This window comes from Haliotis cracherodii, unplaced genomic scaffold (assembly GCF_022045235.1).
Source record: "Haliotis cracherodii isolate W230 unplaced genomic scaffold, xgHalCrac1.p SCAF_14, whole genome shotgun sequence".
Lineage (NCBI taxonomy): Eukaryota > Metazoa > Mollusca > Gastropoda > Lepetellida > Haliotidae > Haliotis > Haliotis cracherodii.
Genome location: NW_027266269.1, coordinates 19,682,862 through 19,743,809, shown reverse-complemented (window position 1 = coordinate 19,743,809; position 60,948 = coordinate 19,682,862). Strand labels below are relative to the sequence as shown.

Below are 60,948 nucleotides of genomic sequence, written 5' to 3'. Positions count from 1 at the left end.
CCAGGGTATTACATCCCTGTTCTATAATGACAAATACCCTGGACTCACTCCCACCAAGGTGTCGTTCCAGAAGTGACGTCATCATCTCTACATTCTTATCATTAACATAGCAGGTTACATTTCTCTCTCATTGTATAATGTGGTTAACGTTCATGTAAGAGCTCAGAAGATATATATGTCTACTTAGACCTCAAGCTTACCATTGTAACAATAAAAGCAAAGACTTTGAACGATTAAGGGGTGCATGTGAAATGTGTGACAGCAAATACATCGAGGATGTTTAAATATAAAGCGTATAAATCATTACATGTTATGTATTTGCCTGACCTTTGAAAATGGTTCACATGTTGTTAAATATTCAAACTATTAAACTGTATTTGTTAATCATGATCACGATCAGAAAAAAATGTTTAAGATATGTCAAGGAAGCTCTAAATTATAGGCATTCAGTATTATCACCTGTCACTGTTCATTGATGCAAGGTGTGTTTTTTTAATGTGTGCTACTTTCTTGTACAAATGATTATGATGTATTGTATTGTACATGTGCCGATAGCCTAAAATCCGAAATAAATATAATGTGATTTAATCTGACTGGCCGAATATGTTAAGCAGTGTGTGATAGGATACGGATCAAAACGAAGCTATGTTAGCAAATGAGCCCAGGATATTTATCTTAATAAGTGAGTGAGTATGGTTTTACGCCGCATTTTTTAGCAATATTCGAGCAGTATCACGGCGGTGGACACTAGAAATTGGCTTCACACGTTGTACCCATTTTGGGAATCGAACCTTGGTCTTCGGCGTGACGAGCAAACGCTTTAACCACTAGGCTCCACGACCTCCCTTCATCTTAACAGAACGGAAACAATACACAAGATAATCAAGGAAGCAAGAGGATGTTTTTTCCAATCATTATTAATGCATCATCATAGTTTTACAGGAGGAAAATGTTTAAATATGTTAAAATATTATGTATAAAAAGACGCAAAGTATGCTAAATAGTAGCCAGACAATTGCAATGTATCCATCCATATGGTCGCGAAAAAACGGCAATATACACTAACATAACCCACAGTGTGGTGGTGACATTATTTTCAAACGTTAATTTCGTGGTTGGAAAGTATTCCGTGTTGATCAGCTATGCGAAAATAGAGTCTACTTCTTATTTTTGTCTTTGATAGAACTAATATCGATGACCCTTAACATATACATGAAAGCAATTTTCACGTGAAAGTCATGGAACCTGTGTTTTTGGCAAATTTTCACAAATCTTCATCTTAGCGAAGTGAATTTTGATAATCATTATGTCAAGACTGAATAATAATGCTTGTATAATACAAGCACCAGTGACCTGGCAATGTAACGTTGCCCAGAGCCCATTTTCCGGACTTTAGGCCAGGTTCACACAGTGCCGATTATGGCTCCTGTTTGAGATCAGACAGCGCTACGACACGAAAAGTGGAAAAGTCGGATTTACTATCCTCAATGATCTGGAATGTCCTATCATTGTCTGAACGCAGTCGGATACGTTCGTAACATAGTCCTACGGATCGGGAAAGGTCCAGAGAGGCCAAGCACTCCCAACAGTATGGTGCGTCCCGTAACAGCCGATTTTGTCTAGTCGGATTACAATCGTGACTATGTCGTGACAGATTCTGCTGTATCAGAACAAAATCGTAACAATGTCCTGTGTTGTCTGGACGATGTCCTGTGGATCGGACGCTGTCGAGATGAACGGGCGTGAATTGTTCATGGACGTTTCTTGTCGATTGAGTCAAAATTGCGTCCAGATCTTGCCGAATGCGTACCGTCTTTGTCGCTTCACTGCCTGGTCACTGTCTGATCTCTGTCGGATCGCATTCGGGGCAATCGGGACGCTGTTGGGACAGATTCGGTCGTTTTTTACCATGCGGAAGATACAAATATGATCAGATTCGGATTGAGAACACGAGAATCGGTACGAATTCGGCTAAAATCGACAGAATCGGGACGCTTCCTGAAAAATATCTGATTGTTTGTGAATTTCCCACCACGAATCACATGATCTGGATCAGATTTTTGACAAGATTTAATCGGGAATGGTCCTATGAAGGACGGCAGTAAACATCCTGAATGTGTGACTGAGCCCTTATGCACGACTTTGGCAAGGTTTCACCAGAAACGATCATCCAAGTTCAGGAAGACCCTGAAGACCACAACACACTTCTTTAAGGATTTCCTGAGAGCTCAGTATATACACCTTCTGCTTTAGCCGTCAGGGTCACCAGATTAAAACCAATTTAGCATCTGTGGGATGAGCAGCTGGACAGACGTTCACATCAATGTGAACCAGGGCCACATTTTTAACCTGCAGCAATTACGTAAAGCTCTTCAGGAGGAATGGGTTGTCATTCCTCAAGTTGTCTTCCACAGGCTACTTGGTGTCAAGCAGTCATTCAGGCTAATGATGGACACTCACTGTAGCGTGCTATAGATACATGTAACACTTGCACAGATTTTTCCATCAATGTTAGATGAACTCTGTGACACTTTGTAATCTTCCAAACACATGTATAGCTTTTAAAGCCAAGTAGAAGTCACAGAATCAATCTGAAAACCACATATGCGTATCATGTTTCCGAGATTATATATAATTACAGATGGACGTCTTAATAAGTCATCTTAAGTTGAAACAAGTGTTACACATTGTTTTATATTATCCCATTTGTGATATGTATATGATAAAAAAAATTTTTTTTATAAAAGTATGTATGTCTTCATTTTCAATACGAACACTAAATATGTGGCATTATTTCATTACCAATAATCAACCATCTGCCTTCAATATCCTTTAGACATCTGCACTTATCTAATTGTAACAAACATATTACGGAAAATGTATCTGCATCCAGTGACATTGTGCGTATATTTTGTTTTTGAAATAACCACGAACAAGAAGTAACTTTAAGCATTTATTTGGACACAACTATAGTATTGCGCCGTATTAAAGACAAAGCCATTAAGACGTAACATTGTCTGCCACTGTAGCTCAAGCAAGAGATCCCGAGAGTATATGAATAAAACACCACAGCGGACGAACTAGCTATGAGTTCATTTGGAAATCAATGTATTCTCAGTCTTATAAATTACCAGCTTTTCTGGTTGAACAAAGGTTTTTGGTCAATTTCACGATGAAGTTTGTGAAAGTTTGATGAGAATGCATTTTATGTTCTTTTTTCTCTTGTTTTGTCGCTCCTTTGATTTATTCCTACACACGACAAAACTGTTATATCAAAAGTAATTTTGTATAAATATGTTACCTTTACAGACTGAGCATGACACAGATATATGATACATATATTTTATTTATTTGAAAGATTGATTTTGGTGACATTCAAAAGTAGTTTCAGACGAATAACTCTTTTATTCATGATAATGCAAATAGGGGGACCCATTTGTATATGATTATTCGTATCAATGTCCATTACAAATTCGATTAATTTCTTAATTTCCCAATCACTAGCGGAGTGACTGCGACTTTATTTCAATGAAGTTCATAGTACATAGCTCGTCAGCTGCACCAGTAGTTGTACAATGAGAATGAATATGAAAATAGGTTTGTTATGGACGCTACACCGGGCAGACAAGCAGTTCAGACAGCGCTACAAACAGGTGACAGTATGGCCGGCTTTGAACACAAAGACTTGAACAAAAATGCATACACCCGTAGACAAGTTGTAGACAGGTTCGAGATCTTTTGTTGCGAAGAACAAACATTGTGCGACTTAGAATGAGGAAGAACCAGCTCATTTCAAATTACGAATTAAAATATTTATTTTTGGAATTTTAATTTTGGGTGTTGAATCTGTTAAAAGTAAATTGAAATGAGCGTAGGATACAGAAAAACAGACACATAAACCATCAACATCAGGTTCACCTCCCTTGATCTGATATAGACAAAAGTAACTGACAAATGTTGGAGAGGTAAACACAAGCATGTTGAATGTTATGGAAAAATAAAAAAATAAAATCCATGAAGAAAAAGTCAAATTCTTAGGTATTTTTCATATTTTATTATGAAATTTACTTTAGTCCGTCATGGTAATATCATTTACAATGTCTTGTATATTCCGTATGACCTATATACAAAGAAACATCCGTAAATTCGATCTGAAATAGGAATTTACAGATTGGAACTTTTTACAAATAATTTTACAGTTTCAAAGTATAACAAATATCTGAATAACTGCTGAAACATAGAGAGCCTAATCATTTTGAGCACATGAATTTATCAGTCATGTTTTACTGTGGAATTATCTTTAAAATATCAAAATTCCTTTGCACCGGCATTCATTGTACACTGGAAGAAAAAGCAACATTTCCAAGTTTGGAAAGAACAGGGAAAGACCGACCGATCGTTACAACATTTCCTAAGTAACGTAAGGAGCTGTAAACAATGTTTCCAAGATATGCCCCTATCTTCTAGCGATTTCCACATGCACTTTCACTCTCAGGAATATTTTCTTTCAAGGCTTTGAAAGATTTTTTAATTTGGAAATCACTTATTTCCAAGAGTTTGGAAAGAGAACTGTTTCTTCCAGTGATAGACTCTCCTTAAGTTCAACAGTCTCAGGGATTTTAACAATATGTACATATGTATTGATCACAGCATATGGGTAGACAAATGAAAAATATAAAATATCATAGTGACTCAGAAGAAAACACGGTAAAGCACCTTCTGAACAATCTTACATGTACATTGTAGATGTACAACGCATTACACCTTTAGAAATATATCTGTTAGTGATGGATAAGTATATTGTGCCATTTAATCTCAATCAATTATTATATGGCCATTTGTACGCATTAGTGTCTCCGCGTACGGCCTTGTGTGAACGAGGATAAGAGACTGAAAACAGGTATAAGCAAACAAAGACACTTAAGAATTACAGAGCACTATTTCAAAAGGTATATCTTCTTGCAGAATAAGAACAGTGCTTACTGTGGGTTTTGATAACTGATGCCAGATAGTGTGATTCATTCCGGCTATTAAGAATGATTAACGAGTGAACATAAATATGATTACAATTAGTAGTTTTACAACACACACTGTAAATTATATGTTCTGGCGATATGGTATATATTATTTACACTGTTGTGCTCTGTTCTGTTTTATGTGGCTACTTCAAAAGCATCTGCATTGACAATAGTCAGGAAGGTGGAATTGATTTGCATTTTTTCTTCAGCATTGTAATGAATAATTCAAACAGCAATACCACTGTACTAGTGTGGAAGATTAGATGGCCCAGTATTGATTCTGGTTGTGCACAGACACTTGTAATCTTGGACAATGTGTATTAGATATGTTGATTGACGCAAACACCACGATACCACTGTTATAGATGATAGACACACGGCAAAGATCTTCACAATACCCTGGGATCATACGATCTGCCCGGAATAGCAATATATTTATATATTGAATAAATCTTGGATAAAAATAACTTTTTCTTTCTCACTCTCTCAGTCTCTCTGTTTTTCAGCTTTAACATTGTGATTACGTCACATTGTATTGAACCCGTTGAGACCACGATCATGTCTCGTGACTTCGTTAAGCAACCACTTATCACTTGTGCTTATCTGCCTTTCTGCATATCTTGCACTTCTCTTCTTACTGCTTCTCCTCTTTCTTCTCCTTCTCCTCGGCTGAAAGAGAAATACGTCGCAATAAAATGTTTGTTTTGGAAAATGAAAAACATATTTTCACCACCGTCGCAGGTTAGTGAATATGGATTATTTAGAGTTAATTTCGGACAAAATCCTATGTCCGGTTATCCCAAGTATCAAGCTCATCTATCAAGGTAACTGCCACACTTTATGAATGTAATGTCTCTACATGTGTGATGTCCATCAATTTATCAGTTCATGACTATCAAAGTTACACAGAGACACAAAATGTCTCAGTTCAACACAAATAATTAAATACACAAAATCTAAACCTAGACTGCTATGTGGCTCCGGGCTATACAACATAGTCCCTCTTTAACAAGCAGGTAGTAACAAGAGAAACGTACCTTTAACTGCCCCCTCCTCTGTTGTCTTTTCAGCTGTGCCTGTCTCCTCCGCACTTTCTACTGTTTCCTTAGCCTGAGCTGTTTCTTCCAACTCCTGTTCTGCCTCGTCTGGTGTTTCCTCTGTCTCCTGTTTTTCCTCCACCTGGTTACTATCAGCCACTGGGGCGAGCTGGCTGTTCTCCACGGCCTGCTCTATGTTATATTCTGCCTCGGGATTCTGTACATCGTCCAGGAGAGCGTTGGCAAGCATGTCAGCTGAAAAGAGATTCATCAAGAGGCTATAAGAGCGAGTGTGTTGGCCCAAAAACGTTCTTGGCATACAACTAACAGGCACTACGTTTAAATGGTTCTGTAAGACAAAAAAAAACCCGTTTAGTTCGACGTGCGTATAATTGAGTTAGTTTTGTAAGTGTTCAGTAGGTGAACTGATTATTAATATTATGGAATAAACACTTTAAGCATACACTTGACTTTCGTTAAGTGACAAATGAAAAGGTTGGAAGCCCTATTTATCACGTACTACACATCTTACATGACCTCAATAAGCGAATGATCATATATTGCAACGAACATTGGAATTGTCTTTCTTGTTAACATCATTTACCAAAGGGCAATTTCATTAATGACTATAATCATCTGCTAAGGGATACACACTTATCAGCGATGTTCATATATACATGTTATGTGTTGCAAATGTTCTGACAAGCAATAAGTTGCCATGAACCTCCAGAGTGTTTAAAAAATATAACATGCAGAATCATCAGTCCTGCGAAACATATTTCACTGGACAAAATAGACAAAATAGCGGTAAAAATTACATGTATGGATCACTGAAAATCAGGTGCTCCAGGTGTTCGCGAAAAGGGCCCTACCGGTGTCAACAGTGAGCGTATTCATGTTAGTGTGTAGTTGTTGCCTAACGCCACACAGCAATACTTCTGCTATACCACGGCAGCATATAACCAATCGAGTCTTCGCCAGACAAGGCAAGTGATGGACTAGCTAATCCAGTGACACAGTGTCCTTTCTTAATCAATCTGCTTATATAAATGATTCAAGGGAATGTTCTAGTTACACCTTTTTTTCTACTTATATTTCTTGCGAATCGGGTTCAATGAATGATAAATATAAAATGGCGCGGTTCCAACAAGAGATTCGACTGTATACCAAGTACAGACTTGACAATAAAAACGATTCTTACCCAAAATATCCCTGATCTGACCAATGTCATCTGGGTTTCCATCCCTGGACACAACGTCATATAAGTAGCTGACCAGAGCTTGTGCCCGAGCATTTCCTGAAACGAAAGAAGATTGCTCTATAGAGTAACAGTAGTGCGATGTCAGAAGGCAGCGTATTGAATTGTGTATCTGAGGCGGCACTGAGCAATATTCACTCGTTTAATCATTTACAGTGAAACCGTATACCGTTCATCCGTTCATTAAAAACATTTCGTGAAATGTTACAGCAGTAACAATGCGGCATTAATGTCTCGCTCTTTGCATTCTTGTTTGTTGTTTAACGCCACACTTGGCAATATTTCAGCTATAAACCAGACAATCTAGTAACTGACATCATGAGCATCGATCCACGCAATTTGTGTATGACATGCATCAACCAAGTCAGCGAGCCTGACCACCCGATCCATTCACTCTGCCCTTACGTCAAGCATAGGTTGCTGAGGAGCTATATTCTTACCCACGCATATTTTTCGTTTTCAAGATTTCTCTTATTTCTTAACGCACTGTGAGTGAGTGAATATTTATAAACGTCACATTGAACAATATCTCGGCTCGGTGACTGGCTGATTGCGTGTCATCATATTCTGACGACGTGGATCGTTCGATTATATCGATTACTGGATTGTCTGGTCTAGAATTGATTATTTAGGGGTCGCCATTATATAGGTGGAATATTGCGGAATACGACTTTAAAACAACAAACAAAACACAACTTCTAACCCGGAATACTATTTTTTTTTTTAAATAAAACCTTATTCAATTTAAACTTGACATTTGTAGCTAAAGTGGAGTATCCCAATTACAGACAAATATTCCTACCTCCTTCGAAATCTTTTTGCCACCAAGCATTGAGCAGAGCATCAATGACACCAGTTAGAGATTCATCCCCTTCGGAAAGAGCGTCATCGACAACTGCCTGTCTCTCAGCGTCAAGGTCATTTCCAATGTAGTTCTCGTATGCACGGTCAAGGCTGTAGAGGTCATCTGGAATCTGCTCGGCAAGGGGTGCCATGTTGGAGCGCTTCTCTGCCTCATCGTAAGCTGGGTAGTATCCCTGAAGGGGTTCTTCATTCTGGAAGGATACAATCATGGCGTGTAAACAGATGCACTGTGTACAGGTACCGTTATATAATTCATTTCAAGCCATAACATGTGGCTTCTCGAAGACACGGTTTAAGATGACTGGCTTTTGTGTAACAGTAGCAATGCCAGGGTGTTGTATTGATCGATGGACACGGGAGACGGTTTGAACCACCATAATTTAATGTGTATCTTTACAAGATTTGTAAAGACGGGTTGTCGTGGTAAGAAGGAAGCTGGTAATTATGCGCTGATATACAGACATATTGACAAGCATGGGGAACTAGCATAAGCAAAATGACAGACACTCTGGTAAGGACGCATATTATTTGTCTGATGCAAAGTTAATTGGTAATGTGACTCTAACAGTAGCGTAGACGTAGTTCGGTAAGGCGTCTGAAATATAGTATAGCAGCATTTTGGCAGGTTTAAAGACCCCGGGCAATCCTACACTTAGGAGATATCAGGGATCGGCAGTATGATTTGATAAAGACAGTGACCATACAGGCAGACAAGCACAGGTACGCGGAAAACACAAATGATAATATAAAATATAGGAAGAGATGAAATAATAACGAAAATGAAGACAAACATAGCAGCGATGACAAATAAACAGAATATAGAAATGCAGGTTTGACAACATAGAGAGATGAGGCAATTACAAACTTGAGGTAAGAAGACGTACAATAAGCAAGACAAACAAAAATGAAGATAAACAAGTAAAATTACATCACAGGTTGGGAGGCACAGGTAGAATTACACCACAGGTAAGAAGACACACACACACAGGTAAACTGACAACAAAGGTTGGAAGACAAGTAGGTAAAATGACAACACAGGTTGTAAGACACGCTGGTAAAAGGACAACAGGTAGGATAACAAAGGTAAAATGACAACACAGGTAGGAAGACATAGGTAGAATGACATCATAGGTAGAAGACACAAGTTGGGAGACACATGCGTTAAATGACAACACAGGTAGGAAGACACGCATAAGGCAAAACGACATCATAAGTAGAAGACATACAACTAAACTGACATCATAAGTAGAAGACACATAGGTAAAGGACAACACAGGTAGGAAGACACACTTATGGTAAAATGAGATCATAAGTAGAAAACACAGATGGGGAGACACATATGTTAAATGACAACACAGGTAGGAAGACACGCTTAAGGCAAAATGACATAAGAAGAAGACACATAGGTAAAATGACATCATAGATAGAAGGCAGACAGGTACAGTGACATCATAGGCAGAATATACACAGGTACAATGACAACACAAATAGGAAGACATAAGTAGGGAGACACACATAAGGTAAAATGACATCATAAGTAGCAAGACATAGGTAAAATGACAACACAGGTAGGAAGACACACATACGGAAATATGACATCATAGGTAGCAAGACACACGGGTAAAATGACATCACAGGTAGGAAGACACACGGGTAAAATGACAACACAGGTAGGAAGACACACATACGGAAATATGACATCATAGGTAGCAAGACACACGGGTAAAATGACAACACAGGTAGGAAGACACACATACGGAAATATGACATCATAGGTAGCAAGACACACGGGTAAAATGACAACACAGGTAGGAAGACACACATACGGAAATATGACATCATAGGTAGCAAGACACACGGGTAAAATGACAACACAGGTAGGAAGACACACATACGGAAATATGACATCATAGGTAGCAAGACACACGGGTAAAATGACAACACAGGTAGGAAGACACACATACGGAAATATGACATCATAGGTAGCAAGACACACGGGTAAAATGACAACAGAGGTAGGAAGACACACATAAGGTAAAATGACAACACAGGTATGAAGTCTAACATAAGGTAAAATGACATCATAGTTAGCAAGACACACAGGTAGAAATGACATCATAGGTAGACAGGCTAACGCTCACAGCATAGTTGTTGACCTCGTCATTCTGTTCTGCCAGGAGACGTTGGTACTCAGAGATCACTTGTTCCTCGTAACGCTCAGCCTCTTCCTCGCTCATCTAAGTAGTAGTAGTAATAATAATAATAATAGCAGCTTAAAAATGTATGACCATAAGTATATCCATGTTAAACATTTGTTTAATCAAAGGTTGATACACATAATACATTTGTTATATACATGTATGTTATACTCTTAGCGGTCTAAGCTTAAGAAATGATAAAACAGTTGTATCGATCATAACCAACGTTGTTTCCACTGTCCAATCATCAAACAGAATTCTGACTTCTGAATGAAGACATCTGCATTACCCAGAACCACGAACCTATTCCCAAAAGCAATAACACCAAGAATCAGCACTGTTTCATCTCCTTTTTTTTCATGAAACTATCGAAAACTTTAATCTCACAACAAGATCGAACTGCCAGGGGGCGGAACTAGTCTATCTTAGAAAAAAATATTTTGTAGAATACTGAATTACGTGTTTCAAGAATGTTATTAGCATTTCACCTCTCGCTGTTGTTCGCGCTAGCTGAACAGAGCTCCGATATTAGATTTAAGTTGATAACCCGTCTTCATGGTACTTTCCTACAAATCAATATCAGGAATGCGCTATGTAATTATTGGGCTCCTGTTAGCCTCAAGGTAGATCAACTGGGATTTGTGTGCTTAATTAAGTAACGCTGTTTTGCCGCCTGTTTATATATTCAAGGAAATATAGGTCGCATTGTTTTTTTCATTGGAAGTAGAAATGGTGGTGCTTTAGGAATTGAGCTCTGTGTGATAAGTTTTTCAATAATATTGATTGTTGTTTTTTGTATTCTCATACCATTTTTGCTGTGCACGAGGTCGTCTGTAAAACATATTTTGACATACTGAACTCGATTTAATTGCTCAAAGAATTGGAAATCGTTATATAGACTGAACGTTTACTTAAATCATATCAAATTTAAAGGTTAAAAAGGTTACTCTTTGGAAATAAAGTTTCGTTCACCCTTCAAAATTAACGTTATAAATTGAGGTCCTATTTTAAGAATCTGTAAAAGCATTTAAGCCACCCTCTCTTTGATTAAAGAGTTCCGACTGTCATGCAATTTTGCGAGAGTGGCAACTGTCACTAAAAACGGTAAAGAGCCACCTCTATCGGGTTGGAAGATCTTAAGATTCTCATTTGTCAGTGAAATCCCTTAAAATCCTAACCGAGTGCCAATTTCGTCACCGAAATCGATTCCAGAGATTGACGCAAAATGTTGAGTAAGCTTTGAAGAGGAATACCGCACGTCTTGGAAGCCCTAAACAAACCCTTCAAAGGATGAATCATTGATTGGAAACTTTTCAAGTCGGGATCGATGTAATTGTATCTAATTTGGTTCAATACATTTACGTCAGCCAAGCTATTTCAACGTAATTGACTCTGCCATTGGAACCGCTCGCCCATGTCACGGAGTTGCTGTATTATACGGAGGTTCTTTCACAGGAACATAATCTCTTTCAAAGAATCGATAACTCACTATAGAAGAACCGACGAGGTCTTTCAAAGCGGCATAAAAGTTGTCGAAGTCCCACGATTTCAGAAGGTATTCTGCAACTGCCGTAGGCGAGAACTCGATGCTGTCCTGGCTTGGCAGGCTTTCCTGAAATGTTAAATTCCCTTTGTAGAAATGATTAGGAGAAAAATACATTTACATTTTGACTATGTGTTGCTATGGGACTTTGCGGGCTGGGTCAGGAAACCGCCAGATTCCACGCTGAGCGGAATATCGATTTTATTCAATGTTGTGCGTGGGAGATAAATTGATGACGTCAGGCCCGAGCTTTGACGTCAGAACGTTTCCGGTGAGAGGCTATGCGGTCTAGATCGATGTCCAATGTCTATTTCGGCCAATTCAATAAACCCCTTTCATTCACAGAACCAGTAGTGCGCCGCCGCAAAATAATTATTCTCCCGATTTAGAAAGTTTTCATTGATCTTTGCATGAGCGTCCGCTATCCTGCATGCAGATCTGATAAGGTTTGGCATCAATGCTTCCTCGTGAAATGGTTTACTTTGTTCATAAACAATATCTGTTCGCGAGATCATTTTGCAGCGCCAGCAGGTAGCAAACAGACATTGAAGAGGGCACTCAAACTTGTGCGAATTAAACCCTTTCACGTTTGAATGAAAGCACTATCACGCCGCAATGAACCCAATCTGCCAGGATAGAGCTTTCCTATCTGTTCCTGCTAATACTGCCTGGTTACATTTTACCACCACCGACACAGAGATATAGCTCCCATATTCCACACTGTCTCAAGATAAAAACTCAGTTTACATAATCAATATTCCTGTGCAAGATCATGTTTATCAACAGCCGTAAGATCGTAAAACCAATATTTCAAATTCGATTTACATTGTTAAACGACCATGGCTGATGGAATATATTACAATAACATAGTGATTTTCTTTTTACAGTTTTGAGAAGGTCTCATACATGCATAATCATAATTGTGCTAAGTATAATGCATATGCCCATATTTTACTGAATAATTTAAGAACTGTTATTTTAGAAGGAAATTATATTATCTTGTTTTATTCTCTCATTTGTTTTTCTCTCTTCGGCGACAAATCAGCTAGGCTGGCGGAAAGCCACACGTGGTTGGATTCAGTGATATTGAGAGCATGTCTGTACATTATTCATTGACATTTGACGAAAGCTTTAATCAATACCGAAAGTTGAGCAACATGCGTTGAAGATGCTGCTCTTTATATTGCTACGAAGGACAATGGATCAGCAGCATGTTCGGTAGTGCTACACACTGTATTAACTACATCACATATTAAGGGCAACGCGGCTCGAGCCGATTTTGTCACAGTAGTATGAAGGTCTATTAGTCCGCTTACTAAAGATTGTCAGCATGCCATCTTATGTGGGAGGGGAACCCAAATTTTCGCAGGTCTTACAAGATTACCAATTGAGCGAAACTCATGGGAACGAGTAATAGTCTGACAGACCAAGAATCACAATCGATGCAAATCTAGGATTCGATCCTCCAAGCAGTGGATCCTGGCCCGGGTAAGGGACGCAACTCTGCACCTACTGCAAATTACAACACTCTAGACCACTGGGCCACTCTATAAGCTTTAATGAGTGGATTGAACTGCAAGAAGATGTTAAGTAATGGCTCTGGGTTTCTTTTACATTTTTCATGAGGCTGAAACCGCACGTTGCTGCAGCTTGTGCACATCAAGATTTAATCACTAGATAAAACTGTTTTTTTCCGATGCTACTTGGATGCATTATGAATAGAGCTGATAACAAAATCACTCCAGTGAGAATGTGCAAGCGATAAAAGGAATTGTTTATGACTGAAGCAAAAGTGTTTTGCATTTAAACCAGGATTTTATCAGGGCTCAACGTAATGAAATATGACACAGACTGTCGGGATATATATAGACGTCCAGCGGTAATTCTCGAACGTGTTTCCGTAGTTTTGCTCTAATGATATATCCATTCACACCTCCTTAGCATTTCCTTTTCACTCACTGTTTCTTATTCTTAACGATGACGTATATTGTCAGTTTTATCTTTGATGATAGCACAGTGGTTAAAGAATTGGCTCGTCACACCTTGGTCGAATCTAGCCATGAACACAATGCGTGAAGCCCATTTCTGCTGTCGCTGTGATGTGAATGTAAATGCGGTGTTATATCATACCCATTCACTTCTCTTGTGTGTTTAATTGACACCTTTGATTCCCACACACATACTCATACGCACGCACGCACGCCACACACACACACACACACACACACACACACACACACACACACACACACACACACATTCATTCAGTCAGTGATTCATGAGACTCGTGAAGATCCTGGGTAGAACAGGTCTTCAGCAACCCAAGCTTGTCGTAAGAGGTGACTAACGGGATCGGGTGGTCTATGCCAGTCATCGCATCCCAATTGCGTGGCTCGATGCTCATGATGTCAATCACTGGATTGTCTGGTCCAGACTCGGGGCGGTGGGGTAGCCTAGTGGTTAAAGCGTTCGCTCGTCACGCCGAAGACCTGGGTTCGATTCCCGACATGGGTACAATGTGTGAAACCCATTTCTGGTGTACCCCGCCGTGATATTGCAGGAATATTGCTAAAAGCGGCGTAAAACCATACTCACTCACTCACTCAATCTGGTCCAGACTCGACTATTAACATATAGCTGGAATATTGCTGAGTGCGGCGTTAAGCAGCAAACAAACAAACATTCATGACGAGAACCTACCTCTTCAGCCTCTGCATCTGCATCCTCAACTTCTTCCTTGACGAACGTCTCGTGTACACCTTTGTCTGGAATATCGACGTGTGTCTCGGCAATTTGATGCGGCTCGCCAGTTTCATCGTCGTTTGTTTCAGACACTTCTTGTGTGACGTCAGCTAAAACCTTTCCTGTGTTTGTGTCTGTAACTGAGAAAATCAATTTCCATTTAGCAAAGCTGACACTATGACCATCCATAGGTCTTTGTTAAGGATGGAATCAGACGCGTTGAAGTGTTAACAACGCAATTATAGCTGCCTTAGTCTACCCCAAAGAACATTTACAGCTGTGTGATATGAAAGCTCAACGTAAAGTCCGATTTATCAAGCTGAAACTACTCGGGCTCAATCGGCTTATTCCGTTGCTTGCGTATATATAATAATTCCCTGAGAAGCCATGGCGTAGTGATATTGCACTAACTCATTGTCAACCGCGTAACACCAAGATCCCAGGGCATATTGTTCGAAGTTTGAAGGTTATTTTGTGCTTAACAGAATTGGGCAGACAATTTCATTTGAAAACAAAATCAAACGGAGACTTTAACAGTTGTGCTACTGCAGCCAGGTTGTGGTATCACGTGATAGTCACGTGAGGTAAGAGGTCCTAATGGGACGAGACATTCCGAACGCGGAAAGTAATTACAAGAATTTTTTATTCAACCTACCTTTTTGTTCTGTTTTCTCGGCTATTACTTCTTTTCCATTGTGTGTTTCAACATGGGACACCTGACTCTTGTGTACAGCAACGTCATTTGCTTTACTCTCTGCACCTGCAATATTCAAGATCATCATTTCTTTAGACCAAGTCAAATGTATCATTCATTTCTGAAATAATCAGAAAAAGTTGGGAAATTAAAAACAATTCCTGTTAAGAACCCCAGTTAAACCAGACAGTACCACTGTCAATTGAGACGATATTACTTAACATGAGTCGGTTTCATGCGCAAATGACATGCTATTCGTCCGCCAACATTTCCAAACATGCCGTCAGATTTACCCATCACCTGGGCACTCGGAAAATCTCTATCAAGTGTCGAGTAGTATATACCTACATATCTAGAAGCCCTGGCATATCTGTCTGGCATTCAGGGTTACCAAATGCTTAGCAAACGCAGAATTCTAAAAGGCATTTTTTTAGAAAATAGCAGTCACATGACTGCAAATAAGCAGCTTTCTCGTGACATTTTCTTGTCTTACGATTAATAGTTGCTTAAATCTTTCACATCACAGAGCTCTCATTATCACGAACATAAGTCTGTTTACATCTCCTTGCTGTCGCCGATAAAAGAGCACTTTTTTTTCTCTTGTGAACTTGTGAAAGATTTCTGAGAACAATTGTCAGAAGTCATTGTGCACAATTGCCCTTCAAAACCATTTGAAGCAGCAGCATCAAAGAACACAAGAGCGTTACGCTTTGTAGTATTCTGCTTCAGCGTTCAAGCAGTATAAACTACTTCGCCATTGCTTTTGTCAAGTCCTATTTGCAGGATAAAGTTTCCTTAATGTCCCAATTCCTGACGTTACATGAAAAGGTCGTCTGGTACAAGATGACAAATAGGTTCAAATTTAACATCTGAGCATCGAATAGAACTCGAGTGAAAGGTTGAACAAAAGAAGGGTATTTTATCTCTAAACGAGAACTGTTTTATTGAATCGAATACTTTTGCCTGTAAAGTAAAAGGGCATTAGTGTTCTTAAGTGGAAAGGAAGGTCCGCTTGTATCCGGCGTTAATGCATCCTTACGGTTAATAAGCGTGATGCAGAAGGAGTGACAAAGTACGTTCATATTGGTCACTTAGGAATAGTTAGCCTGAGTTTCAGATGAGATTGGCATTTGCGTCAAATACGCAAAATACATCACCATAACTATGAATCTTGACGTGTTGTTTAAAGACATATTCCAGCTCTATGCGGTCTGTAAATAATCCAGTCTTAACCATACAATCCAGTGATCTGCATCGTTCTACGCAATTGGGATACGATGACATGCATTAACTAAGTCAGCAAACCTGACCACCCTTTCCACTAGGTCGCCTTTTTCGATAACGGTTGCTGAAGACTACTTCTATGCATGGGGAATAGTGACTTTTGTTTGAGACAGACCATACTTTCATTCAGTGTCCAGGACTTACATATGCTTCTCTGAAGGAGGCAAACAATTACTTGGGGACCGATCCCATAATCGTTCTCAAACCCATGCCCAGTGAACACATGTAGATATATTTTGAAGACTAGATTAATTATTTTATCATATTCGGGAAATATTATTTAAAAAAAGAATACCATGCCAAACCCATCACATCCGGCTGAGCGGAAACATTATCTTTGAAGCAACCTCTAAACATAGATAAACAAATCCAGCCCTTGTGAAAATGTTGTTCTATGGGTCTATATACGTGATACCTATCATGTACGATCTACTTAAACGCGTTATCGATTACCTAAACGAGAGTTATGGGTCTATATTGAGGATGTTCATAAATTAGTTAGTGTTATGACGTCAATGCTTTGAGCATCAAGCAGCAAACGAACAAAAGGTTCTGCCATTTCCAAGGCCGTAAAACCAAGGTCTCATGTCCTTGGGGTAAATGGCACTATGTTATTTCCGACAAGAATAACATCAAAGAAGGTAGTTTTAGGTCTCTGAGGCCTTCAAACTTGTTTCCAGTGGGCGACATGCTGTGGAGTAACCTATTTGCGTCGCTTGTTGCAAGTCGTTTTTCGTTCCCCTTTGTATCTGAACTGTAACAGCCTTCACTAATTTAAAACAATATGTCAAGAACGTATTGATCTCATCTTTCCGACAATGACATAACGGCTTGGCAAGGCTTAATAATGCTTTTAGAAAAAGCAGTTAAAAAAGACAAGCATTGTCATAAATTCTACTTTCGTGACATACACCATTACGCGTTCGCAGTGTATAGCAGTGATTTGGGTGTGTTAGTACAAATTATTTATACCATCTCAAAACACAAAGCATAAAGACCATTGTTGGTACCGTCGGATCGTCACAAAACATCTCGATGGGAATGGATTCAGAAGACTACTGTGGCGTGTTAAGACCTGGGTTCAATACGCATTCATGTCTGCAGAAATGTGTCAGTAGGGTTATTAGTACGTCTCCTCAGGAGGCGTCTGGATCTGTACATTGAAGCAATTATTCAGGCTACTCAACGATGCAATGATGCGTCTGATGAGGACGGCCGCAGTGTCTGTAGGTCTGTTAGTTCCAGGAAATGACACCATGGCCAGTTATTGAGAGAACTCTTCTGGCGTTCGAAATTGCAGTAATGAATGCTGGGATCTGGCCTTCTTTGAGTTTGATATTGAATCGATTTATCAGGTTTAGGTAAAGAACAAAGTGAATACTCACCAGCGAGAGCAACTAATTTTTCAAGTTCAGCTTCCTGATCTTCAACCTAAAAGAAAAAAGTGTAATACCATTACAAGGTGGGCTCATTCGGCCACGCAGGTGTAGGGTTCCAAAGACAAAAAAGGTAAAGACATGTTTCGAAATGTTTCTCATTTTCGTGGTATTTTTAAAATGCTGAGTTATTTTAGTTTTCTCGCTATAAATACTTTTGGTTTGGCACGATGATTGCCGACAGTTTGAATTTATTTAATGCCTAATTTCTTATCATCATTTTGAATGATATATTGATAAAAAAAAAGCATTATTTTATGGATTAAAATATTTCTTTTTTAAGCATTGACAATGGTTAAATATAAGCATATGTACACAGATAAAAATATTCCAATCAAAAGCAGAAATTCTGCCGCTTCACAAAAATAAGTCCCATTTTCTGATATATTTGATTTGTCGTACTCACTTTGTTTACTCCTGGTCTATTTTCAGACACATCTCTCTTTTCTGAAATGACAAGAGAGATATATGAAATGAAGCATGTTAAAACTGTAACAAATATTGTCATGAATCAGTATCACTTGATGTAAACAGACAGATGGAGTCAGGATCGGAAGAATTCACTTAAATGTAAAATATCACAATGACATCCTTTGTAAGATTAATAACTTTCAAATAAGGAGAGGAGTGGTGAAATGAGGCTTAAGGTCGCGTTCAAGATACTGCAGTTTTATAATGACTAGCGACCGCCTCCGTGGTCCGTGGTAGAGCGTCCGCCCAGAGAGCGGAAGGTCCGGGGTTCGATCCCCGTCATACCAAGAGACGTTAAAAGATGGTACTTGTTGTTACCCTGTCTGGCGCTCGGCATTAAGGGGCTAAAACAAGGACTGGTCGGCTCGGAGTCAGTAAACTGTGTCTGAGTGGGTCATTCATGTTAAACTGCGGCATGGTATCTCAGTGAGCTAGCACTATAAATCGGCATCAGTCCGGACTAGAACAAGCAGCCACACAAACACACACACGTACATGCACGTCGCTATATAAGTGCAATAATCTTGGACGCGACGTTAAACCCAATTTCACCTCACCTATGATGACTAGCCTGCATGTGTGGTTTATAGTGCTAGCCAACTGAGATACCATGCCGCAGGTGAACACGCCTACCCTACTGAGAAACATTATACTGACTCCCTGTCGACAAGTCCTTGTTTTATCCCCTCAATACCGAACACCAGACAGGATAACAAGGACCATCTTTTGGTATAAAGCGGCCTGGGGATCGAACCACCGACCTTCCACTCTCCGGGCAGACGCTTTATCGACTACACCACGGAGGTAGTCTGATTATCGAATATACAGGACTTTGATGAGAAACTATTTCGAAATCAGGGACTGCTAATAACAACCTATTTCCAAACCAGTGGGCACCCAATAACAAACTATTTCAAGAACCGACATCGAATAACAAACTATTTCGAATAGCGAGGACAGGGTTTCAGCTTAATGCAATGTCCAAGTGGAGCTTCAGATTGAAAATCGAATGCAATCACCAAGTTGTCAACACGACATTAATCCTAATGATGCAATATACAAGCAATCACTCTAACATAATCCCCGCGTTCAGAGTAATCCCAAACTCCGACAATCAAAGCTGTTAACGTCGGGGGCGCTTATGAAACATGTATGATGTTCCTGTAAATACTAATCACCCGGCCATACGCGGTCTATATGGGAACAGACTAATGATATTTACAGAAAGGTTCTCGTCGGGACTGGGGACAGCTAACTGTTGTTGTAAATCACTTCGACATTTACCAAAACGATTGATGCACATCAATAAAACTAATGTGATATTGAGGTCGGATTTACATGCCGGTGCCTTTGTGTACAGTCATTTGTAATTTCATACAAAGTTACGAAATACATTTATATTCGCTGAAAGTAGATACCTTTTAAAAGGTTTGTCATTATTTTGTCAATTACTCCTGCTTTTGAATAATAAAGATACACATGCACTTACATTCTAAATAAAAAAATAAACTCGCCAAAGGTTTGTAGAATGATTTCTATCTCAAAAGCTAATGCATTTCGAGGTATATGCATGTAGATTTAGATTCATTTGATTATTTCACCATTTATGTGTGAGTATATGAGCTTAACATTATATCAGCAATGCAACTGTTCGCGCCTCTGGTGTATATACAAATGTAGTTCTCTCCAATCCAGACAAATGCAATGTAATATATAGAGAAGACAATTGAATCTACGCATATGCATCTAAAGTTGAAAACAAACAAAACATCCGCCTATCCAATCGAAACGCAACAGAGACTAGTTGCATCTCTATATCCAGTGTCAACCTTTCAAAGGGCTTTTATATATCCTGCCCATGGCATTCTACATCCAGTTGTCTCATTGTTTGATCCGCAACCCAATACCTCCATATCCCATCAACATTATCTCTGACCTATACCGAACAAAATGTATATTGTCTCTGAAACAACCATTGTTCCCGGCGACGTTATTCCTGGCAAGAGACTTAACACTAATTTCCCGCCTAATTCAGTGTCACTTGGGAGATGGAGCAATAAGTATTCAACAGACATTAAACCTCCTCCTACGACCTGCGCTCAAGTAGCTAGTCTTGAATACATTCATGCTAACGTGGGTGGAAGTTGTCCTGCGACCGAGGTTGCGAGAAGGCGTCGGAATTGAGGGACAGACTGCGACCCTAAGCCACGCACACACGACCCCTGTCATCTCCAGGGTATTCTCTTGACAGCAATGCTACTCAAGTTTTCCATGATCAGGCATTAGAAGAAGTAATGCTATACCATGTGACTAGAGAGTGTTACATTGAACATTACGTGGTACTTCTCGCTGGTGTCGTCCACAAAGACTGTTAAGGGCATGTAGCTTAGGGATTGTAATTATACGTGACCTGTGACATTCTTTGATGTATAATTGACAGAGTACAGTAAACAAGTCAATATTGATGGACATAACAATTATATTCAATAAAATTGAGCAGATCGATAACACGATGATAAATAATTAAACGGATTGGTAATAAGAGTGATCGTATGTATGCAGAAAAAGTATTATCAGTTGTATTGAAACATATGATAGATGGTTGACGTATCAATAGATAAATGTTTAATGTATAGATAAGAATGAATGGACGAATGCATTGGTAATTTGATGTTATATGCATGAGTTGGATCGTCAACAGATAGATAAAATGATAGAAATAATTAAATTCAATTAATGTTTCTTTGTCTTTATTTCACCAGACAATGTTAATGACACTGAAGGGAAATGCTTTTGATAAAAGACAATAAGCCGAGGGCTCTGTGAAAACACCCAAAATAAAAAAAAACGCAGTCTTCCTGCTGTCATCAATTTTGTCTCATAATCTTCGGTGATTTTCCTTTCATGTGTTTAGTCTTACATTGCCTCATGTGAGATTGTTCTTCCTTTGAAGTTGACCCTATCTAAAAAAAAAACATGGTTGAAAGAATTATGTCTCCTTTGAAGATGGTCATTATCGCATCAGCGATTTTTCAAATAATCTATTTATAGTATCAGTAAAGGTATTGATATTTGTCTGAAATGAAACCCAATTAATTGATGATTGAAATCTGTTTGTAGCAATTAGCTGAAAGATAACGTTTGTCCAAGGGGAAATAGCATCCGGTACAAGTGCTATTCACCACGCGACAAATGTCGTTTGGTGCGACTGATGAGGGATGTCTAAGCGACCATGGATGAGGCACTAATTATGGCCGACATTTGTTATGACTACAGTGGTCGTTATTGATTATATTTACCTACGTCAACGGAACTGCGATTCATTTAGGCCTTACTAAACACGATAACTGAGTAGGCGTCCGTTATCTATTGCGGTTGGGATATATATTTTAGAAGTCTGAATATAGACATGCAACATAAACTCGTCTACTTGGGTAAAGCAAATTCGGATATGTCGACAAGTCATGAGTAAACCGGTTAAAATTGAAGTTAATAATATAACAGTATATATGTTAATAGCTTTTACCTTCGTCATCAACGTTCGACACGTCTCCACGTCATCGACGTAGGGGCCATGTTTGTTAAAGTGAAAAAGGTGACTAGAAAACTTGCAAAAAGGTATCTGTACATGCATTGACACAATGGTTTACCATCTCAGTTTGCTTTACACTCCATTCTGAAGCTGAATAGAAACATCGAAAGGATTTGCCGTCTGTTGTCTCCTTGTAAACCACGATAAATACGATCTTGCTTGGAACAAGGGATGTAATGGAAAATGGCCTCTAATTGTGATCCTTGTTTACAAGAGGACGCGAGGCTGGCACGAGAAAAACAGCGGCTGAATGTCACATCTTAAAAGGTTTCTGACATGAGGAAAATGGCCAAGACCTATTAGAGGGAACAAGTAAGGTTGGCATTTGCACAATAAATATCACATCGCTCTCAGATATCGATGGAGTGTTGTCTATGGGTAATGTGATGGTCCAGACTGACTAGGTAGGACAGAGACCGCAGGAAATTGTTCTGAGATAAGCTGCTTAAATGAAGGCTATGGGACCAGATTGGTCTGCAGAGGACCAATTATTGGATATGTTGGAATCTCCTAGGTATATTTAATGAGACCAACTTCAGTAAATTGAACATGCAGGCATTTTAGGATTCTATTAGTGAGACCGAGATGCCATCTCAGGCAATAAGAAAATTGGTTTAAGAGTATGAATCCTCATATCAAAACGTTGTCCATTTGGAATAAGACCATGTCTCACAGAACGAGGTATAACTCTGATGCATGCTGACAGTAGAAGATTTAATACATGAGTACTGATGTTGTGGTATAAAGTCGTACGGTACAGTTTTATTTAGCAAAGTCTACATTATCTATGAAAACCTTATTGTCACGTAGTTACAATCTATTGCGTTCAATGCCCCTTTATAAAACATGAATTGGTTGAGAATAAATGTTGTAAAGACACACAAATATATACGATGTTTTTCAAAGAAAAGTCTTTCGATTAAATATTTGATGATACTTACATTATGTGCAACGTTGGTAATTATGTGATACAAAAGTAGGTAAATAAGTGCAGACGCTAGTGTTAAAATATGTATGTAAGTTAACACCACAAAGGTCCTTGAACATAGGCTGCCGCTATTGATTGGCGTTCTGGGTACAGTGTAGTGATCTAGTTTCAGATGGTAATATTTGATCTGATGTTCAATCCAAAAGGAAATAACTAGGCCACTGAGAACGTTTGTTTTCTTCACCCTTCTTCACCATATCGATCACGCAAAGTGATTTCTGTTTTGAAATAGGTTTGCACAGAGTGTTATTTACACAGGGCCATTTTTCTGTGTTGAAACATAACACGGGACCAATGTTGATATCGCGTAGGCGAGAATCAATTTCTGATTTAGCTTTCTTTCGAAACTTTCTACGAAAAGGAACCCACATCCAAGAAGAGCCATACTATGAAACTCCACTGATAAAATTCAGATAGTCTGAATCTATTTATTTCCATTTTGTTTGTTAACCGATATAGGAAAATAGTAAGTCAAGGTTCTTTTTTCACTCTGCGCATGTGTTCACAAATTAAGAACTGTTAGATTGTCCGTCCGTGTTTGTGTGTCTCCTGGGAGTTTCTGTGAAGAGGTATGTATGATCGAGTTTCAGAATAATATTAATGAAAATGTTTGAATACTTACACATGAAAAACCTGTTGACCTATGTTGAATTTTAAAGGCAGTCATTAATTCTTGCAGATTTAGGCTCCCAGGAAGAAATGATTTAAGACCTCATTTATTGATATAGCATCATTGCAACTAGAATTTACGCCTTATTGTTACATTGATCGATACCTGCCAGCTACATAATTTCAGCCATGCTCTTGGGATCTGGTTATGACGTTGTTTGTACGTGACAAACAACAGTTCCACAGCAAATGGAACCGTTGACATTTACATTTCGCTGTTAAGATTGGAAGTTGTCACAAAGGAGGCATTGAGACTTAAGTAATATTCCTGACACGTAGTGGTTTTCCTCAGGCTTATCCGGTGTAATCCTTGAAATACTTCTGACATTTTCTAGGCTTGAGTGCTAATGTTTTTCAGTAGTTTATGCGAAGCGTGAGGGCAATTCTACGCCACCAAAAGTCCTTAAACATCATAGCAACATTTGACAATTTTTTTGCAGTGAATTTCATATATCGATGCATGTAAACAGATTTTGGCCGCGTGAAGGTTGGTGCATCATTAGATTCAGTTATGACCAAAACTTGCATCTTCGCTGGAACAAATAACCTTTATTGTATCTCAAGAAGATATAACCTCGCGGCATTTTATGTTAAATGTCATAGGGAAATCTCAATACTCAATAACCTTTCAATGGTTATCGAAAGAGTCCGGGACTTCCAGAATCGTTCGTGATCATCACAATGTTATTTACATGGTGTCACGAGATATTAAAAAAATCCTGTTTGAGGGGAATTGTATGCCAGGACTCTTTCTACCATCCACAAAAGACTACACCAAAATCAACGGCAAATATGATAAGGAAGATAATATCCATCTTGAGTTTTTAGATCCCTTAACAAACTTTCCAGTCGAGCGATAATTAAACTACCTGTCAGGCAAAAGAAAGTAAATACCCAGGTTTGTTGGTGCCATAAATGAAACAAACAAGAAATGAGTAATCAATGGTAATATATTTGGCGACTGTTCCCAGTCTAGTATCGTTTTAATAACATTTGTACGTTTTGGGTCTAATTCATTTTTTAAGTGTATACCTCCAGCAGTTTATTAGGAATATATCAGCAAAATCCTATAAACTTTTTTTTTCTCCCTGCTTTCCTGCAACGATCGTTTCCATCGTGGGCTTTGACATTCTTCAGAAAATTGATATTGCGAGTTATTTCACACAACGAATATGCTTTCTCGGAGGCACCATGGCGTTCAATAAGAGACAAAGCGTAACCATCTGCCTGCTACAGGCGTTTCATGATGCCGACAGAGAACAAACGTCTGCCTGCTGCAGGCGACCGATGGTACTTTACCCCTCTGTTTGCGATGGCTTTTGTTCAGAAATATTGACGTCTTCAGTGGTTTTATGTCAATAATGTTATTATGTTTAAAAGTGCGGGAGAAGTATCATCCATTTCTATACTTTGTATCTAAATCGACGTCAAATGACTGTGTGGACAAGACAATGTTTATTGTGTTGACATTTTGAATCAGAAGATGGCCTTTAGATGTGAAAAAAAGGAAAGACGAGAACAAAAGTTATCAAACTTAGATTTTTCTTCTTCGAGGTTCTCTACACGATTCAATTAGATATCATTTATCAAATTTGCCTGTCCTTGTACACCTGAAAGTGAGAACGTGATCAGCCATTCATTATCGACAACACGCTTAAACACTCAATATAAAACACTCAGATATACCGTAGGATATTAGCCCTGGGACACAACTGAAATACACTTGCCTTGTCTTCTGATTCAAACAAAGAAGATTAGCCTAAATTCAAAGTGAGCTTTCCATATGCTGGAAACACATAGTTAAAGAATACTGTATTACCTCTATTTTCTGAATTACCAATGGTGGCAGCGTAACCTCTCTAAGGAAATCTTAATGTCACCGTGTGCTCGTATTAATGGACAATAATGGACATAAACGCTGTGTATTTCCTCCCATGATGATCTCAAGACTCGTTTAGGGCTCCTAAGGGCCCTGAGGTATAATTGCCAGGTTCCCTGGTAGCCCTAATTGCGGTTTATAATGTAATGAAACAAGGAACAGTTCAGGTCACTAGGGAATGCTAAAATCAAGTGCAGTAATATAACATTGGTATGAATTGCTTTTCTGTTTTAGCGTTACCCTTTCCGCGAACACCTGGTGTCACCAGTGCTTTTCAGTGATCTATGAATAGAATAACACCGATGTTGTGCCTTTTACGCCCAGTAATCAGATTGATCATACTATTGCTTTGATGTTTTATTTTATTTTATATTTGGTGTTTCACCAAATCAACTACTGCATATGTTTACAAGTATTAAATACGTCTACACTTAGCATAACATAATAAGAAATAGTTATATGATTTGGGCAAATGTTTGAATTTTTTACTAAATTTGGTGTGTGTATCTGTTACATGATGAAGTACACCCAATAGTGTAACGGTCTATCAGCAACTGTCCTATGTTTCAGGGTGTCACTATTTCAGATCCATATTCCATTCCATATCATTAACTGTACAGTAGATTTTTCTTGTGGTTTTGCCAACAGCTAAATCGATCAGTTGTTTGTGTTTTTTCAAGCAATGCTCTTTGGATACGGTTTTGCGTCTTTTTGCTTTGTCGTCATTGATAAATATCTAATAAATGCATTGGAAGAACATCGCTTCTCATAGCCATGTGTAACTGTAGGTGATAGAATAACCCGATAAATGTTCATATTCTTAACATTTGTGCTTTTTTAAAATCTTGGTACAATTATCTGTAGATGGAAATACGTAAGTACTGGGGAATAAATACTTAGTCTGAACTTTTATCACATTTAAAGGCATATATACCCTAACAACGTATTTTATTATAGATTTGATTTCTAGTCCTTTTACATCCCAAAGAATTATATGAATGAGGGTCAAACTACAAGGTCTGTCAGGATAATGATCGTAGATTTTATCGTTTACGAAACCCATTAGAATCGTGCTTTGATATAAAATAGAAATTTATCCCATAAATCTGTACAACCTCAATGAATGCTAAATGTTTTCAGTTATACGTTATATGCTGTCTGTGGGCCCAAGGTACACATACATGATATCATATATACGAAATCAATGTTTTGAGCAAAGGAGATTAGCTTCTTCAACAGAACCAACACCGTCAGTCCCTTAGGTCAACTAATTTAAATGTCATTTGGGCATATTTCCTCGGAATCATATTGCAAGTTGCCAGCGGAGCAGCATTTATATTAACGAAAACGACAAAAGACCAATATTTATAACCTTTTCCCAGAAATCGATGAAATGGCAATTATTCTCCCACTTCAAATACATTGGTATACACTGAGGGGGCGGGAGACAATATTGATATGCGAGTCGACGGATCGCGAGAGACTGCCGCGAGTGGTGACGTTTGATATATTGTCAGAATAGAATGTAGAACATGTCTGCGAGTCTGCGACGTCCATATGGCTGTTCGAGACTCTGACTTTCAATTTGAAGTTACTGTACCATTCCTGGAAAGATGTTACCTAAAGTACAATGTTATCACCCTGTACATGTACATCCGATTATCTCCTACTCGGTTGTATCGAACGACTGTTCATCTCGAAGAAAACACGGCTTCTCTCTACATGTTCTCTACTTTGAAATTGCCAAGTACTGATTTCAAAACGTCGTTCATTTAAACATACGTTAATGTTACCCAAACCCGGTTGTGTCGAAATACTGTTTATCTCGAAGAAAACACGGCTACGCTTTATATGTTTTCTACTTCGAATTTGTAAAGTACTGATTTCAAAACGTCGTTCATTTAAACATACGTTAATGTTACCCAAACCCGGTTGTGTCGAAATACTGTTTATCTCGAAGAAAACACGGCTACGCTTTATATGTTTTCTACTTCGAATTTGTAAAGTCCTGTTTTCGAAGCGTCAATTATTTGGAAGGATAATTTCTTCTTATCCAAACCCAGTTGTGTCGAAATACTGGAAGCAAGCATGGCTGTGCCTTAAAAAGTTGAAATTATAAAAACCTGATTTCGAATAGCTCGTGAGATATTTGTGATGTACGTTTTGGGTGTTTTGTTTGTTTGACCCTTGATTCCGTGACTTTAGGTGAACCTCTCGAGTAGTCACGTTGTCATTATCGCTGTACGGTTCACTTCATCATGAAGCTATGCTATGTTTAATTTATGTTAGAGAAGCCACGGAGCATAACTGATGTCGCAAAAGACGCACTGATGCGACACAGAAGCAGTTCATTTTTTAGTAATGATTCGCCACATCTTGAAGTAAAAGAGTTCACTCTTGTGCGTCGCAGAGGTACGTCTTTTGCTCCAAAGCGGCATTTCATCAAAAGCAATTTTTATAGCTCAATGTAGAGAATATTCCGTTTGCTCAAAAGAGAACATTTATTTGTTTCAGAAATAAACTGTTTTACATGTTGGTAGTCTAAAGTCTAATTGTAAATTAACACAGTATTTGGTGGCAAAGCCACAATTTAAATATATTGTACAGTTAATGATATTAAAAGTAGTGGAATTTGAAGAATGAAGTCCGTATATGCAGAAAAGATGTTACTCTGACAGTGAACAGGACGTAACAAAAGCCGTCACACTGTTGGATAAACTTCATTAGATAGGAGGTATACAAGTTCAAAAAGATATATAAATAAATATATTAATACACCTTTTTATATGGCACTTTTGTTGGTTGAAAGTTTGCCGAAACACAGCGCCCCAAACACCAATGCGTTTCAAATGTATTCATATGTATCATCATCATAACCCAGAAACAAGGTGTTGATGCTATTTATATCAATTTGAAACTAGTAAGATCGATCTAACAGAGAAATGTGGAAAGTTCTAGAAAACTGTTTGTCAAAGTTGATAAAGTTGGAGACATCTAATAAATAAAAAATCTCACCTTTAGCTTGTTTCTCTTGTAATGGTGCCGCAAATGTGCCGGCCACCAGAACGACTGCTAGCACACAGCTATAGATCTGATGCGCGTGCATTTCGTGTGTGTGAGATACAGAGCTAAACCTTTCACGTCCTTCTCCTGATGGTAAACGCGGCTTCTGAACACCAGCCCACTCTCTCAGTCTCCAAGCATCGTCAATGACGTCACAAATCGATGCCGACGTCAGCCGTTTCCATTCACTGCAGGAATATCGGCAACGCGAAGCAACGGAAAGCCTGAATAGCATAGGGTGTGATTGGAGTTCGTAAGACGCTGTCACAGGCATTGTGTGTGCTTCTATGAGACCTTTGTATTTAATTTACAGCGTTTGGTTTTGGTACCCATACACGCTAATAATGTTTAATCATCTCTCTATGTGTTTACTATATTTAGTTAGCTGTTATAGTGTTATGCTGCTATAGTCCAATGTCACAACATCATTTACCGTAGACGCAGTAAACACAGAAGGGACAGAAGAATAAGGTAGTATCGATTAAGGTTCCTGGTCAAGCTGTGAGAAGTACTGATATATTGTTACACTTGAAGCTTGATCCACCAGAACCTATTTTATCTGGACAATCTCAATTGTGGAATTTCTTACCATGAAACATCAGAAGGGCAAACATACCCATTAAATATTTTATCAACAAACAACTTGATCAAATATCTCCCCTAAGGTCACCTGTTTTATTTGTGTGTTGCGATTGTTCGTCGCTTCAGACTTAAATTCAACTGTGAGTGGGTGAGTTCGGTTTGACGCCGATTTTAGCAACATCCTTGCAATTTCGTGGCGTGGGACATCAGTAATGGGCTACACTATGTACCATATTGTACCCATATGGAGAATCGAACCCTGGCCTTTGTCCTTTAACCACTAGTCTACCCCATTGCCCATAAATAAGAAAACTAATGCGTCTACGGATACTCTTCAAGTGTAGATACTGCAACCCATGCATGCATTAACTGAATGTAACAGTATGTGTTATATGTATGTATGTGTTATTAGCTTATGTGCTATGAGTTTGGGCATAAAGCATTAAGTGCATTGAAATATTTTGATTTCAAACAGTTGAGGATGAACCACTTCATCGTTAATGTCTACGCCAAGGAAATGGGATCAATCTTGCCTGTTGGAGTTATACATGTCTCATTATACATTAATGTGGAATAATAAAAACTGAGTTGAATTTAGTCTGGGGACATTACGAACCAGAATGGGATAATAAACTGCCAGGCTAAAAAAGTATGTGCTTGAAAATTGGATTTTATCAAAATATTACAAACGTTTCTAAAACGTTACAAGGCTGACAACATCTCCGAAACACTGCAAACCTTTGATACCCGTATCAAATACATGTCCATAAAAAAAACAGTTCTTGTTGGTTTCATTTTTAGCCATCATCAAGCATGGGTGTATGCTTTCTTTTCCGACAGTTTACTTTAAATGATAAACATCCCCATACAGGAAATCGTTACTCTTTTTGTTTAAAACTTACTATGCCACCGGCTATCTTTGTTCCAAGTGTCATTTCCGACCCCCAGTCAGCCCAATTCATTCCATCATTGATATCGCTTTGTCACATCCACATTCCTTCCTAACAACAAATACTCGTGAGAGGGAACCAACCGACGGTGAAACCCACCCCCACGACATTTGTTTGTGAAATGTCATATAGTATCGGATAACTGAAGTCTCAAGTGATGTTCTTCTACGATGCGGCTAAGCGCTACGTATTAACAAACCGACAACAACCCCAGCCGCACAACTACATGGAATAAAATCGACTGTTAGAAGTGTATCTGTTTCGGTAGTGAGCTCTGAACCTTTGATGTCATAGGCAGTGTCAGACCTGGGTGTGGGCGTGGGGGTCGGGGTGGTGGTTTGGGTGGGAATGTCTATGTGTTTTGATGACATATTGACCCACAACACATGAACCCAATATATACGTGCTCATTACTGAACGCCAGACGAAACCTCGTCCTCCTAATCTTTAACCGTGATCTTACCCCGTACCCTCTCCACCCACTAGTTGGAGCAGTGGGGTAGCCTAGTGTTTAAAGCGTTCGCTCGTCACGTCGAAGACCCGGGTTCGATTCCTCTCATGGGTGCAAAGAGTGAAGACCATTTCCGATGTCTCCCGCGGTGATTTTGCTGGAATATTGCTGAAAGCGGCGCAAAAATACACTCACGCACTCTACCCGGTAGTTGAGAAATTAAATATGGGTCTCGCCTTTCCCTCACACACTTGTCGAAAGTGAGTGAAATATGCTGCTCTTAAACAACTACCGGATGAAGAGCATTCAGTCGGGATACAAGCACATGCTTCTTTTTAGGCGTGCTTGAGTCCTATGATCGTGTGTTGGGTCCTGGAGTCGCCCTGATTTTTAGGTTTGTCTTCATTGTGCGCGGGTTCTTGGGTTTCCAAACTTGATTTGTTTGTTTGTTTGTTTAACGCCAGACTCAACAGTATGCACACAGTACCCGGACATAATCTAGGTACATGACGGCGGCCTGTAAATAATCGTGTCTTTACCACACAATCCCGTGATTGATATTCTCGCCAACGATCCACACCGACGGGGTCCGATGACACAGAATCAACCAAGCCACCGAGTCGACCCGACCCATAATTTTCGTATTGCTCAATGATATAAATAACACACGTGAAAAACTAATTCCTGTAAATGGCATATTCTGGTGATGTGATGTTCAAGATTAACGTTTGAAGAACGAAAAGATACCGTTCCATTATGGTACCCAGCATCCCGTTTCAACAACTGCGTTTCTGATCCAGATGCGATTATTGTTTTACAGAGCGCCATCCTAAAGCCAGACTATAGCTGCGTTAAACATCCATCAGTAAAGGGTCTTTTGTTAAATTACAAGGGCGTGGCACCTATGATTGAGTGGCAATGCGGACAGGTCATCTGACAAACATCTCTAGTATTTCGCCTCTAGGGCAATCAGCCCGAACCACAGAAACTCGAAACTGTTTACGACGAGAGATTTAACATTGTCATAATGACAAAATGACAGGAAAGAATACAATTTGTCTCGGGAGTGAAGAAAAAATGAAATATAAGTACTGTATGCACAGCTTTGGAAATATGAAGATCAGGGCCATAGCACACGTCACCCTCATGGGGTTTGTTATTATTGATGACTGCACACTGTGCGTTATAGAGTTTTTACATGTTCGTATGTAGAGTTAAGTAGAACTCTAAAGTGTCGGGGGGGGGGGGGGGGGGGGGGGGGGGGAGGTCGAGTCGATTGTACGATTCCGAAAAGATCAGGTGACCCGAGGTTGCAATAAACCAAACGAGCATCATCATCAACATTTCTATCCCCTTATATCGTGTTCTTTCGGTTCTCGTGGCGACGCTGTTTGGCTTTAAAGAGCCGATGTTCTGGCATATATAATTTGAAACAAGACACCATGGAAACGTCAGTCAACGTAACGAGTTTCGTACGAGAGCTCGCAGCTGATTTCATAGAGAAACGATCCATCTTCAGGCCATTTCTTTCTTCAAGGAAGCATTCTATTCAGACGCAAAGCCATGTATACAATGACGTATGAATGTGACAAACGTTGTTTTTCAAGGGGTTTGGATGTTAAAGTGTTGCTGAAGGAGTGCCTGGGAGACAGATGCATCAGACAGCTCCTCATATTGCTATATACAGCACCGAGTCATCTGTTACCGTCATCCCACGCACCAGTCAGGTACATCAGTTGATGAGGCAGCAATGTTCTACCGCCTTAATCTGCAGGTGGATCTTGATCAATTTTCATTTTCATAGTACCCTATGGAATTCTGGGTCGGAATTGGTCCAAGAGGCGATTATATCTAGCAGCCTTCATACAGTTGGTGTGGTGCTATTGTGGTGTTAAACAACCAGCAACACTTTGCAGATGGATTTGGTAATGACGATCCGACTAGGTGAATTCAACAGGAACCCAATGACTTAAGTTAAATAGCTTTGGGGATGTTAATAACGTTTGTGGCCACCGAGCATATATGCCTGTGTTTATAGTTGTTGTTTTACGCAGTAATAACCAGTAGTTCAGCATCGATGGCCTGTAAATATTAATTGATACAATGACCAGCAATTTACGCCTTCGGGCCTTCGTGATACAAATGTACCAGGGCTACTGTGATACACAATCAACCAGGGGTACGGGAATGCACAATCAACCTGGGGTACTGTAATACACATTAAACCTGGGCTACGGTAATACACAATCAACCAGGGCTACTGTGATACACAATCAACCAGGTATACGGTGATACACAATCAACCAGGGCTACTCTGATACACAATCAACCAGGTATACGGTGATACACAATCAACCAGGGCTACGGTGATACACAATCAACCAGGTATACGGTGATACACAATCAACCAGGTATACGGTGATACACAATCAACCAGGTATACGGTGATACACAATCAACTAGGGGTACGGTGATACACAATCAACCAGGTATACGGTGATACACAATCAACCAGGGCTACTCTGATACACAATCAACCAGGGGTACGGTGAGACACAATCAACTAGGGGTACGGTGATACACAATCAACTAGGGGTACGGTGATACACAATCAACCAGGGCTAGGGTGATACACAATCAACCAAGGCTACGGTGATACACAATCAACCAGAACTACGGAAATACACAATCAACCAGGTGTACTGTAATACATAATCAACCTGGGCTACTGTGATACACAATCAACCAGGTATACGGTGATACACAATCAACCAGGGCTACTCTGATACACAATCAACCAGGGGTACGGTGAGACACAATCAACTAGGGGTACGGTGATACACAATCAACTAGGGGTACGGTGATACACAATCAACCAGGGCTACTGTGATACACAATCAACCAGGGCTACGGTGATACACAATCAACCAGGGCTAGGGTGATACACAATCAACCAGGGCTACTGTGATACACAATCAATCAGGGCTACGGTGATACACAATCAACCAGGGCTAGGGTGATACACAATCAACCAGGTTTACGGTGATACACAATCAACCAGGGATACAGTGATACACAATCAACCAGGTATACGGTGATACACAATAAACCACGGCTACTGTGATACACAATCAACCTGGTTTACGGTGATACACAATCAACCAGGGCTACGGTGATACACAATCAACCTGGGGTACTGTAATACACATTTAACCTGGGCTACGGTAATACACAATCAACCAGGCCTACGGTGATACACAATCAACCAGGTATACGGTGATACACAATCAACCAGAGATACTGTGATACACAATCAACTAGCGCTACTGTAATACACAATCAACCAGGGGTACGGTGAGACACAATCAACCAGGGCTACGGTGATACACAATCAACCAGGGGTACGGTGAGACACAATCAACTAGGGGTACGGTGATACACAATCAACTAGGGGTACGGTGATACACAATCAACCAGGGCTACTGTGATACACAATCAACCAGGGCTACGGTGATACACAATCAACTAGGGGTACGGTGATACACAATCAACCAGGGCTACTGTGATACACAATCAACCAGGGCTACGGTGATACACAATCAACCCGGGGAACTGTGATGCAAAATCAACCAGGGCTACTGTGATACACAATTAACAAGGGATACGGTTATACACAAAAAAACAGCGCTACTGTGATACGCAATCAACTAGGGCTACTGTGATACGCAATCAACTAGAGCTACTGTAATACACAATCAACCAGGGGTACGGTTATACACAATCAACTAGCGCTACTGTGATACGCAATCAACTAGGGCTACTGTGATACGCAATCAACTAGAGCTACTGTAATACACAATCAACCAGGGGTACGGTAATGCACAATCATTAAGGGGTACTGTGATACAAAATCAACCAGGTATACGGTGATGCACAATCAACCAGGTTTACGGTGATACAAAATCAACCAGGAATACTGTGATACACAATCAACCAGAGACACTGTGATACACAATCAACCAGAGATACTGTGATACACAATCAACCAGAGATACTGTGATACACAATCAACCAGGGGTACGGTGATACAAAATCAACCAGGTATACGGTGATGCACAATCAACCAGGTTTACGGTGATACACAATCAACCAGAGATACTGTGATACACAATCAACCAGGGCTACGGTGATACACAATCAGCCAGGGATACGGTGATGCACAATCAACCAGGTTTACGGTGATACACAATCAACCAGGGATACTGTGATACACAATCAACCAGGGCTACGGTGATACACAATCAACCAGGGCTACGGTGATACACAATCAACCAGGGATACGGTGATGCACAATCAACCAGGTTTACGGTGATACACAATCAACCAGAGATACTGTGATACACAATCAACCAGGTCTACGGTGATACAAAATCAACCAGGCCTACGGTGATACACAATCAACCAGGGATACAGTGATACACAATCAACCAGGGCCATGGTGATACACAATCAGCCAGGACACTCAATCCATCTTGTCGCCTCTTACGATGTTGCTGGGGACCAAACCCGGAAACACAACGTGGATGCAATATTTTGACACAAGAACCAGCCTAAATGTTATGTTATACTACTACTGCATATTATTATTCAGTAACCATTGTCTGCTGGTTGTGAACCTTGATACTTATAGGCACCAACTTATGAGCGTAATGTTGTCGTGTATGATTCACATACGTTACATCGGCTTCTAAATTCCTGACTTGGTCCAGATAAACCAGTGGGTGATATCGTGAGCATCAATTCAGGTCGTCGGGGTACGACTGAACGCGGTTAGACAGGTGAGCAGTGTGAATTATAGATTTCTATACCGGCTCCGAACTGTCTAGGCGAGAAGGTCCATACCATGCAGGGCGATGCTGTGCCAAACAAGTTATGACAAGCTATTAAGACTAGCAGATTACAAATAAAAGTCTCAAATGTAAAGATACATGTGAAACTATTGGCTTCCTTCTATATTTTGATGATTCAACGTCACTAAAACACTGTTAGATCCAACCCACACATTTAATAACACAGTAAACTCTAAACCGGATTCCTTTTGGACCATATGTTATGGCTGCTTTAGACAGAGCTGAGAATATTGCATGCGATCAGAAATAGGAAATAAACATAAGGTTGAAAAAAAAGATATTTATCGAAATTTATTCAGGACCGTAAATGTTTACTTCTCGAATGTTTGAAGACACTTTTGAATAATTCATTTTGCTGTCTCAGCTTCTTCAAATTTTACAATCTGTAGGCGATATAATTCATAAGCATTTCAGGTCAGTTGTTCGCCAAGCACGGACATAACAGTCACCATCACGTGACAATATGTCATTTGGGATCTTTTGCGTGAGGTAACGTTTGACGTAGGAAACAACGGTTCCAGTATATTCCCCAAACCGACATGGGCAAAGTGTATGTTATAAATGCTGACAAGAATCAATGAATAAGTGTGTATTCGTGAATAATAATGGACACTGGCGCTAGGCGAATGACGTTGTTGCATACACTGAACTCTAGATGCACATATTATGACACTATATTTCCAAAGACCCGATAACGTAGTGGTAGGAACTCACACAGTAAACACAGCAGCCTGATCGTTCATCTACTATTCCATCTCGACATGTGTCCACCCTTCACATGTGCTGTTACTACTGTAAGTAGATTGGCAGTGATACATATATGGATTGAGGGCGTCCATGGGCGAATAAATGCGTTATAGGACGTGACTCATTGAAAAGATAAGTATGTGACTCATTGAAAAGATAAGTATGTGACTCATTGAAAAGATAAGTATGTGACTCACTGAAGAACGGGGTTAGTACTGATCTTTCGCAACCCATGCTTGTAGATAGAGGTCACTAACGGGATAGGCTCGGCAGGCTCGCTAACTTGGTTGATGCATGTCATCGTTTCCCAATTGCGTAGACGATGCTCATGGATTTCAGTGGATTTTCTGGTCCACACTGGATTATTTTCAGACCACCATCATATAGCTGGACAAGTGGCGAGTGCGACGTAAAGAACAAATAAAGAAAATAAATGAAACGCATGTCCCATTTCAAGAAATGTACGGAAATTGTAACTTACGTCATGTCACATTGTTCACACATAAAGTTGGATCGATACCACTCAAGCTACCTACTCCCAACACGATCGGCCATTTCTGCTGAAAATAGACCTCTGAGGTGACTCGTAGACAGTGAATGCGGGACGGTATTTGACCCCTCGACCTCACAAACACATGGCCGTCATGTCCCAGCATGCAGTCAACAACGCCTTGCCAGACGGAAAAAGCAGCAGAAAACTGGTAATTTGGTGGTTGTGTGTGATTACAAACGGTGATAGATCACTGATATTTATTTTAGCAAATTCAATATCCGTTTGTAGTGGATGCTAGCCATGATCATTCCAGCGCAGGAACCTTCTAGCTTTTGTTTACAGTCACCATGTTGGAACTACATGTAGAGGTTCAATACGCTGATACAGGTATCTTTGAACATAGTTTGGATAAAAACTTCTAAATAAGTAAATAGGTAAACATTACACTATTGAAAATTAAGCACACAAGAATATTTAACGTGCGAAAAATATGCATCCGCGAGCGTGAATAGGCGGAGGCCTGTTTTCTGTATGAGGACATGTTGACCCATTTCAGTCATTCGCAGCCGAATCTTCTTTGCAGTTACGGAAAAGGGCGATGTTTTCCGATTGATTACACATTCTTACACTTACAGTGTCTGACGCTTAAACCCGGCACAATGGATCAGTATGTATTTCAATTCTCATCTCCCTGGGGATTATACAAAGCCAGCTCCCCGTCATTCGCAGATGGCTGAGCATGGCAATATTCGAACAAAGACAACACTGGAGACGCCACAAGTGTCCTGCAACCTGCGTATACAAGTCCTTGTAGTCTGGCAAGAAGATAAGCCTGTACACTTGGTATTATATATAAACAAGTGATTTCTTCAGGTGTATAAGTATTCAATATAAAAAAGTCCAGATATTCGTGCTTGTCAAAACTCCTTTATCCACACATGATCTGTCGCCGTTCAACGCTCTTCGGGAAATGAGACACGTGAAGATCCAGGGTAGAATAGGTCTTCATCAACCCATGCTTGCCGTAACAGGCGACAATACTTGTCGTAAAAGGCGACTAAGGGGATCGGGTGGTCAGTCTCGCTGACTTGGTTTGATACATGTCATAAATCCCAATTGCGTGGATCGATGCTCAGGACATTAATCACTGGATTGTTTGGTCCAGACTCGATTATTTACAGACCGCCGTCATAAAGCTGGAATATTGCTGAGTGCGGCGTTAAACAACAAACCAACAACACCTATGTATATTCAAGTCATTCAAGCTTGGTCATTTGGTGATGAGGCTAGAGTATATACATTATTTAAACCAAACTGAGCAAGTGCTACCAATTAATTTTTTTAATTTTTCGACATATTAAAACCAGATTCGGGCAATCATAATGTGAGGTGAAATATTGTGAATATTGAGAGGATGTGTGTTTGCTGAGTCCTGACTAATGCTGATTTTATAGGGCTAGTATCAGAGATACCATGCCACAGTTCAACATAGATAACAAGGACGCATGATAACTCCATGTTTAGCCCCTTAAAGCCGAGCGCCAGGCAGGGTAACAACAAGTACAATCTCATAACGTCCTTAGGTATGACGCGGGCTTGGGATCGAACCGCCGACCTTCCTCTCTCCCTCTAGACAACGGAGCGTTATCGATGTATTAAAGCACTTACCACTACAACTTCAACACGGCTTCTGAAGAAGCTTCCCAGCATCATTAACTAGGTAATCCTGTTCCACGCGAGGTGATGAGGAATTGACGGTTGGTGCCTGTGATGTCTGCCAGCTTAGGTTTAATGGCATGTATGAGTTTATAAAGAACTGGGATTAGGTCCAAGGGCAGGATAAACTTGACGTGAGGAAATATCAACACAACGTCGATTCCGATATCATATAACCGTACCCGTTTGTTTGTTTGTTTGTTTGTTTGTTGTTTAACACCTCACTCAGCAATGTTCTAGCTTTACGACGGCGGTCGGTAGATACTCGAGTCTGAACCAGACAATCCAGTGATTGGCACTATGAGCATCGATCCACGCAATGGGGATCGATGACATGCATCAACCAAGTCGGCAAGTCTGACCACCTGATCCCGTTCGTCGCCTCTTACGACAAGCATAGTCGCCTCGTACGGCAAGCTTGGGTTGCTGAAGACCTATTCTACCCCGGATTATCACGGGCCTGATCGTACCCGTGGATATCCGGTTTAGAATAGGTCTTCAGCAAACCAAGCTTGCCGTTAAAGGCGTCTATGCTTGTCGTAAGAAGAGACTAACAAAAAACAAACACACAAAAACATCATATGATCGATAATTGGCTAGGGGGTGAGGTAGGGTATAAATCCGCTTTGAACAGTAGCATGATGTGGGCGTAGATCGCGAAGTTACCACTTTAATGAAACCCACTAGTTAGGGTATGTTCCGTGTTAGATGCATACAAAAACATTATGCGGGGTCGATGTTACCTGATATATCCGTTTGTTGGTTTCGTTTGTTTGCTTGTTGTTTAACGCCAAACATAATACTATTTCAGTTATATGACTGTGGTCTGTAAATAATCGAATTTGGCTCAGACAATGCAGTGATTGACATCATGAGTATCGATCTACAATGACATGCATCAACCAAGTCAGTGAGCATGGCCACCTGATCCCTGCGATTGCTTCTTACGACACGCGGGGCACGGGTGGCCCAGTCGTCTAAGGCGGCGCAATTCGCTTTGCACAGTTGCGTCCCTTGGGCACGTCAGAAACCTATGATTGTGGGTTCGAATCCCGGTTCGCCGCGTTTATGTTTCAAGGTTTGTCAGCACTATACCCGTGCACATGGGTTCACCGAAGTGGTAAACCTGCATCACATCACTCCTCCCACATTAAGCTGACACGCCGTGATATCACTGGAATACTGTTAAAAGCGGCGTTAAACCCAACTCACAAACTCACTGTATAGATACAGTTTACGTAGAGGGGAATGTCCAAGTAACTTTCCATTCCTTAAAAGTAATGGAGCAGAGACCCCGCATATTTAAGGAATGGAGAGTTACGAGGTTATTCCCCAACTCACTCACTCATCCTTCGACGCGCGTCGGTTGCTCAAGACCAATTCTGACACAGATGAATTCCGTGTCCATAATATTTGTAGCTTTACATCAATCGTTTATGGCAGAAGCATAGTTAACACAAAGAATCCAACACTCCTGGAAAATAAATAAGCACCGATGACTATATATTTCCATATAAGATAGTCAGTTTCTAAATTTAACTCAGGAACAAACAAAACTGTACAAATGATTATATATGTTTGATTTTCAATTGAAAAACATATTTTACGTTATTGATATTATATCCAAAAAATGAACGGCACTGGCGCTTAGTCATCATTCAAAGAAAACTTAAACATGGTTGTATTTTTAAAAGTATAATTTGATTAAACTGTTTAAAAAAACCTAAAAAACATTCTTATAATACACAACTACTAATGTGTATCTTTGACGTCTTATCTTTGAAAATCAATGAATTTGCCTTTTCCGGCACAAAGTTACATTTCAAACATTGTAGGGGGGATGTGGTTGCAAATTGGATTCTTACCCAAATCTTCATTGAAATTATTTTTGAACACAAAATTATCCAACCACAGATTTCTTTGTACATGTTTTTTGTGTTGCAGGAATGAGTGATGGTTAGATGGACATAATCAAATTTAACCACAGTTCTTTCAATTCTCAGTTACATTAAATACAAATTCGGTGTACTTTTAGTTGCCTCCAAGTTTAGTATCCTGTATCTAATTCCTGAGCAAAAACATATGTCTGTGTTTACAATCGGATACCCATATTAAAATAGAGAAGCCGAAATCGATTATATTCTGTAGCAGTTGTTTTTGTGACTACCGTTCATTTTGTTCATACACATAAACACCGACTGGTCACCATTTCATAGCAATTGTATTTTGGACATTTCTCAAAATGAGTGAGTGAGTATGGTTTTAGGCCGCTTTAGCCATATATCAGCAACATCAGGACGGGGAACACCAGAAATGGGCTTCACACATTTTACCAATGTCGTGATTCGAACCCGGTTCTTCGGCGTGACGAGCTAACGCTTTAACCACTAGGCTACCCGACCGCCCCTCTATCAAAATGAAGCCAATGCCATAAATATAAATAATTTCAAAAGACACATGGCGGTTCGGAATATATAACAACAAAGTTGTGATGCCTAACTGATTTCCGGGTATGGAGGATGTAACTCGTCATCAGATACAGAAGGTGCTTTGTTGCAACTCGTTATCCTGAACTTTGACACAGAACGCATAATGCATAAACAAGGGAGGCAACTCGTCTTGAAGGTCAAATTTTGTTCTTTTGGGTTTTAACGGGATATAATATCATCAAGGTTAGTTTAACGGGATATAATATCATCAAGGTAAGTTTAACGGGATATTATATCATCAAGGATAGTTAAACGGGATATAATATCACCAAGGTAAGTTTAACGGGATATAATATCATCAAGGATACTTTAACGGGATATAATATCATCAAGGATAGTTTAACGGGATATAATATCTTCAAGGTAAGTTTAACGGGATATAATATCATCAAGGATAGATTAACGGGATATAATATCATCAAGGATAGTTTAACGGGATATAATATCATCAAGGTAAGTTTAACGGGATATGATATCATCAAGGTTAGTTTAACGAGATATGATATCATCAAGGATAGTTTAACGGGATATAATATCATCAAGGATAGTTTAACGGGATATAATATCTTCAAGGTAAGTTTAACGGGATATAATATCATCAAGGATAGTTTAACGGGATATAATATCATCAAGGTTAGTTTGAAGGGATATAATATCATCAAGGTAAGTTTAACGGGATATAATATCATCAAGGATAGTTTAACGGGATATAATATCATCAAGGTTAGTTTGAAGGGATATAATATCATCAAGGTAAGTTTAACGGGATATTATATCATCAAGGATAGTTTAACGGGATATAATATCTTCAAGGTATGTTTAACGGGATATAATATCATCAAGGATAGTTTAACGGGATATAATATCATCAAGGATACTTTAACGGGATATAATATCATCAAGGTAAGTTTAACGGGATATGATATCATCAAGGTTAGTTTAACGGGATATAATATCATCAAGGTTATTTTAACGGGATATAATATCATCAAGGTAAGTTTAACGGGATATTATATCATCAAGGTAAGTTTAAGTTCTGTCAGCATAAAATGTTGGCTTACTTGTTGCCATATTTGTTGTTTATTGTTTGTGTTGTGGCACGGTATTCTCGCCCCACGTGGCTGGTGGTATTAGTTTGTGTTGGGTGTGTTTTGTCGAGTTGGTCGTCGTGTGTAAACCACTTCAACATGGATAGCGAAAATGGCGGAAATGACGATGAGGCTTTTGCTGACGCCTTTGACTATGAAGAAGCGTCTGCTGATGCAGCATTGGCTTAAAATTACAATATAATGCCCAAAAAACCCGCAAGCACCAAGAGCTCAATTTCCTTTGATCAAGGAACACTTTTGTTGGTATTTTCGCTCGATGATTTTCGCTCGTCAAGACAAAAAAGACTTAATTCCGATCTCTTTGTCATGTGATGTTCAGAAAACATTGGTGGATTTCATAATGTTTTTGGAAGAAAATGTGATCTCTCCAGACGCATACACGATTTGGGACATCGGAGTGTGGGGTCGGAGCTTGAGTCAAAGCAAAGGCGCGATATATAACGTTGACTCAAATGTTGATGTAAATGAAATTGTTGATCAACTTGAAGGTAAACAAAGTCATTCATCACGAGGGAAAGAACAAAAATTATCTTTTTTGTTGACAGTTGACACCACATCTTCCCGGGCGCATGTATTTTCAATAATGTCGTTTCCGTCTTTTCGTTCCACCAGAATTAATTGTTACACCTGCCAACAGAAGGGCCACGTATAATGACGCGTAAAGATCCAGGGTCTTCAACAAACCATGCTTGCCGCACGAGGCGACTATGCTTGTAAGAGGCAACTAACGGGATCGGGTGGTCAGACTCGCTGACTTGGTTGATGCATGTCATCGATCCCAATTATGTGGATCAATGCTCATGATTTCAATCACTGGATTGTCTGGTCCAGACTCGATTATATACAGACCGCCATCATATAGCTGGAATATTGCGGAGTGCGGTGTACAAACAAACGTATAATGAGGGTGCAGCAGTAAAACTCTATGTATGTATGTATGTATGTATGTATGTAATTTATGTATGTACACTATGTAATAGGGACTATCAGGTTGAACATTATGAGGCTGATCGTGTTTCCAAGTGTCGTATTTGTGGAGGTGATCACAGTGCTGCCTCCTGAGGCTGTGAGCTACATAAGGAAAGAGTGTCTGTTCAGCAAGTCCGAGTTAAAAACAAAGTCTCTTATTCGAAAGCCATTCGCATTGTCAAGGACACACCTGCTATCTCTTATGCATCTGCTTTAGGGGACAGCAGTGTTCTTCCTCCTCCATCCAATAATGCTTCAGTGGGGATACATACTGCACGTTCACGCAAACCACCTTGTGTTCCTGACTGTGCATGTACTTGTCAAGTGCATGGGGCAAATATTGAACAGACACGGGGTTGGTTGGTTTATTGTTTAACGCCGCATCCAGCATTTTCCTGCTTAATGACGACTGTCTGTAATCGGGCCTGGACCTCCCAATCCCGTTAGTCGCCTCTTACGACAACCTTGGTCGCCTTTTACGGCAAGCATTGGTTGCTGAAGACCCTGGATTCTCAAGGACCTAATGCACGTTCAAACACACCACTTTATGTTCCACGTGCTGTTCCTGCCTGTTAATGTCCTTGTCAAATCCATGAGACAAATATTGAACAAGCACGGTGCCCTCTTGTACAAAATATTGTTGCATCTGGTATTCTAGGTACTTCCATCAGATGTTTATGACCTTCTTGTTCGAGGTCATTGCAAGCTGCTTCATTGCAACCAGCAAGGAGGATCAAATAGATGGAATTGTCTCAGCTGCTAAAGCTCTTGGTGTCTCAAAAAATATCTAAAACAGGTTCCATTTTGAAAAGGAATAATGGATAGAATTCTTTTTTTCCTTACTATTTTGCACTAGAATGCTCAAAGCCAAGTAGCTTATGGTGATAATCTTAAGCAATTTATATCAAGTAAATCCAAGCTTCCATACGTTTTCCGTGTTCGGGAGACATTCCTTTGGCGAGAGGGCAATTTTAAAATCATGGGTTGCCAGTTTCCGTCAGGATAGCTGAATCAACAATCGAAATGTCACGTATCCTCGTAGAGGAGGCTGTGCAATATTGTTACATCGGAGTTGTACTTCACAGAGTAAGAGTTTCCAACATCTGCTTTTGAAGTGAGTGCTGTTAAGATTTTCTTTGATGAACCTAAGTCAATCTCAATGATTAATGATTACAATACGAGACATCCCAATGTAAAGAATTATCAAAATTCTACAGACGATTGTCGTGAGCCCTGTTTAATTTGTGACTATTGAAATAGACACAGAATTGCTTGGAGAAGAAATAAAAAAGACTAAAATTTAACTGGTTTAAACAGGTTTTAAGATGAATCAGACCAGGTAAAATGACCCTGGGGAGATGGTTGTTTTCTACCTTTGGTCTTTTAATGATATCCTCCTCATTAGCTTCTCAATGTAACTTGTTGTTTAACGCCGCACTCAGCAATATTCCAGTTATATGATGGCGGTCTGTTAATAGTTGTGTCTGGACCAGACAATCCAGTGATTGATATCATGAGTATGGATCCATGCAATTGAAATCGATGACATGCGTCAACCAAGTCCTTAAGGTTGGTGGAAGGATGAATGTGAAAAGGCAAACAAAGTAAGTAAACAAGCCTGCACCAGGATTTGCCATACGTCACTTCCTTGTGATCTCGGTGTGTTAAGAAAGCAATGTGCTGAGCTTCAACGTGTTGTTCGTGAGCAAAACACTCCAGCTGGCGTTACTGTCTTTGAAGTATAAACAGATTTACTTCATTATCTTCTACTTGGTCCAGAATAAGAACTATTATTGGTACTCATTCCAGTGGCCTATTCCTGTTTTAGGCGTGTAATGACCAACTTTCAGAAGGCTGATACACCAGGTGAAAAATTTGAACAGTTAGTAGCTAACTTCCTTGGAATTTTAGAGAACTCAACGAAACCACATTTCTTCCTGACATTTCTGCTGCCATGTTGGACTAAACCTCTGACTTAAACACACCTTATTTCTTACGATGAACTTAAAAGTCCTCTTACAAGTCCTCTCCTGGGGCAGATGACCTGCGTTGTAAGATGTTTTAGCGCATGTTCGATTCTTCTCTTTCAATTATCCGAGATCTACGATATATTTGTTAGAGTTCTAGGACCATTCCTTAATCCATGACACATGCCACCATTGTCCCACTATAAAAGCCATGATCCAATAATGCCTGCTTCATATAGATCAATTCACTAAAATCCAATCTATGCAACATTATGGAAAGGTGAGGTGAGGTGAAATTGGGGTTAACGTCGCGTCCAAGATTATTGGGCTTATATAGCGACGTGCATGAACGTGTGTGTGTGGCTGTTTTTCCTTGTCCGGACTGATGCCGATTTATAGTGCTAGCTCTCTGAGATACCATGCCGCAGTTTAGCATGAATACCCCACTCTGACACAGTATACTAACTCCGAGCCGACCAGTCCTTGTATTAACCCCTTAATGCCGAGCGCCTGACAGGGTAACAACAAGTACCATCTTTTAACGTCTTTTGGTATGACGCTGCCGGGGATCGAACCCCGGACCTTCCGCTCTCCTGGAGGACGCTCTACCACAAGACCACAGAGGCGGTCAGCATTATGGAAAGATCAATTACAAATAAATTGCATTATCTTCTTTAGAATACTTCTTTTTGTCAGGAATACTGTCAGACGTAAGAAAGGGACGTTCGTGTAAAAGGCAGACAAACTTTATGAAATGAAAAGTACATATTGTGTGTCTTCCTCCATGACTCTTTTTCATGTTACAGAAACGGGGGATAAAAGGCAACATGCTCAGGTGGATTTATTCGTTTCTTTCTGAAAGGTCTATTAAACTTCGCATTGGACAGGACTTTCCTGGAACGCATTTTATTGAAAAAGTACACGACAAGGCAGTGTTATTAGCCCTGTGCTTTTCAATATTATTATAAATGACTTTTCAGAGACTTACCATTAAATATAGATGCATTACAGTTTACTGATAATGGATAATTTGGGAGACGGTTTGGAAATTTCAAGATTGTCACTAAATCAAATTATAAATGTTTGGACGTCATTACTGCGTGGTGTTCTATGGTAAGGTTTTAAGGTTTCTCAGTTCAAATGTGTTGCAGTGATGATAACCAGACTTAAATTTCCTCCAAATAAAGAGATAACTCTTGGTGAGCAGAAACAAAATTGTACGTGTGTTTGTTGGTGTTTATTTCGACCAGAGACTAACGTGGGGTTCTCAAATATCTCATGTTGTGAACAAATTATAAAGTTTTATATCTCATGAAGTGCATGACCCAAATGAAGAGGGGTGCTGATAAATCCTCGAGGATTACACATGTGCATTTGCAGCTATCCCCGTTTCAGATCCCAGGTTAAATGCGCCGAATGCCACCAGGCCTCCATCGTGAACTGGTGTCTCTCAAATATTGTCTCAAGCTAAAATCTTAAACCAACTATAATTCAGATAATAATGTTTATGATTGCGTTGAACATTTGATTTGCGATCGGTCACATACGAAGGTCCATTTGGTTTGAGCGTTCAGTGACTGAGCTATATTCAACCAAGTTGATTCATCTGCACCTCGAGCTACTACTCCTTGGCTGCGTCTGAAATCAGTGCTTTGCGCATGCTATGAGCTGAATTCAGCCATTAGCAAAAGAATGAAACCAAATCTAACAAAAAACCGTAACAAAAAAATTTCAGGATTTTATAACTGAACATTATACCAACATCACAGATATGCCTACTTAGGCTTAAAGGATCGGTTATAGTTCGTACAGATGGGGCATGTTGAGTTTCGATTTTTCATTTCAGATGGGTTCAGGCTATAGCTAATTGACATTCTCTTAGTATTTGCTGCTGAACTTAAAGCTATATTTGACGTTCTTAGCTGGGTTAATTATTATGTTCATAAGGCAGTTTTGTTACTGATTCCATGTCGGTTGTTAAAGCAACAGACTCTTGGGGCGGTCGGGTAGCCTAGTGGTTAAAGCGTTCGCTCGTCACGCCGAACACCCGGGTTCGAATCCCGACATGGGTACAATGTGTGAAGCCCATTTCTGGTGTCCCCCGCTGTGATATTGCTGGAATATTGCTAAAAGCGGCGTAAAACCAAAAACTCACTTACTCACTCACTCAATAGACTCTGGCATCAGTGATTCACGGTGTGACATTGTTTATGAAATATTAAAGCTGAATACAGTGTTGTACTCAAAGTATTTTTGTTGGAGTGCATGGAAATGAGATAGCAGACAAGCATGCGAAATCTGGCTTGCAATATCCTGAGGCAACGATGTCAGAATTTACACCAGACCAAAGGATTTCGATGTGATTTTAGCAAATTTTTTCAAGCTGACATTTGTGGGACGCTGGGCCAAGTGGCCAATTGGTGTCCCCTTTATGTAGATTTTTAGGACCAAACACATCTTATGGTACAATTAAGCGGGCATTATTAGACTTCTTGATTGCAATGGAAAATTTGATATGTTATAGAAATATAATATAAACATACATTGTGTATTGACTTATAAACCATTTTGACAGTTTTCCTTTTTTGTCTTTTTTTCTGGAATGAGTTCTTACTTTTCAGAAATCAAATAGTGATTACTCGTGGTTTTTAAATTATAGACTTAATCATGACGTATTTTTCTTAATCTTTACTTTTCCATTAACCATCTTGCTCTTGTTTAAAGACATTTGGTGATTTGGGCGCAAATAGACCTTTCATAGTCCAAGTCGAACAAATACCCAAATATCATGCCATATCCCCCAAGAGAGCAGACATGTTTCCTGTGATGATAACGTCATATCCTGCTCCCACGCAAACGTCTATGATTGGACAGGAAGTCTGTGAATGGAGAGCTGTGTCCAACTGATTGATCTACTGAACCTAAAAGCCATTGACGATAAGGGAGAGTGGTATGGTTCCTACATTGCGATATTGATTGGACACATAACAAAATATGATCGCCTCTGTGGTTTAGTAGATAGCACGTCTATCCGGAGAGTGGAAGGTCGGAGGTCACCGGCCACGTCATATATTAAATTACGGTTCTTTTTGTTACTCTGCCTGGCTCTCGACATTAAGGGGACAAAAGAATGACAGGTCGGCTCGGGGTCATTATACTATGTCTGAGAGGGTAATCCATGTAATATGGTGGCATATCTCAGTAAGCTAGCACTATAAAGCCGATGTTGGGCCAGATTTATACACGCACGCACGCACGCACGTACGATGTGGGAGTGCAATAATCTTGGTCGCGACCTCAACCATTTCATCTCTCCCCATAAAATATGAACATATGTTTCAATGATTTACCCCGCTGACGGCATGTCAATAACAGATAATATCATGAACCATCTGGGTACAATAACACACAATTAACTAAGTCGGAGAGCTTGACCACCAAATGCATTTTAGACGTCTTTTCCAAAAGGAATAACATGCTGAGATCCTATTCCAACCTGGGCCTCAAGGTAGATATCGAATGAATATAGTCTTATGAATTAGATAACAAATAGTTTCATACCAGCATTTCTCACCAGCGCAAAATGGTGTAGAACGCACCCGCTGACCAACGGGTACGGCAGATGCACTCAGATATGCCCGATGAACTGTGCAAGCATGTAGTTTATTTCCCCTCGCGGGCAGAGCTCATTACGTTATCCCCCGAGCTATGATTCCCACGCTCACTGCTCCCAACCCACTCTATGAAATTGAGATGGGAACATAGGAATTGTCACTGCCATATCGACAGCATTAAAACACAAAGCTATTAACAGACGATGTCATTCAGAAAGTGGTCAAATGTAACAAATGTTATATTTGGGATAACATTTTCTTAGTAAAGTACAGATTCTCGTACTTTTTTTTGGTTGAGTTCCGTCCGGGATTCGAACCCACTCTGCCAGAGTCAGGCACCTAATCGACAGCGATCTAACCCACTCAACCATTTTTGTGGAATCCCGGACGGGACTCAACCCCCCCAAAAGTACGAGAATCTGTACTTTACTAAGAAAGTGTGATCCCCAAAATAACATTTGATACACAAAGTTATTGTTATTTGACGTCGCAGGAACTCAGGACAAATGTTAGTCAGAACAGCTGTATACACCCATTTTAGTGGTGGATTGGTAGGTTCGATTATTTACAAACCACCGTCATACAGCTGTGATTGTGCTGAGTGCAAAATGACCCAAACAAACAAACACTGTGATTCATTTTTAACCTTTTTGAGAATAGATTCCCATAGTTAATAAACCAATATTGAGTAGATGCCGTTCTGGGCTCTAACGTGTGAAACAAAATGACTCGCGCGAGTAACTGTGACTTATCTGGTGATCGATGTCATGTATGCGTGATGGCATTGTCCCCCCTCACGTGCCCCACGTGTACACCTCGACCACTGCATCACGTACATCTTGTCAACGTGACCGGCTACTAACGTACTTATAGGAGCAATATTCAGGGATCGACTTCCCTTCTGTGTACATATATGCGTGAAGCCAATTCATGGTGTCAACCCAAACACCACGTCCAGTTCTCGTCCACTGAAACACCCACGTCTCGTCAACGTGACCGCCTGCAGACGTCGTCTATATTTGTTCACCAGCCTCCGTCAAAATGGGCGACCAATACCGTAATTGGGCGTGCTGAAAGTATTTATAGAAGCTTTACTGATAATTACAAGAACGTGTGTGTAAAGTTGACGGTGAACAGCAGTGACAGGAACTGTAAATAAGATGACGAATTGCTCAAGGGGATCGGAATTTTGAACACTGGACAAAGTGTTAGTGCACTCATTCTTCATCGCGTTAGGTTTCAATCGTATTTTAGTAATGTTATGGACGGCCAGCAGCTTAATGATAGAGGGAAGCCCACGGTGAAGTATACCGAAGGCGTTTGCTCTGGATAAGAAATCTCTTAATGCAAGGCGGAGAATATAATTAAACCGATTATAGTCTTCATCCAAAGAGGACTGTAAACTGGGGTAAAGTGCAATTGCAAGGAACGGGCTGTTTCATATGATCCTAATACACGCCTAATTGGCCCTGACAGTTTAATGACTAAGTAAAGATGACATCAAAAGCCGGGCAAAGATGCTGCACTAATTCTCTGATCATGGATTTGCCACATTTCATCCTTAAGTATTGACATCTACAACAGCGTATCTCGTGAATTAAAAAGTCCAGAACTCTAAAACCCAGAACTCAAGAGAGCTCCAGAACGCCAGAATGCCAGAACCATGAACCATGAACTCAAGAATCAAGAACTCCAGAACTCTTTCGTCAGACCCCAGAACGCCGGAGCCATTGGCTCTGTAAATTGACATTTTCACCCTTAAAGTTAAGAATCAGTCTTTCTTTATTTTCATATGTCTAACGTCCATGCGCCTTTTGAACACATCCATATATGACAGCGATGTCATGCTGAATAACATAAAAATACCACATATACCTACTGAAAGGTTGATGTAAGTAAACAATCATCTCCATCATCATATCACATATACAGAGATGTAGGGGAAGCAATTTGTCGATTGATTGATTGATTGATTGGTTGGTTGGTTGGTTGGTTGGTTGGTTGGTTGATTGACGCCATGCTCATCAATCCTCCAGCTACATGAAGGCGATCTGTAAATAATCGAGCCTGCATCACACAATCTTGTGATTAACATCATGAGCATTTCGGATATGATGACCTACATCAACCTGCCTTGAGCCTGACCACCCGATCCCGTAACATTTGATTACATAATCGATTTCTATTTCTGTCATGTAATATGAGTTTGTCACGTTGTAAGCAAAATGAAATATGTCAATATTTGTCACATGCAGAGCGAGTCAGAATTCAACACTGGGGATCTGGACAAATTACTGGGATAATTCTATACATTGTCTATTCTTAATACAGGATATTCCCATTTCAAAACACGATCGCGTGATGACCTCCCTGAATGTATGTAATTAGACACAGAAGATACAGCTTACTAAGAACCTCTGAGAGAGCATTAATCGGAGGAAATCTTCTTACAATAATAAACAAGACACGTGATGTGATATACACGTGTCAAAAAGGCACATCAAATCAATTATCGCCACAATGACACGTGAGTACCAAAACACTGCAACACTTTGAAACTTTCATAAATTGAGTGACCTGAGTCAACCGAGGTGACCACATTTCTGGCAACCACAGTTGATCTGTTTTAACCTGAGTTACCCAGTGGTGGTGCAGAATACATTTGGGCAGTAACTGAATAAAAACACATAAAACATGCAATCTAATACATGACACAAAGAAGGTGACGTGAGGTGAAACTGGATTTAACGTCGCGTCCAAGATTATTGCGCTTATATAGCGACGTGCATGCACGTGTGGGTGTGTATGGCTGCTTGTACTAGTCCGGACTGATGCCAATTTACAGTGCTAGCACACTGAGATATCATGCCGCAGTTTAACATGGATACCTAACTCAGACACAGTATACTGACTCCGAGCCGACAAGTCCTTGTTTTAGCTCTTTCATGCCGAGCGCCAGACAGGGTAACAACGAGTACCATTTTTTAACGTATTTTAGTATGACGCTGCCGGGGATCGAACCCCTGACCATCCGCTCTCCGGGCGGACGCTCTACCACTAGACCACGGAGGCGGTCCTCACAAAGAAGGAGAAATTCAACTATGTGTACTGCCATAACACACAACCACTAGAAATTAGCAAGTGGTTCATTACTTGAAAAAGTAGCAATTGCACGTATTCAATTTCATGTAAGTAGAACGACAAGAAAGTTAAAAATAACGCGTGATGCTGAATTCTTTTTAAAGTTGCATTATTGGATTAAAATTATTTACATCAATAATGGACAGTAATATTTCCCTGTCGCATATCAGAATAAATTTAAACTATCAAAATCTAGTTAATTTATTCATTAAAATGATTTTATTAATTATAATTATTGAGCCAGTAAATGCAACTACTTATAGTGAGTGGGTCAAGGATGATAAACTGCGGCATGACATCTCAGTGAGCCAGGGGCGATGTGGTAGCCCTGTGGTCAAAGCATTCGCTTGTCACACCGGGGGCCCTGGTTCGATTCCCCACAAAGGTACAATGTGTAAAGCCCATTTCGAGTGTCCCCTGTCGAGATGTTGCAGGAATATTGCTTATAGCGGTGTGAAAACATGCACGTACATTCAGCTGGTACATACGTGTACATCCAACAAAGGGTGTTGTGGAACAAGTCTCGTGTCGGGAAGCAAGGAACGAAAATAACACACGAAGACATACGGATATTCTAAGTTTCAGCCAACTTTTAAGTCACCTAAGGTTCTGAATGCTGTGCCTAGTGTCCAGTGTCCTGTGTTTCATCCTGGGCGTTGTGCCTTTTACCGTCTGCCGTGTGCTCCTTGCCCTGTGCCCATGCAAGGTATCAGTAAAGCTTTCAAAACGTTTTATGGCAAACATGTGGAGGACATATCCTAATTTGACGCATACATGATAAAAATGATGCCCGATGCAATTTCCTATGTTGACTTGTACTACATGTTCCAGTGCTTTTGCAGGTGAACAATTGACTTGCCTTTGCATGTGTTCGTAACGGGTGCCATCGGTGGGCAGGATGCGTTCACTTTTTCACGAACACCTGGTATCATCACTATTTGACACATAAAACATGCTCATGGTGTAGTCGGAATCGTACTATCGACTCTGCTTTATGCAGAAATTTTAATTTGAAGTGGAAAGGGTTTTGTCGCTTTATTCGTTCTTTGTCTTGAGCTCCGTGTCCTGGCCCAAAGGCTTCTTGTCCTGCGTCCTGTGTCCCATGTCTTTCCTGTTTGTCATCCTGACCTTCCTGTTTGTCTTGGTCGCGACGGCCTCTCCATCACATAGCAAATGTGATCGCATGACAGAACCTGTCTGGGGTTAAATTGATACAAAATGCCATCCTCCCTTGTCTGTACATGTAACATGCTTTGAATATTTAAAACCTAAAAGTCTTAACGTCTCTACGTCATGGCATAATAGCTCCATTTATTCTACCTCATTTCGTTACGTTGACGGCCCCAGTGCGATCATTTACATCCTCTCATTAAACCTGAACGCATTACTCAACCGCGGTAATGATCTACGTGTCCACTTGGTGTTCATCTATACTCAGAGAGTGAATCATTCCTAATTATATTCGATGATCTGTGTTGCCTTGTATGATCTCATAACTGTAATGATGTGACTCAGAAAGTGTTCCTAATTCTCCCAAAGGAATATTCGTTTCATCCACATAGTTAGAAAATAATTAATAACTTTTCAAATACGATGATGCTGAAGAAAAGACAAGGTATCATGTTAACGTAATAGATCAATATAAAATGATCAATATGATTCATGTGAAAGGGGAACAAAAGGTTAGTGAGTTGGGTTTAACGCCACTTTTAACGGTATTACAGTTATATCGCGGCGTGTCAGCTTACGTGGGAGGAAAGCCCGGAGTGATGCAGGTCTCAGACGTTTACCACTTCGGTGAAGCCTAAGAGCACGGGTATGGTGCTGACAAACCTAGAAACATAATCAGGGCGAACCGGGATTCGAACCCACGATCACAGGTTTCTAGCGTGCCCAAGGGACACAACTCTGCACAGCGAATCGCGGCGCCTCAGACGACTAATCCAGCCGTGCCCCCAGGGGAACAAAGAGCACGTACGGACAGTATGACGTCATCTGATATACTCTGTTCGACATTTACATTACCAGCCCATTCGTGTCATGCGATATATCTGATATTGTCACGCAATTACATTTCTCTGAATATAAGTATTAAACACGTGATCTCATAATGAAAAATGTGCTTTCAACCTTGTCAATTCAGCTCGTGAAATCCGGTGCACTTAATTGTCAAGGAACACAAAATTGCCGACACGGTCCCAGAAAATAGCAGATAAACTTCCCTACAACTAATATGGTACATGAAAAAAGTATTTCGTTTGTGGATGATATTAATTGCTTGTACACACACGCACGCTCGCACACATTGAAATACAAACACACAGAGTCATCACCGTCCGCACAGACACAGAGAGAGACAAACACACATACACAAATACACACACATACACACGTACACACTTACGCACACACTAACAGACACATATATACATAGATACTCACACACATACGCATACATACATATATACACACACATACTCACACAAAGACCAACATACTTACGCATACACAAATACTCACAATACACACAATACACAAATGTACACATACACAAATACACACATACACAAATACACACACATACACACATACACTTATACACACATACGCACACATACACACATATACGCATACATACACACATACGCACACATACACACATATACGCATACATACACACATATACGCATACATACACACATACGCACACATACGCAGAAATACACACACATACACACATATACGCATACATACACACATACGCACATACGCACACATACACACATATATATATACATTCACACATACACACATACGCACACATATATACATATACGCACACATACACACATATACGCACCCATACACACACATACACATACGGACACATACACACATACGCACACATACGCACCCATACACACACATACACATACACACACATACTCACACGTACACACATACACACACATACACGCATACACACACATACACTGATACGCACAGACACACACATACACACACACATACGCACACATACACACACACGCACAAACACACACATATACACACAAACGCACAAACACACACATACATGGTAGCGATGTGTTAGACACCCAGTCGGTGCTTGAATGCTTGCAGCTGTGTGTATTTCATGCGTTGGTGGTAGCGATGTGTGAGACACCCCGTCGGTGACCGAATGCTTGCTGCTGTGTGTATTTCACGCGTTGGTGGTAGCGATGTGTGAGACACCCCGACGGCGCCCGAATGCTTGCTGCTGTGTGTATTTCACACGTTGGTGGTAGCGATGTGTGAGACACCCCGTCGGTGCCCGAATGCTTGCTGCTGTGTGTATTTCACGCGTTTGTGGTAGCGATGTGTGAGACACCCCGTCGGTGCCCGAATGCTTGCTGCTGTGTGTATTTCACGCGTTGGTGGTAGCGATGTGTGAGACACCTCGTCGGCGCCCGACTGCTTGCTGCTGTGTGTATTTCACGCGTTGGTGGTAGCGATGTGTGAGACACCTCGTCGGTGCCCGAATGCTTGCTGCTGTGTGTATTTCACGCGTTGGTGGTAGCGATGTGTGAGACACCCCGTCGGCGCCCGACTGCTTGCTGCTGTGTGTATTTCACGCGTTGGTGGTAGCGAAGTGGTTGTAATAAAGCGTACACGTAGATTCTCTCACTTTAACGAAACAACCTTGGAACAATAGTTTGGTTTAGCAATATTACATTTTTTACGCCAAAATTCAATCAGGGGATGTCAAGTTGACACAATGAGTGAGTGAGATTGCTTAACGCCGCCTTAAATAATGTTTCAGTATTATCACGGTGTGTCAGCTTGATGTTGGAGACAAGCCCAAATTGATCAAAGTCAAATACGTGTATGCCCACTGGCGGAACCTTACGATCGCGAGTATGGTGAGGACAGGAACAGGATTATTTAGGTGAACCTGACCATGGCAACTTTGACGACTTGACCATCGGACCGCTGGACCACAGGTGCAGTGACAGAGCGTGATAATATGTCCCATACGGGGACTGGAACTCAGGGCTCCAAGTGATTGTCTTAGACGTTTACCAGGGTGGTGGAACTCATGCCCACAACATGGTGCTGACAGACAACGAGTCATGATTAGAGATGAGCTGATAAGCGGACCTGACACCTTTGACCCCTGGACCACTGGACCACTGGACCTAAGATGCAGAGAATGGATATGATGCATAATATGAGGGTCATACGGATGCTCCAACTTCAAGACATGTGATTGTCTTAACGGTAACTAAATTGAAGAAACCCGTCCACCGCACAGTGCGGACAGGCAACGAGTCATGAATTGGGATACGTTGATAAGCAGCCCTGCCATTCTGGCCCCATTGACCACTCGACCACTGGACCACTGGACCACCGATACAGTGAATGAGTAAGATACATAAGGACCATGCGGGGAATCGAACCCGTGACGTGTTCGTTTCATCCTCTCATTCATCGCATCTACCACGTCTGACTGTAATACCACGCCAACATGCCAGATTCAAAATAAGAACTATACGATAATCCCTGTTTCCTTGTACAATGGTGCTTTCGAATGTATGTTCCTTAAGTGGACCTTTCACACTGTTCCCGAATCAACGTCATGTCTTCTATAATCTAGAGTGCATGTAATCTGTTTTCCTGAGGGATAGTGGGATAGTCTAAAGGTTAAAGCATCGCTCGTCACGCCGAATACACAGGTTTTAGGTCACACATGGCTACAATGGAACCGATTCATGGCGTCCTCCGCCGTGATATTGTTGAAAGAACATCATATTTAAATACCCCGTAGCTCTAAAAAAATTGCTTTGCATTAAATTTAAAACAACATTAGATATTGTTACTACACAGGGCTGTTACCAATGTTGAAATGGACCGACACGTTATATATTTCATAAAATGGCGAGGAACTGCAACAAATTTAAATTCTTGAAAATATGTTTGTTTTTTCTTTCTCTAAACTCATCAATACTTCTTGATATAAAGATCAAATATAGATACAGGTATATATAGATATATTCAATGCCATTCATCACATTATTGGAAACCGGCATAAGATTGCGTTTGGCATAGTTTGGCGATGCATGGCGGTCTTCTGTTGTTGCCTTCAGTCGTTCCTGCCTATTTCCACCAAGACGCGTTTCCGTTGTGAAGGGGGGCGGTCGGGTAGCCTAGTGGTTAAAGCGTTCGCTCGTCACGCCGAAGACCCGGGTTCGATTCCCGAAATGGGTACAATGTGTGAAGCCCATTTGTGGTGTTCCCCGCCGTGATATTGCTGGAATATTGCTAAAAGCGGCGTAAAACCATACTCACTCACTCACTCACGTTGTGAAGGTGCAACACCGAGATCCTGTTGGCGAGTTTGGCACACTTCTGTATGCCGCTGATTAGAGGTAAAGGTAAGGTAGGTAAGGTAATTTTATTTCATGTCTCACCTCATACAAATGCAAAAATATATACAGGTCACGTAATAAAATACATGTGATGAGCCATCCCGTATGGGATTATGAGAGACTATAGAACGTGAAATGATACACAGACATAAAATATGAAATATATATATACGTTAGTAAAAAGGGGTAAATAGCATAAAATATTTTTAAAAGTTTAAGATGTATATAAAAGTAATTTTCTAACATCTAAGACATCCATGCAGGTTTTGGCAGTAACTTAAAAAATATATGAGCATGACATAATAAAAGCTAACTGATCAACATCAGACATATCATAAAAAATGGCATTTAACGTTGAACATAAAACTAACATATTTTTAGTAACATTTTTATATAGGGGTCACTGTAAAAGTACATGTGCTTCATTTTCCACAACATCTTTACAATTAAAACATACCCTCTCTTCAAGGGGTGTATTATTATATCGCCCAGTCTCCACATGTAATGGGGCTACTCCACACCGGAACAACGACAGGGCTCTTCTGTGACGTCGGGGTATTCTCTCTGTAATGTATGGCTCAGCAGTAAACTCGGTCTTGAAAGTAGAGTAGTGTCTAAGTTTGTTACCTCCCTTGCCAGTCTTACTGTGAGTACAAGCTATCGTCTGCTTCCAGTCCCGCATATGTTGGTCGTAAACTGCTTCCCTGACCCTGGCGACATTCTGTTTAACGTAGGTGCCGTTTGAAACTTCTCCTAATTCCAATAAGTTGAGTGCCTTTAGTTTGTGTCGTATCCGCTTGATCCAGTTGTTTTTAATTCTATGGGCTTGTGTCCTTGTCCATTGGAAGATCTTGTAGTAAGACGATTTCTGCTGAGGCTATTCATTCTAGTATATACACGTATTGCACTTCCCCAAAGCTTGACTGGCGTGGGTGTCCATCCCATATCCCCCTCAACGGCAGCGTTAGGAGCTGATTTTCGAAGGCCCATAAAAAACTTCATTGCTCTGTTTTGTACAGTTTTTTATAGACGGTTGGTTCCTTGTCCCCTATATGGCTGATGATGGTGTCGTACATCTTGGTATATGTACCTATATGCATCCCTCCAATCGCCTTGAACTTCGAGATGAGTAGTCCCAGTGTGCGTGTGACAGAACTTAAAACAGCTTTCTCCATGCGTGAATAGTCTAAAAACTCTGTAATTAGATCCAAAGTATTGTATACACATATAAGCGATACAGCGAAAATGCTAAACTATCTAATGTCAAAGAGTAAGAAAATGTAATTGTATTTTAAAAACAAAATCAGTGTAGTTATTTGGTGGCCTCAGTGAAGCATAAAACATGGTGTCCGATGCAATTCCCTATTTTGAATTGTGCCATTTGTTCCCGTTGTTTTTCAGAACAATTGACTTGCCTTTGCATGTATTTGTGACGGTGCCCCCGGTGAGGCAGGATACGCGAACTCCTAGTGTCATCACTATTTAATAATGATTCATTGACACATGCTCATGATAAGGTCGGAGTCGTACAATCGACACTACTATTTGGCAGCGTTTTCTTATGAATATGGATAGGGTTTTGTCGCTTTTATTTTTATGGCGTGTAGTTCTTATGGGGGTAAGCCAATTTGGTCACGGACTTTTGATTCGATTTATTTAATATTTAGCAAAGTAACGTGCTAGGTTTGTCGCTTTGAACAGTGTATCAGTTTTGTGTGGGAAGACATTCCTCCCAAGACTACCCGTTTCTATTTTCCTGAGATCCATGATCGATCATCGATCCAAGAATTATAATTTGTCTGATCTGATCTGAACCCAACATAGTTTAACAGAATACTAAAGGAAGTTGTTTCGATAACAACATCGTGGCAATGTAAACGTAATGCGAGCATGTTCCTGTTTGTTTCAGAGGATATTCGCCTCGGTTGCATTATTAAAGGAATAAACACACGGTTTTAGCCTTCAATATAATTACACCCACTTTGCTTCTCATTTTCAGCCTGCGAAATGTCATCAGAAATCGATCTTATCACATGAGATACTAAGTGATTCCCTAAAAGGTATGAAACTGCACAGCTCCAATGGCGTCAGTTTTACTTGCTGCTGGGTTGGAGGCCTCGTTGCAGTTGATTTGTATCTTGCGCCAACATCCACACAGAGCCAGCATGTGGTGTTGGTACACTGGCAGGGAAAAAATTAGCCCATCTCAGCACAGGCTCCGAAATCCTAGCCTTATCTAAACCTGTATCTTCGTTAATGCCCTTAAGAAAGTGGTCAAATGTAACGTGTGTTATATTTATGATGTTATCCCAAATATAACTCTACCTTCCTCTATTATATGGTTTTTTTATATCTATGTATCTGAATATTACAAAAAATCATAATTCCAGTGAAGATGAGCGGCGTGAGGCGGACTGGGGAGAGGTGGGGGCGAAATGGGGCGAGATGGGGCGAGGTGGGGGCGAGGTGGGATCGAGGTGGGGGCGAGATAGGAGCATGTTAGGGGAGAGGTGGGGGAGAGAGGGGAGCGAGGAGGGGGCGAGATGGGGCGAGGTTGGGGCGAAGTGGGGGCGAGAGGGGAGCGAGGTGGGGCCAAGGTGGGAACGAGGTGGAAACGAGATGGGATCGAGGTGTGGGAGAGGTGTGGGCGATGTGGGAGCGAGATGGGGTAGAGATGGGAGCGAGGTGGGAGCGAGGTGGGGTCGAGGTGGGGGCAAAATTGGGGAGACGTTGGGGCGAGATGGGAGCGAAATGGGGCGAGGTGGGAGCGAGGTGGGGCGAGGTGGGGCCGAGGTGGGGGCGAGATAGGAGCGAGGTGGGGCCGAGGTGGGGGCGAGGTGGAAGCGAGATGGGGGCGAGGTGTGGGAGAGGTTGGGGCGATGTGGAAGCGAGATGGGGTAGAGATGGGATCGAGGTGGGGTCGAGGTGGGGGCAAAATGGGGGAGACGTTGGGGCGAGATGGGAGCGAGGTTGGGGCGAGGTGGGGCCGAGATGGGAGCGAGGTGGGGGCGAGATAGGAGCGAGGTGGGACCGAGGTGGGAGCGAGTAGGGAGCGATGTGGGAGCTAGTTGGGGTCGAGATGGGAGCGAAGCGGGGCGAGGTGGGGGCGAGACGGGGCCGAGGTGGTAGTGAGATAGGAGCGAGGTGGGGGCGAGATAGGATCGAGGTGGGGCGAGATAGAAGCAATGTTGGGGCGAGATGGGAGCGAGGCGGGGAAGAGATGGGAGCGAGGTGGGGTCGAGGTGGGGGCAAAATTTGGGAGACGTCGGGGCCGAGGTGGGGGCGAGGTGGGGGCGAGGTGGGAGCGAGGTGGGTCCGAGGTGGGTCCGAGGTGGCCGAGGTGGGGACGAGATAGGTGCGAGTTGGGGCCGAGGTGGGGACGAGGTGGGAGCGAGGTGGGAGCGAGGTGGGGGCAAAATTTGGGAGACGTTGGGGCAAGATGGGAGCGAGATGGGGCGAGGTGGAAGCGAGGTGGGGCCGAGATGGGGCCGAGGTGGCCGAGGTGGGGGCGAGATAGGTGCGAGGTGGGGACGAGATGGAAGCGAGGTGGGGGCAAAATGGGGGAGACGTTGGGGCGAGATGGGAGCGAGGTTGGGGCGAGGTGGGGCCGAGATGGGAGCGAGGTCGGGGCGAGATAGGAGCGAGGTG

General features: G+C 40.7%; 3 protein-coding genes across 4 annotated transcripts; 2 read left to right on the top strand and 1 right to left on the bottom strand.

Moving 5' to 3' along the window:
* Nucleotides 1–2,957: 2,957 nt before the first annotated feature.
* Nucleotides 2,958–28,863, bottom strand: LOC139461062 (enolase-phosphatase E1-like). Of its 2 annotated transcripts, XM_071242580.1 has the most exons (11): nt 28,689–28,863; nt 18,481–18,521; nt 18,024–18,069; nt 15,316–15,420; nt 14,619–14,800; nt 11,865–11,987; nt 10,319–10,414; nt 8,116–8,368; nt 7,257–7,352; nt 6,056–6,310; nt 2,958–5,687 (listed from the first exon to the last, which is right to left on the bottom strand). In XM_071242580.1, the coding sequence occupies exons 1-11, from the start codon at nt 28,777–28,779 to the stop codon at nt 5,653–5,655; spliced, it is 1,323 nt and encodes a 440-aa protein (XP_071098681.1). In that variant the 5' UTR covers nt 28,780–28,863; the 3' UTR covers nt 2,958–5,652. The 2 variants fall into 2 exon arrangements, with proteins under 2 accessions (XP_071098681.1, XP_071098682.1); XM_071242581.1 differs by lacking the exon at nt 11,865–11,987.
* Nucleotides 28,864–59,950: 31,087 nt separating this feature from the next.
* LOC139460267 (uncharacterized) lies at nt 59,951–60,349 on the top strand. Its single transcript, XM_071241772.1, has one exon. It carries the CDS (start codon nt 59,951–59,953, stop codon nt 60,347–60,349), a length of 399 nt encoding a protein of 132 aa, XP_071097873.1.
* Nucleotides 60,350–60,485: 136 nt separating this feature from the next.
* On the top strand, nt 60,486–60,938 carry LOC139460266 (uncharacterized). Its single transcript, XM_071241771.1, has one exon. The coding sequence runs from the start codon at nt 60,486–60,488 to the stop codon at nt 60,936–60,938; it is 453 nt and encodes a 150-aa protein (XP_071097872.1).
* Nucleotides 60,939–60,948: the final 10 nt, after the last annotated feature.

Bases quoted from the DNA above. Each gene is read 5' to 3' on its own strand.
- LOC139461062 (XM_071242580.1), bottom strand. From the start codon at position 28,779: ATGCACGCGCATCAGATCTATAGCTGTGTGCTAGCAGTCGTTCTGGTG. The intron at 7,353-8,115 runs GTAGGAATATTT...CTTTCGTTTCAG, and splicing joins GCAAAAAGATTTCGAAGGAG to GAAATGCTCGGGCACAAGCT. The intron at 6,311-7,256 runs GTAAGAATCGTT...ATCTCTTTTCAG, and splicing joins TCAGATCAGGGATATTTTGG to CTGACATGCTTGCCAACGCT.
- LOC139460267 (XM_071241772.1), top strand. From the start codon at position 59,951: ATGTGGGAGCGAGATGGGGTAGAGATGGGAGCGAGGTGGGAGCGAGGT.
- LOC139460266 (XM_071241771.1), top strand. From the start codon at position 60,486: ATGTTGGGGCGAGATGGGAGCGAGGCGGGGAAGAGATGGGAGCGAGGT.